General features: G+C 50.3%; 3 protein-coding genes across 5 annotated transcripts; all 3 read right to left on the bottom strand.

The window, feature by feature from the left end:
* Positions 1 to 16578: 16578 nt before the first annotated feature.
* On the bottom strand, positions 16579 to 23042 carry SC5D (sterol-C5-desaturase). Of its 3 annotated transcripts, none has more exons than XM_069742740.1 (5): positions 22871 to 23042; positions 20962 to 21179; positions 20222 to 20354; positions 19175 to 19275; positions 16579 to 17815 (listed from the first exon to the last, which is right to left on the bottom strand). In XM_069742740.1, exons 2-5 carry the CDS (start codon positions 21169 to 21171, stop codon positions 17408 to 17410), a joined length of 852 nt encoding a protein of 283 aa, XP_069598841.1. In that variant the 5' UTR covers positions 21172 to 21179; positions 22871 to 23042; the 3' UTR covers positions 16579 to 17407. The 3 variants fall into 3 exon arrangements, with proteins under 3 accessions (XP_069598841.1, XP_069598843.1, XP_069598842.1); XM_069742742.1 differs by lacking the exon at positions 22871 to 23042 and adding an exon at positions 22831 to 22852; XM_069742741.1 differs by lacking the exon at positions 22871 to 23042 and adding an exon at positions 22580 to 22639.
* A 1955-nt stretch (positions 23043 to 24997) lies between these two features.
* On the bottom strand, positions 24998 to 30224 carry LOC138652272 (enolase-phosphatase E1-like). Its single transcript, XM_069743041.1, has 5 exons — positions 30155 to 30224; positions 28807 to 29126; positions 27001 to 28713; positions 25899 to 26907; positions 24998 to 25854 (listed from the first exon to the last, which is right to left on the bottom strand). Exons 1-5 carry the CDS (start codon positions 30222 to 30224, stop codon positions 24998 to 25000), a joined length of 3969 nt encoding a protein of 1322 aa, XP_069599142.1.
* A 10362-nt stretch (positions 30225 to 40586) lies between these two features.
* LOC138652271 (olfactory receptor 1M1-like) lies at positions 40587 to 41510 on the bottom strand. The gene has a single exon (XM_069743040.1). It carries the CDS (start codon positions 41508 to 41510, stop codon positions 40587 to 40589), a length of 924 nt encoding a protein of 307 aa, XP_069599141.1.
* Between the last annotated feature and the right edge of the window lie 19438 nt (positions 41511 to 60948).

Raw genomic sequence — 60948 nt, 5'->3', positions numbered from 1 at the left:
GTCATACTCTCATCTATACCAGGTAGTGTGTCATACTCTCGTCTATACCGCGTCGTGTGTCATACTCTCATCTATACCGCGTGGTGTGTCATACTCTCATCTATACCGCGTGGTGTGTCATACTCTCATCTATACCGCGTGGTGTGTCACACTCTCATCTATACCGCGTGGTGTGTCATACTCTCATCTATACCGTGTGGTGTGTCATACTCGGTCATACTCTCATCTATACCGCGTGATGTGTCATACTCATCTATACCAGGTAGTGTGTCATACTCTCGTCTATACCGCGTCGTGTGTCATACACTCATCTATACCGCATGGTCTCATACTCTCGTCTATACCGCATGGTGTGTCATACTCTCGTCTATACCGCGTCGTGTGTCATACACTCATCTATACCGCGTGGTCTCATACTCTCGTCTATACCGCGTGGTGTGTCATACTCTCGTCTATACCGCGTGGTGTGTCATACTCTCGTCTATACCAGGTGGTGTGTCATACTCTCATCTATACCGCGTCGTGTGTCATACACTCATCTATACCGCGTGGTCTCATACTCTCGTCTATACCGCGTGGTGTGTCATACTCTCGTCTATACCGCGTGGTGTCTCATACTCTCATCTATACCGCGTGGTGTGTCATACTCTCATCTATACCGCGTGGTGTGTCATACTCTCATCTATACCACGTGGTGTCTCATACTCTCATCTATACCTCATCTTGTGTCATACTCTCATCTATACCACGTAGTGTGTCATACACTCATCTATACCAGGTAGTGTGTCACACTCATCTATACCGCGTGGTGTGTCATACTCTCATCTATACCGCGTGGTGTGTCATACTCTGTCATACTCTCATCTATACCGCGTGATGTGTCATACTCATCTATACCAGGTAGTGTGTCATACTCTCGTCTATACCGCGTCGTGTGTCATACACTCATCTATACCGCGTGGTCTCATACTCTCGTCTATACAGCGTGGTGTGTCATACTCTCGTCTATACCGCGTCGTGTGTCATACACTCATCTATACCGCGTGGTCTCATACTCTCGTCTATACCGCGTGGTGTGTCATACTCTCGTCTATACCGCGTGGTGTGTCATACTCTCGTCTATACCACGTGGTGTCTTATACTCTCATCTATACCGCGTAGTGTGTCATAGTCTCATCTATACCGCGTGGTGTGTCATACTCTCATCTATACCACGTGGTGTGTCATACTCTCATCTATACCAGGTAGTGTGTCATACTCTCGTCTATACCGCATGGTGTGTCATACTCTCATCTATACCACGTGGTGTGTCATACTCTCAGCTATACCAGGTAGTGTGTCATACTCTCGTCTATACCGCATGGTGTGTCATACTCTCATCTATACCGCGTGGTGTGTCATACTCTCATCTATACCGCATGGTGTGTCATACTCTCATCTATACCAGGTAGTGTGTCATACTCTCGTCTATACCGCGTCGTGTGTCATACTCTCATCTATACCGCGTGGTGTGTCATACTCTCATCTATACCGCGTGGTGTGTCATACTCTCATCTATACCGCGTGGTGTGTCATACTCTCATCTATACCGCGTGGTATGTCATACTCTCATCTATACCGCGTGGTGTGTCACACTCTCATCTATACCGCGTGGTGTGTCATACTCTCATCTATACCGCGTGGTGTGTCATACTCGGTCGTACTCTCATCTATACCGCGTGATGTGTCATACTCATCTATACCAGGTAGTGTGTCATAATCTCGTCTATACCGCGTCGTGTGTCATACACTCATCTATACCACGTGGTCTCATACTCTCGTCTATACCGCGTGGTGTGTCATACACTCATCTATACCGCGTGGTGTGTCATACTCTCGTCTATACCGCGTGGTGTGTCATACTCTCATCTATGCCGCATGATGTGTCATACTCTCATCTATACCACGTGGCGTCTCATACTCTCATCTATACCGCGTGGCGTCTCATACTGTCATCTATACCGCGTAGCGTCTCATACTCTCATCTATACCGCGTGGCGTCTCATACTCTCATCTATACCGCGTGGTGTGTCACACTCATCTATACCGCGTGGCGTCTCATACTCTCATGTATACCGCGTGGCATCTCATACTCTCATCTATACCACGTGGCGTGTCATACTCTCATCTATACTGCGTGGCGTCTCATACTGTCATCTATACCGCGTGGCGTCTCCTACTCTCATCTATACCGCGTGATGTGTCATACTCATCTATACCGTGTGGCGTCTCATACTCTCATCTATACCGCGTGGCGTCTCATACTCTCATCTATACCGCGTGGCGTGTCATACTCTCATCTATACCGCGTGGCGTGTCATACTCTCATCTATACCGCGTGATGTGTCATACTCATCTATACCGTGTGGCGTCTCATACTCTCATCTATACCGCGTGGCGTCTCATACTCTCATCTATACCGCGTGGCGTCTCATACTCTCATCTATACCGCGTGGCGTCTCATACTCTCATCTATACCGCGTGGCGTCTCATACTCTCATCTATACCGCGTGGCGTCTCATACTCTCATCTATACCGCGTAGTGTGTCATACTGTCATCTATACCGCGTGGCGTGTCATACTCTCATCTATACCGCGTGGCGTCTCATACTCTAATCTATACCACGTGGCGTCTCATACTCTCATCTATACCGCGTGGCGTCTCATACTGTCATCTATACCGCGTGGCGTCTCATACTCTCATCTATACCGCGTGGCGTCTCATACTTTCATCTATACCACGTGGCGTGTCATACTCTCATCTATACCGCGTGGTGTGTCATACTCTCATCTATACCGTGTGGTGTGTCATACTCGGTCATACTCTCATCTATACCGCGTGATGTGTCATACTCATCTATACCAGGTAGTGTGTCATACTCTCGTCTATACCGCGTCGTGTGTCATACACTCATCTATACCGCATGGTCTCATACTCTCGTCTATACCGCATGGTGTGTCATACTCTCGTCTATACCGCGTCGTGTGTCATACACTCATCTATACCGCGTGGTCTCATACTCTCGTCTATACCGCGTGGTGTGTCATACTCTCGTCTATACCGCGTGGTGTGTCATACTCTCGTCTATACCAGGTGGTGTGTCATACTCTCATCTATACCGCGTCGTGTGTCATACACTCATCTATACCGCGTGGTCTCATACTCTCGTCTATACCGCGTGGTGTGTCATACTCTCGTCTATACCGCGTGGTGTCTCATACTCTCATCTATACCGCGTGGTGTGTCATACTCTCATCTATACCGCGTGGTGTGTCATACTCTCATCTATACCACGTGGTGTCTCATACTCTCATCTATACCTCATCGTGTGTCATACTCTCATCTATACCACGTAGTGTGTCATACACTCATCTATACCAGGTAGTGTGTCACACTCATCTATACCGCGTGGTGTGTCATACTCTCATCTATACCGCGTGGTGTGTCATACTCTGTCATACTCTCATCTATACCGCGTGATGTGTCATACTCATCTATACCAGGTAGTTTGTCATACTCTCGTCTATACCGTGTCGTGTGTCATACACTCATCTATACCGCGTGGTGTCATACTCTCGTCTATACAGCGTGGTGTGTCATACTCTCGTCTATACCGCGTCGTGTGTCATACACTCATCTATACCGCGTGGTCTCATACTCTCGTCTATACCGCGTGGTGTGTCATACTCTCGTCTATACCGCGTGGTGTGTCATACTCTCGTCTATACCACGTGGTGTCTCATACTCTCATCTATACCGCGTGGTGTGTCATAGTCTCATCTATACCGCGTGGTGTGTCATACTCTCATCTATACCACGTGGTGTGTCATACTCTCATCTATACCAGGTAGTGTGTCATACTCTCGTCTATACCGCATGGTGTGTCATACTCTCATCTATACCACGTGGTGTGTCATACTCTCATCTATACCAGGTAGTGTGTCATACTCTCGTCTATACCGCATGGTGTGTCATACTCTCATCTATATCGCGTGGTGTGTCATACTCTCATCTATACCGCATGGTGTGTCATACTCTCATCTATACCAGGTAGTGTGTCATACTCTCGTCTATACCGCGTCGTGTGTCATACTCTCATCTATACCGCGTGGTGTGTCATACTCTCATCTATACCGCGTGGTGTGTCATACTCTCATCTATACCGCGTGGTGTGTCATACTCTCATCTATACCGCGTGGTGTGTCATACTCTCATCTATACCGCGTGGTGTGTCACACTCTCATCTATACCGCGTGGTGTGTCATACTCTCATCTATACCGCGTGGTGTGTCATACTCGGTCATACTCTCATCTATACCGCGTGATGTGTCATACTCTCGTCTATACCGCGTCGTGTGTCATACACTCATCTATACCACGTGGTCTCATACTCTTGTCTATACCGCGTGGTGTGTCATACACTCATCTATACCGCGTGGTGTGTCATACTCTCGTCTATACCGCGTGGTGTGTCATACTCTCATCTATGCCGCATGATGTGTCATACTCTCATCTATACCACGTGGCGTCTCATACTCTCATCTATACCGCGTGGCGTCTCATACTGTCATCTATACCGCGTGGCGTCTCATACTGTCATCTATACCGTGTGGCGTCTCATACTCTCATCTATACCGCGTGGCGTCTCATACTCTCATCTATACCGCGTGGTGTGTCACACTCATCTATACCGCGTGGTGTCTCATACTCTCATCTATACCGCGTGGCATCTCATACTCTCATCTATACCACGTGGCGTGTCATACTCTCATCTATACTGCGTGGCGTCTCATACTGTCATCTATACCGCGTGGCGTCTCCTACTCTCATCTATACCGCGTGATGTGTCATACTCATCTATACCGCGTGGCGTCTCATACTCTCATCTATACCGCGTGGCGTCTCATACTCTCATCTATACCGCGTGGCGTCTCATACTCTCATCTATACCGCGTGGCGTCTCATACTCTCATCTATACCGCGTGGCGTCTCATACTCTCATCTATACCGCGTAGTGTGTCATACTGTCATCTATACCGCGTGGCGTGTCATACTCTCATCTATACCGCGTGGCGTCTCATACTCTAATCTATACCACGTGGCGTCTCATACTCTCATCTACACCGCGTGGCGTCTCATACTGTCATCTATACCGCGTGGCGTCTCATACTCTCATCTATACCGCGTGGCGTCTCATACTTTCATCTATACCACGTGGCGTGTCATACTCTCATCTATACCGCGTAGTGTGTCATACTCAGTCATACTCTCATCTATACCGCGTGATGTGTCATACTCATCTATACCAGGTAGTGTGTCATACTCTCGTCTATACCGCGTCGTGTGTCATACACTCATCTATACCACGTGGTCTCATACTCTCATCTATACCGCGTGGTGTGTCATACACTCATCTATACCGCGTGGTGTGTCATACTCTCGTCTATACCGCGTGGTGTGTCATACTATCATCTATGCCGCATGATGTGTCATACTCTCATCTATACCTCATCGTGTGTCATACTCTCATCTATACCACGTAGTGTGTCATACACTCATCTATACCAGGTAGTGTGTCACACTCATCTATACCGCGTGGTGTGTCATACTCTCATCTATACCGCGTGGTGTGTCATACTCTGTCATGCTCTCATCTATACCGCGTGATGTGTCATACTCATCTATACCAGGTAGTGTGTCATACTCTCGTCTATACCGCGTCGTGTGTCATACACTCATCTATACCGCGTGGTCTCATACTCTCGTCTATACAGCGTGGTGTGTCATACTCTCGTCTATACCGCGTCGTGTGTCATACACTCATCTATACCGCGTGGTCTCATACTCTCGTCTATACCGCGTGGTGTGTCATACTCTCGACTATACCGCGTGGTAGTCATACTCTCGTCTATACCACGTGGTGTCTCATACTCTCATCTATACCGCGTGGTGTGTCATACTCTCATCTATACCGCGTGGTGTGTCATACTCTCATCTATACCACGTGGTTTGTCATACTCTCATCTATACCAGGTAGTGTGTCATACTCTCATCTATACCGCATGGTGTGTCATACTCTCATCTATACCAGGTAGTGTGTCATACTCTCGTCTATACCGCGTCGTGTGTCATACTCTCATCTATACCGCGTGGTGTGTCATACTCTCATCTATACCGCGTGGTGTGTCATACTCTCATCTATACCGCGTGGTGTGTCATACTCTCATCTATACCACGTGGTGTGTCATACTCTCATCTATACCAGGTAGTGTGTCATACTCTCGTCTATACCGCGTCGTGTGTCATACACTCATCTATACCGCGTGGTCTCATACTCTCGTCTATACCGCGTGGTGTGTCATACACTCATCTATACCGCGTGGTGTGTCATACTCTCGTCTATACCGCGTGGTGTGTCATACTCTCATCTATGCCGCATGATGTGTCATACTCTCATCTATACCACGTGGCGTCTCATACTCATCTATACCGCGTGGCGTCTCATACTGTCATCTATACCACGTGGCGTCTCATACTCTCATCTATACCGCGTGGTGTGTCACACTCATCTATACCGCGTGGCGTCTCATACTCTCATCTATACCGCGTGGCATCTCATACTCTCATATATACCACGTGGCGTGTCATACTCTCATCTATACTGCGTGGCGTCTCATACTGTCATCTATACCGCGTGGCATCTCCTACTCTCATCTATACCGCGTGATGTGTCATACTCATCTATACCGCGTGGCGTCTCATACTCTCATCTATACCGCGTGGCGTCTCATACTCTCATCTATACCGCGTGGCGTGTCATACTCTCATCTATACCGCGTGGCGTGTCATACTCTTATCTATACCGCGTGGCGTGTCATACTCTCATCTATACCGCGTGGCGTGTCATACTCTCATCTATACCGCGTGGCGTGTCATACTCTCATCTATACCGTGTGGCGTGTCATACTCTCATCTATACCGCGTGGCGTCTCATACTGTCATCTATACCGCGTGGCGTCTCATACTCTCATCTATACCGCGTGGCGTCTCATACTGTCATCTATACCGCGTGGCGTCTCATACTGTCATCTATACCGCGTGGCGTCTCATACTCTCATCTATACCGCGTGGCGTCTCATACTGTCATCTATACCGCGTGGTCTCATACTCTCGTCTATACCGCGTGGTGTGTCATACTCTCGTCTATACCGCGTCGTGTGTCATACACTCATCTATACCGCGTGGTCTCATACTCTCGTCTATACCGCGTGGTGTGTCATACTCTCGTCTATACCGCGTGGTGTCTCATACTCATCTATACCGCGTGGTGTGTCATACTCTCATCTATACCGCGTGGTGTGTCATACTCTCATCTATACCACGTGGTGTCTCATACTCTCATCTATACCAGGTAGTGTGTCATACTCTCGTCTATACCGCGTCGTGTGTCATACACTCATCTATACCAGGTAGTGTGTCACACTCATCTATACCGCGTGGTGTGTCATACTCTGTCATACTCTCATCTATACCGCGTGATGTGTCATACTCATCTATACCAGGTAGTGTGTCATACTCTCGTCTATACCGCGTCGTGTGTCATACACTCATCTATACCGCGTGGTCTTATACTCTCGTCTATACAGCGTGGTGTGTCATACTCTCGTCTATACCGCGTCGTGTGTCATACACTCATCTATACCGCGTGGTCTCATACTCTCGTCTATACCGCGTGGTGTGTCATACTCTCGTCTATACCGCGTGGTGTGTCATACTCTCGTCTATACCACGTGGTGTCTCATACTCTCATCTATACCGCGTGGTGTGTCATACTCTCATCTATACCGCGTGGTGTGTCATACTCTCATCTATACCGCGTGGTGTGTCATACTCTCATCTATACCACGTGGTGTGTCATACTCTCATCTATACCAGGTAGTGTGTCATACTCTCGTCTATACCGCGACGTGTGTCATACACTCATCTATACCGCGTGGTGTGTCATACTCTCATCTATACCGCATGGTGTGTCATACTCTCATCTATACCAGGTAGTGTGTCATACTCTCGTCTATACCGCGTCGTGTGTCATACTCTCATCTATACCGCGTGGTGTGTCATACTCTCATCTATACCGCATGGTGTGTCACACTCTCATCTATACCGCGTGGTGTGTCACACTCTCATCTATACCGCGTGGTGTGTCATACTCTCATCTATACCGCGTGGTGTGTCATACTCGGTCATACTCTCATCTATACCGCGTGATGTGTCATACTCATCTATACCAGGTAGTGTGTCATACTCTCGTCTATACCGCGTCGTGTGTCATACACTCATCTATACCAGGTAGTGTGTCACACTCATCTATACCGCGTGGTGTGTCATACTCTGTCATACTCTCATCTATACCGCGTGATGTGTCATACTCATCTATACCAGGTAGTGTGTCATACTCTCGTCTATACCGCGTCGTGTGTCATACACTCATCTATACCGCGTGGTCTTATACTCTCGTCTATACAGCGTGGTGTGTCATACTCTCGTCTATACCGCGTCGTGTGTCATACACTCATCTATACCGCGTGGTCTCATACTCTCGTCTATACCGCGTGGGGTGTCATACTCTCGTCTATACCGCGTGGTGTGTCATACTCTCGTCTATACCGCGTGGTGTGTCATACTCTCATCTATACCGCGTGGTGTGTCATACTCTCATCTATACCGCGTGGTGTGTCATACTCTCATCTATACCGCGTGGTGTGTCATACTCTCATCTATACCAGGTAGTGTGTCATACTCTCGTCTATACCGCGTCGTGTGTCATACACTCATCTATACCGCGTGGTGTGTCATACTCTCATCTATACCGCATGGTGTGTCATACTCTCATCTATACCAGGTAGTGTGTCATACTCTCGTCTATACCGCGTCGTGTGTCATACTCTCATCTATACCGCGTGGTGTGTCATACTCTCATCTATACCGCGTGGTGTGTCACACTCTCATCTATACCGCGTGGTGTGTCACACTCTCATCTATACCGCGTGGTGTGTCATACTCTCATCTATACCGCGTGGTGTGTCATACTCGGTCATACTCTCATCTATACCGCGTGATGTGTCATACTCATCTATACCAGGTAGTGTGTCATACTCTCGTCTATACCGCGTCGTGTGTCATACACTCATCTATACCACGTGGTCTCATACTCTCGTCTATACCACGTGGTGTGTCATACACTCATCTATACCGCGTGGTGTGTCATACTCTCGTCTATACCGCGTGGTTTGTAATACTCTCATCTATGCCGCATGATGTGTCATACTCTCATCTATACCACGTGGCGTCTCATACTCTCATCTATACTGCGTGGCGTCTCATACTGTCATCTATACCGCGTGGCGTCTCATACTCTCATCTATACCACGTGGCGTCTCATACTCTCATCTATACCGCGTGGTGTGTCACACTCATCTATACCGCGTGGCGTCTCATACTCTCATCTATACCGCGTGGCGTCTCATACTCTCATCTATACCACGTGGCGTGTCATACTCTCATCTATACCGCGTGGCGTCTCATACTCTCATCTATACTGCGTGATGTGTCATACTCATCTATACCGCGTGGCGTCTCATACTCTCATCTATACCGCGTGGCGTGTCATACTCTCATCTATACCGCGTGGCGTGTCATACTCTCATCTATACCGCGTGATGTGTCATACTCATCCATACCGCGTGGCGTCTCATACTCTCATCTATACCGCGTGGCGTCTCATACTCTCATCTATACCGCGTGGCGTCTCATACTCTCATCTATACCGCGTGGCGTCTCATACTCTCATCTATACCGCGTAGCGTGTCATACTCTCATCTATACCGCGTGGCGTGTCATACTCTCATCTATACCGCGTGGCGTCTCATACTCTCATCTATACCGCGTGGCGTGTCATACTCTCATCTATACCGCGTGGCGTGTCATACTCTCATCTATACCGCGTGGCGTCTCATACTCTCATCTATACCGCGTGGCGTCTCATACTCTCATCTATACCGCGTGGCGTCTCATACTCTCATCTATACCGCGTGGCGTCTCATACTCTCATCTATACCGCGTGGCGTGTCATATTCTCATCTATACCGCGTGGCGTCTCATACTGTCATCTATACCGCGTGGCGTCTCATACTCTCATCTATACCGCGTGGCGTCTCATACTCTCATCTATACCGCGTGGCGTCTCATACTCTCATCTATACCGCGTGGCGTCTCATACTCTCATCTATACCGCGTGGCGTCTCATACTCTCATCTATACCGCGTGGCGTCTCATACTGTCATCTATACCGCGTGGCGTCTCATACTGTCATCTATACCGCGTGGCGTCTCATACTGTCATCTATACCGCGTGGCGTCTCATACTGTCATCTATACCGCGTGACGTCTCATACTGTCATCTATACCGCGTGGCGTCTCATACTGTCATCTATACCGCGTGGCGTCTCATACTGTCATCTATACCGCGTGGCGTCTCATACTCTCATCTATACCGCGTGGCGTCTCATGCTCTCATCTATACCGTGTGGCGTCTCATACTGTCATCTATACCGCGTGGCGTCTCATACTCTCATCTATACCGCGTGGTGTCTCATACTCTCATCTATACCGCGTGGTGTGTCATACTCTCATCTATACCGCGTGGTGTGTCATACTCTCATCTATACCGCGTGGTGTGTCATACTCTCATCTATACCGCGTGGTGTCTCATACTCTCATCTATACCGCGTGGTGTGTCATACTCTCATCTATACCAGGTAGTGTGTCATACTCTCGTCTATACTGCGTCGTGTGTCATATACTCATCTATACCACGTGGTCACATACTCTCGTCTATACCGCGTGGTGTGTCATACTCATCTATACCGCGTGGCGTCTTATACCCTCATCTATACCGCGTGGCGTCTCATACTCATCTATACCGCGTGGCGTCTTATACCCTCATCTATACCGCGTGGTGTGTCATACTCTCATCTATACCGCATCATGTGTCATACTCTCGTCTATTCCGCGTCGTTATGCTCTATTACACGTTGTGCGTTATGCTTGCGTCTTTACCTCATTGTGTTTTTATAATTTCTGGACATTATATTTCCATATTTTTTTTGTCTGCGCAGTAACCGTGTGATTCCTGGAACAGACACTCATACAGCGGCTGTAAATCCTCTCTTCCCGTGAGCGGCGGCTGACATTTCCGACTTGGCCCCATTTCCCGGCCCTCACCCCCTCGATACTGTGGTTTTTGAGGGCGAGTTGTTGGAGCCAGGTTACACGCAGACGTCTCCCCTTCGTTTTCCCGTACAGGGCGAGTGCTTTCATCAGCTCGTATTCCTCACTAACAAATGGGGCGACCACCATGATGATAAGCGGACGGATGGTAACACTTCACCGCGGCTCGGGGGTTTATCTGCCACATTGGATCGCTGGGCGTCAGGAAATGATTCGATAACAGATGCCGAGGAGATCCGAGAATAAAGGAAACACATTGCTCTGTGTTAACCCCTCCCTCGCCGGGACACATGGCAGCCGCGGCGGCTCTGGGGACCAGATGTAACACTGTAGCTTATTAGTTCTGACATTATGAAAAATGAGCTCCAGGCGCCCATTACCATACCGCTGCTGCCAATCAGTGGAATCAGACTATAAAGACAGAGACCATCTACCTGGGCACAGATGATGGATCACACCTGCAGCACAGAGTATTTCAGGAGTGCGCTGTATCAGATGCAGCCATTAGACAGCAGGTGAAGGATGCATGAATGGTCCAGGAGTCGGGAAGCTCTCCCAGATGTCACCTGGCCCTGGGATCGATACAATGTATATACATAGACTGTATTTGTATATAATGGATACACTACATATAAGTATTGTATCATGTATATTATTATCGCCATATACAGGGACGGTCACTGCGTCCACATGGCTGATGGCCGACATAAGGCAGGTGGAGGTCAGTGACAGGTGTGGGTTGTAGCCCCACCCCCTGCGCTATGAGTGACGCGCTCCGCCCCCTGCACTACAAGTGACACGCTCTATCCCTACCTGATGCTACAGTGTGACTTGTGCAGAATTGCTGGGTGCTGGCGCCATCTAGTGGGCATTTTTTTAACTGCTGCTCTTTGGCATCATTCTGCTTGACATTATTACACATTGCAGACACAAAGACTAAACTGTAAGGCTAGGTTCACATTTGCGGTTGAGTCCACAGCGTTTCGTATGCAATCGCATGGCAAAACGCATGATAACAGGGGGCAGAACACGTCACTCGTAGCGCAGGGGGCGGAGCGCGTCACGTGTGTACAGTTAGTGGAGAGGACTGTAGTTATGTATTCGCAGCTTACAGATCGTGGAGCAGACTGTAGTTGTGCAGTTGTGTGCAGCTGGTGCAGACTGTAGTGATGTATTTGCAGCGTGTAGCCGCTGGAGCAGACTGTAGTGATGTGTTTGCAGCGTGTAGCCGCTGGAGCAGACTGTAGTGATGTGTTTGCAGCGTGTAGCCGCTGGAGCAGACTGTAGTGATGTGTTTGCAGCGTGTAGCCGCTGGAGCACACTGTAGTGATGTGTTTGCAGCGTGTAGCCGCTGGAGCAGGCTGTAGTGATGTGTTTGCAGCGTGTAGCCGCTGGAGCACGCTGTAGTGATGTGTTTGCAGCGTGTAGCCGCTGGAGCACGCTGTAGTGATGTGTTTGCAGCGTGTAGCCGCTGGAGCAGGCTGTAGTGATGTGTTTGCAGCGTGTAGCCGCTGGAGCAGGCTGTAGTGATGTGTTTGCAGCGTGTAGCCGCTGGAGCAGGCTGTAGTGATGTATTTGCAGCGTGTAGCCGCTGGAGCGGACTGTAGTGATGTGTTTGCAGCGTGTAGCAGCTGGTGCAGACTGTAGTGATGTGTTTGCAGCGTGTAGCCGCTGGAGCAGACTGTAGTGATGTGTTTGCAGCGTGTAGCCGCTGGAGCAGGCTGTAGTGATGTGTTTGCAGCGTGTAGCCGCTGGAGCAGACTGTAGTGATGTGTTTGCAGCGTGTAGCCGCTGGAGCAGACTGTAGTGATGTGTTTGCAGCGTGTAGCCGCTGGAGCAGGCTGTAGTGATGTGTTTGCAGCGTGTAGCAGCTGGTGCAGACTGTAGTGATGTGTTTGCAGCGTGTAGCCGCTGGAGCAGGCTGTAGTGATGTGTTTGCAGCGTGTAGCCGCTGGAGCAGACTGTAGTGATGTGTTTGCAGCGTGTAGCCGCTGGAGCAGGCTGTAGTGATGTGTTTGCAGCGTGTAGCCGCTGGAGCAGACTGTAGTGATGTGTTTGCAGCGTGTAGCCGCTGGTGCAGCGGACTGTAGTGATGTGTTTGCAGCGTGTAGCCGCTGGAGCAGACTGTAGTGATGTGTTTGCAGCGTGTAGCCGCTGGAGCAGGCTGTAGTGATGTGTTTGCAGCGTGTAGCCGCTGGAGCAGGCTGTAGTGATGTGTTTGCAGCGTGTAGCCGCTGGAGCAGGCTGTAGTGATGTGTTTGCAGCGTGTAGCCGCTGGTGCAGCGGACTGTAGTGATGTGTTTGCAGCGTGTAGCCGCTGGAGCAGACTGTAGTGATGTGTTTGCAGCGTGTAGCCGCTGGAGCACGCTGTAGTGATGTGTTTGCAGCGTGTAGCCGCTGGAGCAGGCTGTAGTGATGTGTTTGCAGCGTGTAGCCGCTGGAGCAGGCTGTAGTGATGTGTTTGCAGCGTGTAGCCGCTGGAGCAGACTGTAGTGATGTGTTTGCAGCGTGTAGCCGCTGGAGCACGCTGTAGTGATGTATTTGCAGCGTGTAGCCGCTGGAGCACGCTGTAGTGATGTGTTTGCAGCGTGTAGCCGCTGGAGCAGACTGTAGTGATGGTTGCAGCGTGTAGCCGCTGGAGCAGACTGTAGTGATGTGTTTGCAGCGTGTAGCCGCTGGAGCAGGCTGTAGTGATGTATTTGCAGCGTGTAGCCGCTGGAGCGGACTGTAGTGATGTGTTTGCAGCGTGTAGCAGCTGGTGCAGACTGTAGTGATGTGTTTGCAGCGTGTAGCCGCTGGAGCAGACTGTAGTGATGTGTTTGCAGCGTGTAGCCGCTGGAGCAGGCTGTAGTGATGTGTTTGCAGCGTGTAGCCGCTGGAGCAGACTGTAGTGATGTGTTTGCAGCGTGTAGCCGCTGGAGCAGACTGTAGTGATGTGTTTGCAGCGTGTAGCCGCTGGAGCAGGCTGTAGTGATGTGTTTGCAGCGTGTAGCAGCTGGTGCAGACTGTAGTGATGTGTTTGCAGCGTGTAGCCGCTGGAGCAGGCTGTAGTGATGTGTTTGCAGCGTGTAGCCGCTGGAGCAGACTGTAGTGATGTGTTTGCAGCGTGTAGCCGCTGGAGCAGGCTGTAGTGATGTGTTTGCAGCGTGTAGCCGCTGGAGCAGACTGTAGTGATGTGTTTGCAGCGTGTAGCCGCTGGTGCAGCGGACTGTAGTGATGTGTTTGCAGCGTGTAGCCGCTGGAGCAGACTGTAGTGATGTGTTTGCAGCGTGTAGCCGCTGGAGCAGGCTGTAGTGATGTGTTTGCAGCGTGTAGCCGCTGGAGCAGGCTGTAGTGATGTGTTTGCAGCGTGTAGCCGCTGGAGCAGGCTGTAGTGATGTGTTTGCAGCGTGTAGCCGCTGGAGCAGACTGTAGTGATGTATTTGCAGCGTGTAGCCGCTGGAGCAGACTGTAGTGATGTGTTTGCAGCGTGTAGCCGCTGGAGCAGACTGTAGTGATGTGTTTGCAGCGTGTAGCCGCTGGAGCAGACTGTAGTGATGTGTTTGCAGCGTGTAGCCGCTGGAGCAGGCTGTAGTGATGTGTTTGCAGCGTGTAGCCGCTGGAGCAGACTGTAGTGATGTGTTTGCAGCGTGTAGCCGCTGGAGCAGACTGTAGTGATGTGTTTGCAGCGTGTAGCCGCTGGAGCAGACTGTAGTGATGTGTTTGCAGCGTGTAGCCGCTGGAGCAGACTGTAGTGATGTATTTGCAGCGTGTAGCCGCTGGTGCAGCGGACTGTAGTGATGTGTTTGCAGCGTGTAGCCGCTGGAGCAGACTGTAGTGATGTGTTTGCAGCGTGTAGCCGCTGGAGCAGACTGTAGTGATGTGTTTGCAGCGTGTAGCCGCTGGAGCAGACTGTAGTGATGTGTTTGCAGCGTGTAGCCGCTGGAGCAGGCTGTAGTGATGTGTTTGCAGCGTGTAGCCGCTGGAGCAGACTGTAGTGATGTGTTTGCAGCGTGTAGCCGCTGGAGCAGACTGTAGTGATGTGTTTGCAGCGTGTAGCCGCTGGAGCAGACTGTAGTGATGTGTTTGCAGCGTGTAGCCGCTGGAGCAGACTGTAGTGATGTGTTTGCAGCGTGTAGCCGCTGGAGCAGACTGTAGTGATGTGTTTGCAGCGTGTAGCCGCTGGAGCAGACTGTAGTGATGGTTGCAGCGTGTAGCCGCTGGAGCAGACTGTAGTGATGGTTGCAGCGTGTAGCCGCTGGAGCAGACTGTAGTGATGTGTTTGCAGCATGTAGCCGCTGGAGCAGACTGTAGTGATGTGTTTGCAGCGTGTAGCTACTGGAGCAGACTGTAGTGATGTGTTTGCAGCGTGTAGCCGCTGGAGCAGACTGTAGTGATGGTTGCAGCGTGTAGCCGCTGGAGCAGACTGTAGTGATGTGTTTGCAGCGTGTAGCCGCTGGAGCAGACTGTAGTGATGGTTGCAGCGTGTAGCCGCTGGAGCAGACTGTAGTGATGTGTTTGCAGCGTGTAGCCGCTGGTGCAGCGGACTGTAGTGATGTGTTTGCAGCGTGTAGCCGCTGGAGCAGACTGTAGTGATGCGTTTGCAGCGTGTAGCCGCTGGAGCAAACTGTAGTGATGCGTTTGCAGCGTGTAGCCGCTGGAGCAGACTGTAGTGATGTGTTTGCAGCGTGTAGCCGCTGGAGCAGACTGTAGTGATGCGTTTGCAGCGTGTAGCCGCTGGAGCAGACTGTAGTGATGGTTGCAGCGTGTAGCCGCTGGAGCAGACTGTAGTGATGGTTGCAGCGTGTAGCTGCTGGAGCAGACTGTAGTGATGTGTTTGCAGCGTGTAGCCGCTGGAGCAGACTGTAGTGATGCGTTTGCAGCGTGTAGCCGCTGGAGCAGACTGTAGTGATGCGTTTGCAGCGTGTAGCCGCTGGAGCAGACTGTAGTGATGTGTTTGCAGCGTGTAGCCGCTGGAGCAGACTGTAGTGATGTGTTTGCAGCGTGTAGCCGCTGGAGCAGACTGTAGTGATGGTTGCAGCGTGTAGCCGCTGGAGCAGGCTGTAGTGATGTGTTTGCAGCGTGTAGCCGCTGGAGCAGACTGTAGTGATGTGTTTGCAGCGTGTAGCCGCTGGAGCAGACTGTAGTGATGCGTTTGCAGCGTGTAGCCGCTGGTGCAGCGGACTGTAGTGATGTCAGCACATTTGGTGCTCCGCTGGTGGAGGGGACTTTTGCGTACACTTCATATCTTCCCTCCTTATAAACAGAGGATTGTTCATTATGAAACTTTTATTTCTGGTCCTCGTGTCACGGACATAAAATATACCGTCTTCTGATTGGCTCTCGGCTACAATATAATCTTATATACATGAAGTGACACATGAATCGCGGCCGTCCCCCCGCGCAGGAGCGAAGGACGCTGGAGCGCAGTGTCTGCATTATGGTTCCCAGCAAGAAGCCAGATCTGGTCACACCCGGCTCCGGCCGAGTGCACACATCACCTCCACGGCACAGTTCACAGCAATTGCCCGTGGCAAATCCCTGCCACAGAGCTGGGGGTTTGTTCCAGTGGCATCACGCTCCGACGTTCCTCTGTGGGATAGACACATGGCGCTGACCTCTCTCCTGTCTGCTTAGTTTGTTACAATGTATCAGTGCAGGTGAACTGTATGAAACCTTTGAGCGGCAGCAAGCAGAGATTGTGATGAGTCTGAAGCAGAAGGGAGAAAGTCAGAACGTTTCATTGCTCCGATATCGGCGTCTTGTCTCGCCCGGTTGTCAGGTGGAGCCCGGGGCGGAGAAGTGACGCACTCACGATCATCGGACTTTGCCCGGCTGCTGCTCGTGTCATCGTCTGGGTGATACGGTATCTGCCCGGGGTCGGCGATCAGCGCTGCTATCTGATCAGTTCGCTCCGCAGCCTCGAGCTTTGTGGCCCCTGATTAGTCGGCATTCATTAAACGCTGTAATTACACAGTTACAGGGTGGACCCCTGAGGGGGCTACTGGGCAGGAACAGGTTAATCAGCTGAGATCGAGATCTTCCAACTATATAAGTGGCACGGGATGACGCCGGCCGCCATCTTTTCCGCGCCGCCATCTTAGTTGTTCTTCTTGGCTTCGCTGTTTTCTTGCGCCAGTTTCCTGCACAGGTCGTGGGGGCCGTTTCCTTCCAGGGCGGACGGGTTCTTGTAGGACCCCCCGATTTTATCCCAGAGGGTGAAGTACTGACCGAAGTTGTAGTCGAAGTAGAGGTGGTGGTCGGTGTGATGAGCGGCGCCATTGATGATGCTCTCGAAGGCCTTAGGGACGCGGTAATCCCCATCATGGATGGACACGGTCCAAATGTTGACGAAGATGTAGAGGCCCAGGTAGGTGACCTTGTGCAGCGGGAAGATGAAGGGGTAGATGTGGTACGGGAGGCTCTGCAGGAAGCCGTCCAGCGGGTGGAAGGCGTGGCTGGCGAACGGCGTGGTCACCTTCCACAGGTGGTGAGGCTTGTGCACGTTCTGAAAAACATAACCAGGGTCCGACGTCATAAACCTTCCTCTAATCAGGGAGTGGCGGGACCTGAAAGGTGCCAGATTATCAGATACTGATGACGATGAGGCGCCCGACAATCTGGAGCCCGAACCGCCCGACCAATCGAAAGCCCAAACCACCTGAGAGCCCAAACCGCCCGGCCAATCGAGAGCCCAAACCGCCCGGCCAATCGAGAGCCCAAACCGCCCGGCCAATCGAGAGCCCAAACCGCCCGGCCAATCGAGAGCCCAAACCGCCCGGCCAATCGAGAGCCCAAACCGCCCGGCCAATCGAGAGCCCAAACCGCCCGGCCAATCGAGAGCCCAAACCGCCAGGCCAATCGAGAGCCCAAACCGCCAGGCCAATCGAGAGCCCAAACCGCCCGACCAATCGGGAGCCCGAACCGCCCGACCAATCGAGAGCCCGAACCGCCCGACCAATCGAGAGCCCAAACCGCCCGACCAATCGAGAGCCCAAACCGCCCGACCAATCGAGAGCCCAAACCGCCCGACCAATCGAGAGCCCAAACCGCCCGACCAATCGAGAGCCCAAACCGCCCGACCAATCGAGAGCCCAAACCGCCCGACCAATCGAGAGCCCAAACCGCCCGACCAATCGAGAGCCCAAACCGCCCGACCAATCGAGAGCCCAAACCGCCCGACCAATCGAGAGCCCAAACCGCCCGACCAATCGAGAGCCCAAACCGCCCGACCAATCGAGAGCCCAAACCGCCCGACCAATCGAGAGCCCAAACCGCCCGACCAATCGAGAGCCCAAACCGCCCGACCAATCGAGAGCCCAAACCGCCCGACCAATCGAGAGCCCAAACCGCCCGACCAATCGAGAGCCCAAACCGCCCGACCAATCGAGAGCCCAAACCGCCCGACCAATCGAGAGCCCAAACCGCCCGACCAATCGAGAGCCCAAACCGCCCGACCAATCGAGAGCCCAAACCGCCCGACCAATCGAGAGCCCAAACCGCCCGACCAATCGAGAGCCCAAACCGCCCGACCAATCGAGAGCCCAAACCGCCCGACCAATCGAGAGCCCAAACCGCCCGACCAATCGAGAGCCCAAACCGCCCGACCAATCGAGAGCCCAAACCGCCCGACCAATCGAGAGCCCAAACCGCCCGACCAATCGGGAGCCCGCACCGCCCGACTAATCGAGAGCTCGAACCGCCCGACAATCGGAGGTAACATTTATCTATTCAATGACTGCAACAAAAAGTCTCGTCAGTGTGCTTGGGGGGCACGAATCGGAGCCTTCAGTGCGAGGGGGCGCAGAGACGTCAGTGTGAGGGGCTCGCGGCAGCAGCTTCAGTGTACGAGGGGTGAGCGGTGTACCTTGTAAATCAGCTTATGGTGCAGGAAGCGATGGATCCAGTAGATGCACATATCCGTGAAGAAGAGGAAGGAGAACATACTGAGGATGACGCCAAACCAGCCTGGGGGAGGGGAAACAAAGGGCATCAGTCATATATGGACAATGCTGGATGACTGCGTATATATGATCCAGAGTTACAGCCTGTATTATACTCCAGAGCTGCACTCACGGTGTACATACATGAGCATACATCCTGAGTTACATCCTCTAATATATACAGAGCTGCACTCACTATTCTGCTGGTGCAGTCACTGTGTACATACATTACATTACTGATCCTGAGTTACATCCTGTATTATACCCCAGAGCTGCACTCACTATTCTGCTAGTGCAGTCACGGTGTACATACATGAGCATACATCCTGAGTTATATCCTGTATTATACTCCAGAGCTGCACTCACTATTCTGCTGGTGCAGTCACTGTGTACATACATTACATTACTGATCCAGAGTTACATCCTGTATTATACCCCAGAGCTGCACTCACTATTCTGCTGGTGCAGTCACTGTGTACATACATTACATTACTGATCCTGAGTTATATCCTGTATTATACTCCAGAGCTGCACTCACTATTCTGCTGGTGCAGTCACTGTGTACATACATTACATTACTGATCCCGAGTTACATCCTGTATTATACTCCAGAGCAGCACTCACTATTCTGCTTGTGCACTCACGGTGTACATACATGAGCATACATCCTGAGTTACATCCTCTAATATATACAGAGCTGCACTCACTATTCTGCTGGTTTAGAGCAGAACTTTCCCAGCATTCTCTGCCTGTCCAGAGCTGTCTCCCTGATGCGTGGTCTTCACACCGGGATTTATTCAATCATCTGATACCAGAGAAACTAACTGTCCCCCACGTTACTGCAGCGCCACTAATCAGCCAGAGGAAGCTGCTGACTGTTTAAAGGTTCAGCAGATTTGTGAGTGCAGCTCTGGAGTATAATACAATGCGTGTGCAGTATTATCGTGCTGTTAGTGTCCCCGCTCTCTTACCGTAGGGGGAGCTCTCAATGTTGTCATACAGCCGGCTGTAGCCCCGGACTTCAGCTAAGAAGAGGCCGACGGTTGGGACACTCATCCACGGCATGGACTTCAGGGAGTAGACGATCTCTCGTCGCACCTGATTCTATAGCAAAAAGGAGAAAGCGGTGAGCGCAGCTCTGAGCACAAGATGTAAGGAGCCCAATACATGCCCTCCTTACTGATGCTCTCCTAAGTCGGACCTATGGGGAGTGGAGGTCGTAGTCTTGTCTGGTCCAGTGACCACAGTGCTATTCAGATCATGTGACGATCGTGGTACAGATTGTCAATACAGCTCTGGATGTGACTAGAGGAGACATCATGATGTCACAGCAGACCAACGAATGCAGCTCAGGATGAGAGTGGAGTAGAACATACAATGGAGCTGCATTATGAATGTCTAATGGTCTAATGACAGAATTATAAATGCAGCTCTGGAGTTGAATGGAATAGAAGACGTGTGAATTACAATACTGCTTTGAATGTGACAGGTGCAGAAAATATAATAGAAGAATTATGAATGCAGCTCTGGAGGTTACTAGAGAATAAGATGTTCCAACAGAACAGAGAACGCAGCTCTGGAGGATAGGGCACATTGTGAGCAGACGGACGAAGATACGAGGTGTTATGAATCCTACAGAGTCACAAGGTAATTGTAAGACGCCATTTACAGGGGGCTCCGCAGAGACGGCAGCGATCACACGACTGCTCACCTCCAGGAACTGCGGGTGCTTCATCAGAGAGTGGTCGAATATGAAGAAGTAACTGAGGGCCCCGAAGAGGAAGTAGATGACCACCGCCCCCAGATTGGTGACCACTAAGAGGCTGAGGAACTGCCGGAGTGGGTGGTCCTCGCTCCAGGACGCCGGGTACACGTGAGGGGTGAAGAAGTGATGATCGGCCACGTTCAGGACGAGATCCATGGTGGCCCCTGAAACCGGAACCAAACATCAGTCACGGCCTCCTGTCCATGGTGAAGCCCCCCAAGTCTGAACGCCGCTGTACCCCAGGAGCAACACTCAATCCCCACCCCGAGGTCGCGGGGGCATGTGCTGCCATGACGATACTCCTCCAGTAAGAATAGATACCAGAATATATGGGGTAGATCCACGGGGGCCCCAGCACCCTGACCACAGGCCGCACAGGGGCGCCACAGCCCCGGGCCGCACAGGGGCGCCACAGCCCCGGCCACGGGCCGCACAGGGGACCCACGGCCCCGGGCCGCACAGGGGCACCACGGCCCCGGCCCGCACAGGGGCACCACGGCCCCGGCCCGCACAGGGGCACCACGGCCCCGGCCCGCACAGGGGCACCACGGCCCCGGCCCGCACAGGGGCACCACGGCCCCGGCCCGCACAGGGGCACCACGGCCCCGGCCCGCACAGGGGCACCACGGCCCCGGCCCGCACAGGGGCACCACGGCCCCGGCCCGCACAGGGGCACCACGGCCCCGGCCCGCACAGGGGCACCACGGGCCGCACAGGGGACCCACAGCCCCGGCCCGCACAGGGGCACCACAGCCCCGGCCCGCACAGGGGCACCACGGGCCGCACAGGGGACCCACAGCCCCGGCCACAGAATGCACAGGGGACCCACAGCCCCGGCCACAGAACGCACAGGGGACCCCCGGCCACGGGCCGCACAGGGGACCCACAGCCCCGGCCACGGGCCGCACAGGGGACCCACAGCCCCGGCCACGGGCCGCACAGGGGACCCACAGCCCCGGCCCGCACAGGGGACCCACAGCCCCGGCCCGCACAGGGGACCCACAGCCCCGGCCCGCACAGGGGACCCACAGCCCCGGCCACGGGCCGCACAGGGGACCCACAGCCCCGGCCACGGGCCGCACAGGGGACCCACAGCCCCGGCCACGGGCCGCACAGGGGACCCACAGCCCCGGCCACGGGCCGCACAGGGGACCCACAGCCCCGGCCACGGGCCGCACAGGGGACCCACAGCCCCGGCCACGGGCCGCACAGGGGACCCACAGCCCCGGCCACGGGCCGCACAGGGGACCCACAGCCCCGGCCACGGGCCGCACAGGGGACCCACAGCCCCGGCCACGGGCCGCACAGGGGACCCACAGCCCCGGCCACGGGCCGCACAGGGGACCCACAGCCCCGGCCACGGGCCGCACAGGGGACCCACAGCCCCGGCCACGGGCCGCACAGGGGACCCACAGCCCCGGCCCGCACAGGGGCACCACAGCCCCGGCCCGCACAGGGGCACCACAGCCCCGGCCACAAACTACACGGGAGGCCCTCTCACCTGTGTCACCCCACTCTCTCACCCATGTCACCCTGCTCCTCACTCGTGTCACCCGCTCCTCACCTGTATCCCTCCGCTCTCACCCCGGTGTCACCCGCTCCTCACCTGTATCCCTTCGCTCTCACCCCGGTGTCACCGCTCCTCACCTGTATCCCTCCGCTCCTCACCTGTATCCCTCCGCTCCTCACCTGTATCCCTCCGCTCCTCACCTGTATCCCTCCGCTCCTCACCTGTATCCCTCCGCTCCTCACCTGTATCCCTCCGCTCCTCACCTGTATCCCTCCGCTCCTCACCTGTATCCCTCCGCTCCTCACCTGTATCCCTCCGCTCTCACCCGGTGTCACCGCTCCTCACCTGTATCCCTCCGCCTCAGCTGTGTCTGTTCCGGCGCTGTCGCAGGTGTCACTGACGAGGGGGCGGGACTCCGTCCTGTTGTGACAGCGGGTAGGGGGCGTGACTAGATGGACTGATGTGAGGTCACGTTCTCCTCCACTGGTGAGACTATCGACAGGCACGCCATGTGACCAAGATAGCAGCCCCTGATTGGCGAAGCTCCTGTCTCCAGTCGGGCGCGACACGCCCCCTGATTATTACTGCGACTATTGAATTGGATGAAGGACAGTGGGTGTGGTCTCGGAGCGTTGGTATATCGTCGTCAAGGGCGGAGCCAGACGTGTCAATCATGTGTAAGGGGCGGGGATGTAGCGACACCTTGAGGTCAGTGCGCGCAGTGCAGCTCCTTGTCATGATGTGCAGATGGCGGGAAAGTTCTCTGTGGGAAGAGACTGCGGGGCCACAGGGAGGAGACCGCGGGGCCACAGGGAGGAGACCGCGGGGCCACAGGGAGGAGACCGCGGGGCCACAGGGAGGAGACCGCGGACCCACAGGGAGGAGACCGCGGACCCACAGGGAGGAGACCGCGGGGTCACAGGGAGGAGACCGCGGGGCCACAGGGAGGAGACCGCGGGGCCACAGGGAGGAGACCGCGGGGCCACAGGGAGGAGACCGCGGGGTCACAGGGCGGAGACCGCGGGGCCACAGGGCGGAGACCGCGGGGCCACAGGGCGGAGACCGCGGGGCCACAGGGAGGAGACCGCGGGGTCACAGGGCGGAGACCGCGGGGCCACAGGGCGGAGACCGCGGGGTCACAGGGCGGAGACCGCGGGGCCACAGGGAGGAGACCGCGGGGCCAGAGGGAGGAGACCGCGGGGCCACAGGGAGGAGACCGCGGGGCCACAGGGAGGAGACCGCGGGGCCACAGGGAGGAGACCGCGGGGCCACAGGGAGGAGACCGCGGGGCCACAGGGAGGAGACCGCGGGGTCACAGGGCGGAGACCGCGGGGCCACAGGGCGGAGACCGCGGGGCCACAGGGAGGAGACCGCGGGGTCACAGGGCGGAGACCGCGGGGCCACAGGGCGGAGACCGCGGGGCCACAGGGAGGAGACCGCGGGGTCACAGGGCGGAGACCGCGGGGCCACAGGGCGGAGACCGCGGGGCCACAGGGCGGAGACCGCGGGGTCACAGGGAGGAGACCGCGGGGTCACAGGGCGGAGACCGCGGGGCCACAGGGCGGAGACCGCGGGGCCAGAGGGAGGAGACCGCGGGGCCAGAGGGAGGAGACCGCGGGGCCAGAGGGAGGAGACCGCGGGGCCACAGGGAGGAGACCGCGGGGCCACAGGGAGGAGACCGCGGGGCCACAGGGAGGAGACCGCGGGGCCACAGGGAGGAGACCGCGGGGCCACAGGGAGGAGACCGCGGGGCCACAGGGAGGAGACCGCGGGGCCACAGGGAGGAGACCGCGGGGTCACAGGGCGGAGACCGCGGGGCCACAGGGAGGAGACTGCGGACCCACAGGGAGGAGACTGCGGGGCCACAGGGAGGAGACTGCGGGGCCACAGGGAGGAGACTGCGGGACCACAGGGAGGAGACTGCGGGACCACAGGGAGGAGACTGCGGACCCACAGGGAGGAGACTGCGGAGCCACAGGGAAGAGACTGCGGGGCCACAGGGAGGAGACTGCGGGGTCACAGGGAGGAGACTGCGGAGCCACAGGGAAGAGACTGCGGGGCCACAGGGAGGAGACTGCGGGGCCACAGGGAGGAGACTGCGGGGTCACAGGGAGGAGACTGCGGGACCACAGGGAGGAGACTGCGGGACCACAGGGAGGAGACTGCGGAGCCACAGGGAGGAGACTGCGGGGCCACAGGGAGGAGACTAATCTCTGGCTCAATGTTTTCTGGCTCGGTGGTCTCTTTGTTCTCTGGCTCGGTGGCAGGGCCGGACTGGCTATCTGGCAATTCTGGCAAATGCCAGAAGGGCCGGTCTGGTTGTGGGCCGCCTTGTATACTATATTGTTAACAGAATCAGTGTTCTCAAGACTCCCATACTGTTAAATGTTGTGACTGAGCACAAATTCGCTGACTCCGTCACTTACCCCAGCGACCACGGTTATCAATAGAAATATTGGTCTTGTAGTAAATCTAGCCTTCCTCCATCCAGGCTTGGGATGGGGACAGCATGGGCCTGTGTGATTTCAAATGCCAGAGCTGAATTTCAGCCCCAGTCCGTACCTGCTCGGTGGTCTCATTATTCTGCGGCTCGGTGGTCTCGTTCTCTGGCTCGGTGGTCTTGTTGTTCTCTGGCTCGGTGGTCTCGTTGTTCTCTGGCTCGGTGGTCTCGTTCTGTGGCTCAGTGGTCTCGTTCTGTGGCTCGGTGGTCTTGTTCTGTGGCTCGGTGGTCTCTTTGTTCTCTGGCTCGGTGGTCTCTTTGTTCTCTGGCTCGGTGGTCTCTTTGTTCTCTGGCTCGGTGGTCTCTTTGTTCTCTGGCTCGGTGGTCTTGTTCTCTGGCTCGGTGGTCTCGTTGTTCTGTGGCTCGGTGGTCTTGTTCTCTGGCTCGGTGGTCTCTTTGTTCTGTGGCTCGGTGGTCTCTTTGTTCTGTGGCTCGGTGGTCTCTTTGTTCTCTGGCTCGGTGGTCTCTTTGCTCTCTGGCTCGGTGGTCTCTTTGTTCTCTGGCTCGGTGGTCTTGTTCTCTGGCTCGGTGGTCTCGTTGTTCTCTGGCTCGGTGGTCTCGTTGTTCTGTGGCTCAGTGGTCTCGTTCTCTGGCTCGGTGGTCTCTTTGTTCTCTGGCTCGGTGGTCTCGTTCTCTGGCTCGGTGGTCTCGTTGTTTTGTGGCTCGGTGGTCTCGTTGTTTTGTGGCTCGGTGGTCTCGTTGTTCTGTGGCTCAGTGGTCTCGTTATTCTGTGGCTTGGTATTCTCGTTGTTCTGTGGCTCGGTGGTCTCGTTGTTCTGTGGCTCGGTGGTCTCGTTCTGTGGCTCGGTATTCTCGTTGTTCTGTGGCTCTGTGGTCTCGTTGTTCTGTGGCTCAGTGGTCTTGTTCTGTGGCTTGGTGTCTCCTTCTGTGGCTCGGTGGTCTCGTTCTGTTTCTCGGTGGCTCGTTCTGTGGCTCGGTGGTCTCGTTCTGTGGCTCTGTCGTCTCGTTCTGTGGCTCGGTGGTCTCGTTCTCTGGCTCGGTGGTCTCTTTGTTCTCTGGCTCGGTGGTCTCTGTTCTGTGGCTCGGTGGTCTCTTTGTTCTCTGGCTCGGTGGTCTCTTTGTTCTCTGGCTCGGTGGTCTCTTTGTTCTCTGGCTCGGTGGTCTTGTTCTCTGGCTCGGTGGTCTTGTTGTTCTCTGGCTCGGTGGTCTCGTTATTCTCTGGCTCGGTGGTCTCGTTGTTCTCTGGCTCGGTGGTCTTGTTCTCTGGCTCAGTGGTCTCGTTCTGTGGCTCGGTGGTCTCGTTCTGTGGCTCGGTGGTCTCGTTCTGTGGCTCGGTGGTCTCGTTCTCTGGCTCGGTGGTCTCTTTGTTCTGTGGCTCGGTGGTCTCTTTGTTCTGTGGCTCGGTGATCTCTTTGTTCTCTGGCTCGGTGGTCTCTTTGTTCTCTGGCTCGGTGGTCTCTTTGTTCTCTGGCTCGGTGGTCTTGTTCTCTGGCTCGGTGGTCTCGTTGTTCTCTGGCTCGGTGGTCTCGTTGTTCTGTGGCTCAGTGGTCTCGTTCTGTGGCTCGGTGGTCTCGTTCTGTGGCTCAGTGGTCTTGTTCTGTGGCTTGGTGGTCTCGTTGTTCTGTGGCTCGGTGGTCTCGCTGTTCTGTGGCTCGGTGGTCTCGTTGTTCTGTGGCTCGGTATTCTCGTTGTTCTGTGGCTCGGTGGTTTCGTTGTTCTGTGGCTCGGTGGTCTTGTTCTGTGGCTTGGTGGTCTCGTTCTGTGGCTCGGTGGTCTCGTTGTTCTGTGGCTCGGTATTCTCGTTGTTCTGTGGCTCGGTATTCTCGTTGTTCTGTGGCTCGGTGGTCTCGTTCTGTGGCTCAGTGGTCTTGTTCTGTGGCTTGGTGGTCTCGTTGTTCTGTGGCTCTGTGGTCTCGTTGTTCTGTGGCTCGGTGTCTCATTCTGTGGCTCGGTGGTCTCATTCTGTGGCTCGGTGGTCTCGTTGTTCTGTGGCTCGGTGGTCTCGTTCTCTGGCTCGGTGGTCTCTTTGTTCTCTGGCTCGGTGGTCTCTTTGTTCTGTGGCTCGGTGGTCTCTTTGTTCTGTGGCTTGGTGGTCTCTTTGTTCTCTGGCTCGGTGGTCTCTTTGTTCTGTGGCTCGGTGGTCTCTTTGTTCTGTGGCTTGGTGGTCTCTTTGTTCTCTGGCTCGGTGGTCTCTGTTCTCTGGCTCGGTGGTCTCTTTGTTCTCTGGCTCGGTGGTCTCTTTGTTCTCTGGCTCGGTGGTCTTGTTCTCTGGCTCGGTGGTCTTGTTGTTCTCTGGCTCGGTGGTCTCGTTGTTCTCTGGCTCGGTGGTCTCGTTGTTCTCTGGCTCAGTGGTCTCGTTCTGTGGCTCGGTGGTCTCGTTCTGTGGCTCGGTATTCTCGTTGTTCTGTGGCTCGGTGGTCTCGTTCTCTGGCTCGGTGGTCTTGTTCTCTGGCTCGGTGGTCTTGTTGTTCTCTGGCTCGGTGGTCTCGTTGTTCTCTGGCTCGGTGGTCTCGTTGTTCTCTGGCTCAGTGGTCTCGTTCTGTGGCTCGGTGGTCTCATTATTCTGTGGCTCGGTATTCTCATTGTTCTGTGGCTCAGTATTCTCGTTCTGTGGCTTGGTATTCTCGTTGTTCTGTGGCTCGGTGGTCTCGTTCTGTGGCTCGGTGGTCTCGTTCTGTGGCTCGGTATTCTCATTGTTCTGTGGCTCGGTGGTCTCGTTGTTCTGTGGCTCAGTGGTCTTGTTCTGTGGCTTGGTGGTCTCGTTGTTCTGTGGCTCGGTGGTCTCGTTGTTCTGTGGCTCGGTGGTCTCGTTCTGTGGCTCGGTGGTCTCGTTCTGTGGCTCGGTCGTCTCGTTGTTCTGTGGCTCGGTGGTCTCGTTCTCTGGCTCGGTGGTCTCTGTTCTGTGGCTCGGTGGTCTCTTTGTTCTCTGGCTCGTGGTCTCGTTGTTCTCTGGCTCGGTGGTCTTGTTCTCTGGCTCGGTGGTCTTATTGTTCTCTGGCTCGGTAGTCTCGTTGTTCTCTGGGTCGGTAGTCTCGTTGTTCTCTGGCTCAGTGGTCTCGTTCTGTGGCTCGGTGGTCTCGTTCTGTGGCTCGGTGGTCTCGTTGTTCTGTGGCTCGGTGGTCTCGTTCTCTGGCTCGGTGGTCTCTTTGTTCTGTGGCTCGGTGGTCTCTTTGTCCTGTGGCTCGGTGGTCTCTTTGTTCTCTGGCTCGGTGGTCTCTTTGTTCTCTGGCTCGGTGGTCTCTTTGTTCTCTGGCTTGGTGGTCTTGTTCTCTGGCTCGGTGGTCTCGTTGTTCTCTGGCTCGGTGGTCTCGTTCTGTGGCTCAGTGGTCTCGTTCTGTGGCTCGGTGGTCTCGTTCTGTGGCTCAGTGGTCTTGTTCTGTGGCTTGGTGGTCTCGTTGTTCTGTGGCTCAGTATTCTCATTGTTCTGTGGCTCGGTATTGTCGTTGTTCTGTGGCTCGGTGGTCTCGTTGTTCTGTGGCTCAGTGGTCTTGTTCTGTGGCTCGGTGGTCTCGTTGTTCTGTGGCTCGGTATTCTCGTTGTTCTGTGGCTCGGTATTCTCGTTGTTCTGTGGCTCGGTGGTCTCGTTGTTCTGTGGCTCAGTGGTCTCGTTGTTCTGTGGCTCGGTATTCTCGTTCTGTGGCTCGGTGGTCTCGTTGTTCTGTGGCTCAGTGGTCTTGTTCTGTGGCTTGGTGGTCTCGTTGTTCTGTGGCTCGGTGGTCTCGTTGTTCTGTGGCTCGGTGTCTCGTTCTGTGGCTCGGTGGTCTCATTCTGTGGCTCGGTGGTCTCGTTGTTCTGTGGCTCGGTGGTCTCGTTCTCTGGCTCGGTGGTCTCTTTGTTCTCTGGCTCGGTGGTCTCTTTGTTCTCTGGCTCGGTGGTCTCTTTGTTCTCTGGCTCGGTGGTCTCTTTGTTCTCTGGCTCGGTGGTCTCTGTTCTCTGGCTCGGTGGTCTCTTTGTTCTCTGGCTCGGTGGTCTTGTTCTCTGGCTCGGTGGTCTTGTTGTTCTCTGGCTCGGTGGTCTCGTTGTTCTCTGGCTCGGTGGTCTCGTTGTTCTGTGGCTCAGTGGTCTCGTTCTGTGGCTTGGTGGTCTCGTTGTTCTGTGGCTCAGTGGTCTCGTTCTCTGGCTCGGTGGTCTCTTTGTTCTCTGGTTAGGTGGTCTCATTCTCTGGCTCGGTGGTCTCTTTGTTCTCTGGCTCGGTGGTCTCTTTGTTCTCTGGCTCGGTGGTCTCTTTGTTCTCTGGCTCGGTGGTCTTGTTGTTCTCTGGCTCGGTGGTCTCGTTGTTCTCTGGCTCGGTGTTCTCGTTCTGTGGCTCGGTGGTCTCTTTGTTCTCTGGCTCGGTGGTCTCTTTGTTCTCTGGCTCGGTATTCTCGTTGTTCTGTGGCTCGGTATTCTCGTTGTTCTGTGGCTCGGTGGTCTCGTTCTGTGGCTCGGTGGTCTCGTTGTTCTGTGGCTCGGTGGTCTCGTTATCTGGCTCGGTGGTCTCGTTGTTCTGTGGCTCGGTGGTCTCGTATCTGGCTCCGTGGTCTCGTTCTCTGGCTCCGTGGTCTCATTGTTCTCTGGCTCCGTGGTGTCTTCTTCGTTACTTATTATGATGGCGGCCGCGCTTTGTGTTCTCTGTGTAGTAAATTACTGGTGTCCTTCGTCTGCGGTTTCTGGTGCCGCTCCGATTCTCCTCCTTCGGCCTCATTCACATCCTCATGTTTTCAGTCTGAGTGTTGCCCGTGAAAAAATGGACAACACTCCGACCAATGTTAGCCAGTGGGGCTGAGCCACTGAATCTGCATGTGAAATTAATAGTGGCCTACGCTGGAGTCCTCCGTAAATCAGGAGAGACTCGCCCATTCATATCTTGGGGTGCGTGAAAGAGATCAGACACCGCAGGAGCCGAAGTGTTACAGCCGATACAGATACATTGTGATTCTGCAACATCGCAGACTAAAGTATTCATCAGAGCCTGGAACCGGAGGTAAAGGAAAAGAGTGCGGCAGTGGTTTAATGCCGGCTATGGCAGCTGTATGCCCTCCCGGGTGTCCGTCTGGCCCTCCCCCGAGGGTCTGTCTGTCCCTCCCCCGAGGGTCTGTCTGTCCCTCCCCCGAGGGTCCGTCTGGCCCTCCCCCGAGGGTCCGTCTGGCCTTCCCCCTCGGTGTCCGTCGTGCTCTACATTCAGTCACCGTCTGTGTCTGGCGTTTCCATCACCGGCTGTTTATCTGCTGATAACCATTCCTTTTTTGGAAACCTCATGACGTCTGGTGCCGTTTCCACTGCAGCGCTGTGACCACATCTGACCTTTCCTATTACCGTTGTACTGCAGTTAACCATTTGTTTGCTGATTTCTTCTGTCTGCCCTTGTCCATCTGTCTTGTAGCAAACAGCTCTGCCATTAACCATGTGTCCGCAGGAAGGCCGTGGCGTGACATTACAGCTACGGTTCCTGTGTGTCACGTACCCAGTGCTCAGCACGCGAGTTGGATTTGCGCCTGCAAGGGTTAATCTATCTCCCCTCTCTCAGTTGAGCATTCAACCTCTGTCCTATGCTTTATTACAAAAAGATACAGTGCTTACAATAAAAAGGGTCTAAAAATATGGGAATAAAAAGACATACAAACATGCAGGACAGTTATAAAAATAAACGGGAGAAAATTTGCAGAAATATTTAACTTTGTAGTCTGCTTTCTGCTCCCTAAGGGGGGAACGAATATGGACTGGAACACATCAGCTTGGCTGCCCCTCAATCTGTGAACCACGATTCTATGTGTACAGGCCTAATTTATAGAGTCACCCTGGAGGTCAAATTTCTAGTCCAGCCTCTCAGGTTGATATTATAATTGCTCGTTTGTGATTGGACCGTGGCCGCTCCCCCAATGAATATATTTCCTCTGAAATTCTCTGGGTAAATTTCTCACAGGAAGATAGTGTCAGGTTGTAATTGACATCTTCCTTCAAAAGAGCTGAAGGTGTGAAACGCTTCCTATTCCTGGTTCTTAGCAAGACCCCCCTGGCGAGATTGGAGACAGTAGACTTCTTTCTCAGGATAACATATGCTGTGACCTCTGTGAGACCTGCAGTCTCAGGACAGAAGTTAAATTACTGCTAGTCACACATATATACCTATACATATTTCGCTACACTGTGTATGTCCTCGCTCTTGGCTGTTTCTTGTGGAATTTCGTGATCCGCTTGTCCGTCCTGTTGTCTCCGTTTGTCTCCGCTGTCCTGACCATGTACTGAACCTCTCAGCAGGTGAGTCCGTACCCCCCTCCTTTCTACTTTACACATTCTCTACCTCAGATCTTGTTATTAATTATTGAGACAGATTTATCAAACTCGTCTCACAGTGAAATGCTCTGTTGCCCTTAACAACCCATCACATTGCAGCGCTCCTCTCCACAGCTGCTGTGGTGACACGGTTATGGGCAACAGAGTAGTTTACTGTAAGATGAGTTTCATTTGTGGCCTCCAGATTCTGGTAACGTTACGTGAGAACACGGCCGGTGTATTCCTTCTCCGACCGCAGAGTCTGTAAGACTAGCTGACAGGCTCCAGGCCTGATGACGGCACAGCCAGTGCACAAACGTGTGGCCTTTCTATTAGCCTGTTCCCTGCACTGCTGGACGCTCCGATTCTGGTTTTCTACATCTGCACCGCTCAGGATAACAGATTTCTCTCTTATTTACATGTATTTTTTTTCTTTCTTATGAAGCCAACAAACGTGATGACGGACCTGACCGGAAAGTCCTGTGACAGACTGGTCTGACGTGTGCCGGCTTGTGCAGCTTCTAACTTACAATTACCTTTTATATAGGAAGATGTCAGACGGCGCGAAGAACAGCGGATGGGTCTGGCGGGTTCATAAACACATGGGGAGGCTCACGAGAAATGTGGACAGTTTTTATTACCATGAGGTGTAGCAGACTTGGCAATTACTATTATTATTATTTATTGTTATAGCGCCATTTATTCCATGGCGCTTTACATGTGAGGAGGGGTATACATAATAAAAACAAGTACAATAATCTTAAACAATACAAGTCATAACTGGTACAGGAGGAGTGAGGACCCTGTCCGCGAGGGCTCACAATCTACAAGGGATGGGTGAGGATACAGGAGGAGAGAGGACCCTGCCCGCGAGGGCTCACAATCTACAAGGGATGGGTGAGGACACAGGAGGAGAGAGGACCCTGCCCGCGAGGGCTCACAATCTACAAGGGATGGGTGAGGATACAGGAGGAGAGGACCCTGCCCGCGAGGGCTCACAATCTACAAGGGATGGGTGAGGACACAGGAGGAGAGAGGACCCTGCTCGCGAGGGCTCACAATCTACAAGGGATGGGTGAGGATACAGGAGGAGAGGACCCTGCCCGCGAGGGCTGACAATCTACAAGGGATGGGTGAGGATACAGGAGGAGAGAGGACCCTGCCCGCGAGGGCTCACAATCTACAAGGGATGGGTGAGGATACAGGAGGAGAGAGGACCCTGCCCGCGAGGGCTCACAATCTACAAGGGATGGGTGAGGACACAGGAGGAGAGAGGACCCTGCCCGCGAGGGCTCACAATCTACAAGGGATGGGTGAGGATACAGGAGGAGAGAGGACCCTGCCCGCGAGGGCTCACAATCTACAAGGGATGGGTGAGGATACAGGAGGAGAGAGGACCCTGCCCGCGAGGGCTCACAATCTAAAAGGGATGGGTGAGGATACAGGAGGAGAGAGGACCCTGCCCGCGAGGGCTCACAATCTACAAGGGATGGGTGAGGATACAAGAGGAGAGAGGACCCTGCCCGCGAGGGCTCACAATCTACAAGGGATGGGTGAGGATACAGGAGGAGAGAGGACCCTGCCCGCGAGGGCTGACAATCTACAAGGGATGGGTGAGGATACAGGAGGAGAGAGGACCCTGCCCGCGAGGGCTCACAATCTACAAGGGATGGGTGAGGATACAGGAGGAGAGAGGACCCTGCCCGCGAGGGCTCACAATCTACAAGGGATGGGTGAGGACACAGGAGGAGAGAGGACCCTGCCCGCGAGGGCTCACAATCTACAAGGGATGGGTGAGGATACAGGAGGAGAGAGGACCCTGCCCGCGAGGGCTCACAATCTACAAGGGATGGGTGAGGATACAGGAGGAGAGAGGACCCTGCCCGCGAGGGCTCACAATCTAAAAGGGATGGGTGAGGATACAGGAGGAGAGAGGACCCTGCCCGCGAGGGCTCACAATCTACAAGGGATGGGTGAGGATACAAGAGGAGAGAGGACCCTGCCCGCGAGGGCTCACAATCTACAAGGGATGGGTGAGGATACAGGAGGAGAGAGGACCCTGCCCGCGAGGGCTCACAATCTACAAGGGATGGGTGAGGATACAGGAGGAGAGAGGACCCTGCCCGCGAGGGCTCACAATCTACAAGGGATGGGTGAGAATACAGTAGGCGAGGGTAGAGCTGGTCATGCAGCGGTTTGGTCATTTTTAGTACTATCATTTTTAGTAGTTTACAAAAGTAATGACTTTTAACTCACAACTGTCTGACTACTCATTTGTTTTCGCTATGGTACTTGTTGTTCCACGGCTGGCCGGTCCCTGTATCGTGATCTCATGCTCTGTTTTCCTTATGACTTCACCTCCACCTCTCCCACCTCTTTGTTTCCCCATCTATACTGGTGACCTCAGCCTGGGGATTCGTCCTCAGCAAATTCATAAAACCCCTAAACCCCTCACCGCAGGCGAGCCTATGACAAACAAGTTGCAGTCTTAATAATATCTGGTGTTCAGTCCTAACAGTGATGGCCTCTACTGAAACCCCCCGGGGTGACAATCTCTAGGTGCATCAACAGTACAGTAACACACAGCCCCCTGAGGAAGCCTAAAACGCGAAACGTGCATCAGGGCGACGGCACAAGCACGCACCATACTATTTCCCCACGTGGGTAAGCTTTATTTCATGCACTTTATCTATGTCTGGGGACTCTTGGATAATGTTTCAGATACTGACACAACCTAGCTATTCCTTCTGCCTTTACCCTTGGACAAATACTATGAGAACGCTGTTCTTGTACCAGTATGCCACCTTCTGCCTATTTCACAGCACGGTCCGGCATACATATACTCTTTCTTTCCCGTATGATTTGAGAGTTACATACAGTGTGGGAAATAAGTATTTGATCCCTTGCTGATTTTGTAAGTTTGCCCACTGACAAACACATGAACAGTCTATAATTTTAAAGGCAGGTTAGTTTTAACATTGAGAGATAGAATACCAAAAATAAAATCCAGAAAATCACATTGTATAAATTATATAAATTTGTTTGGATTTTGCAGTTAAAAATACAGTAAGTATTTTATCCCCTACCAACCATTAAGGCTATGTGCACACGTAGAATTGTCCACTGCAGATTTTTCCGCAGCGGATTTGATAAATCCGCAGGGCAAAAACACCGCATTTTTCCTGCGGATTTACCGCGTTTTTTTGTGCGCATTCCACTGCGGTTTTACACCTGCGGTTTTCTATTATGGAGCAGGTGTAAAATCGCAGCGGATTCCGCACAAAGAATTGACATGCAGCGGAATGTAAACCGCTGCGTTTCCGCGCATGATGCGCGGAAAAAAAAACGCATCATGTGCACAAAAATTGCAGAATGCATTCTAAATTATGGATGCATAATGTATGCGTTTTTTGCGTTTTTATAGCAAAAAACGCAAAAAATCTGCAACGTGTGCACGCAGCCTTATAAGTTAGTAAGTTTTCACATTTGTAAATATTAATATGCCTGTCACTCTCACTATCTTTGAAATTGGGGCAAAGTGCTTCAATTTTTTTTGTAGGATTAAACAATACAGTAATGTAGATCATCGGGCCGAACTGAAATATTACAAGATTACATCTCTGTATGTGATTTATTATTTCACCATTCTTGTGTTAAACCCCAAGATTTACAGTAATTTCCCGCTGAAAAAGCAGATGTGATGGTATCAGTCGCCCCTAGGCGTCACTAAGGTCACAGGGAATGCCTTTTCCTGCCTTTTGATCTGACATTAGATATATGGATAATCAGGCTGACATATACAGAAGTGCCTCCATTATTGACCTCTCTTATGTAATACAGTAGCGGGGTCTATAAGGGCACAGCTGAGTGTAATTGTCTGATAACTGCAGGCCCTGCTTAGGTGCAGCTGTAGCTATATCTGGCCTTAAAGGGAACCTGTCACCCCCAAAATCGCAGGTGAGGTAAGCCCACCGGCATCAGGGGCTTATCTCCAGCACTCTGTAATGCATTCTGTAATGCTGTAGATAAGCCCCGATGTATCCTGGAAGATGAGAAAAAGAGGTTAGATTATACTCACCCCGGGGCGGTCCGATAGGCATCGCAGTCCAGTCCGGTCTGGGGCCTCCCATCTTATGATGACATCCCCTTCTTGTAGTCACGCACCAGCACAGGCATACTTTGTCATGTTGAGGGCAGAGCAAAGTACTGCAGTGCGCAGGCTCTGGGTGAGGTCAGAGAGGCCCAGCACCTGCGCACTGCAGTACTTTGCTCTGCCCTCAACAGGACAAAGTACGCCTGCGCCGGAGCCGCAGCGTGAAGACAAGAAGAGAACGTCATCATAAGAAGATGGGAGGCCCCGGACCGCGACACCCATCATACCGGGACCACCCCTGGGTGAGTATAATCTAACCTCTTTTTCTCATCTTTCAGGATACATCGGGGGCTTATCTACAGCATTACAGAATGCATTACAGAGTGCTGGAGATAAGCCCCCGATGCCGGTGGGCTTACCTCACCTTTGATTTTAGCGGTGACAGGTTCCCTTTAAAGCTTAAATGTTTCATGTGACTCTACACTGTACAGGCTGGCGTGTGTAACACTTGCTTCCATTATATGACTTTGATTCCAATATTTTTCAGCAGTTTTTACCTCTGCAGGCTCAATCTCCAATTTTCACTTGTCCCTGCGTTAGTGGGTGCAGACAAGCTGTATTGTTGTCTCCCATACATACACTGTGTGCAGAATTATTAGGCAAGTTGTATTTTAAAGGATTATTTTTATTATTGATCAACACCTATGTTCTCAATCAACCCAAAATACTCATAAATATCAAAGCTTACCGTAATATTTTTGGAAGTTGGAGTGTTTTTTTTTTAGATTTGGCTCTTAGGAGGATATCTGTTTGTGCAGGTAACTATTACTGTGCAGAATTATTAGGCAACTTAATAAAAAAAATTATTGCCATCTCACTTGTTTATTTTCACCAGGTAAACCAATATAACTGCACAAAATGTAGAAATAAACATGTCTGACATGCAAAAACAAAACCCCCAAACATTAGTGCCCAATATAGCCCCCTTTCTTTCTGATGACGCTCGGCAGCCTCCATCCATAGATTCTGTCAGTTGCTTGATCTGTTTACGACCAACATTGGTGCAGCAGCCACCACAACCTCCAGACACTGCTCCGAGAGGTGGACTGTTCTCCCTCCCTGTAGATCTCACATCTCACACAGGTTCTCTATGGGGTTCAGATCAGGTGAACAAGGGGCCATGTCATTATTTGTTCTTCTCTGAGACCTTTACTGGCCAGCCATGCTGTGGAGTAGTTGGAGGCCTGTGATGGAGCATTGTCATTTCTTGAACGATACCGACTTCTTCCTGTACCACTGCTTGAAGAAGTCTTCCAGAAACTGGCAGTAGGTCTGGGAGTTGAGCTTCACTCCATCCTCAACCTGAAAAGGTCCCACAAGTTCATCTTTGGGGATCCCAGCCCATACCAGTATTCCAAGTCCTGGAACACAGCGAAATACTTCCGGGACATAGTGCGCCGGCACATGTGCACTAATGCTTTTTGGCTTTGCCCGCAGTTGGGCAAAGCATACTGCGCGTGCGCAAGATGAGATTGCACTGCGCACGCATGTACTACGGATGAAACCTTATCAAATTCAAGACAATATTGCGGCCAGCGGGAAAGAAAGGGGTGCATGAAAGAACAGAAAACACCGCCCATCTGACCATTAACAGAGCCCGCCAAATTCAGGTGACAGAGTCCCTTTAACAAAATGCAAAGTGAATGAATAAGAGACATCTAAATCCCTTCAATTTGTGGTTTGACCGGCATTTCCCTTCCAAACAGCCCTGATTCTTTATACACTTGCAGGTGACAATGCTCAGCATTTTCATAGGTAGTTTGTAATAAAAACAGCTGTGTAGAAGGCTTAAAACTGAGCGAGGAACAGAAAGGTGAGATTGTGGAAGACCATTTCATGTCACACTTCATACACCATGGCAAAACGGAGCACAACAAGACACAAGGTACAAATACTACATCAGCAAGGATTCTCCCCGCCAAAGATTTTTTTTGAGCAAAAGATGTTTTAAAGAAGCACAGAGAAATGGGCAACGTTAAATACCATAAACCCAGTGATTTGCCAAGGAAGCTTAGTGCAGTAGAAGATGGCACCATGCTTACTAAAATATGAAGATGTCCGGCAGTGCCATCAATTCAGAACTAGCCGCCAGCAGTGGGACCAGCTACACCCATCTCATGTTCAGAGACGTCTGGGTACAAGGGCTCTTCATGGAAGAGTTGCAGTCAGACAATGGGGACGAGCACTGGGATTTGTAAGATATTACATGTGGATCATGAAATGGTTTTGCCAATGTGGTTTTACCCCTTTATTCATTTTTAAGTGAGTCCTCTCCAGGAGCAACAAAAGTAAAAGCCATCGATATGGAAGTTGAAACCAATCATGCCTTCGGCATACCAAAGAGATTGTTGAATTGTGCCCCTGTCCTTCCCTATGCTGAATAAACCAAGACGCTGATGAATGCTTGAAAAAGCGGAGAGAAGATAACAACAAGTAATCCCCTGAACTAGCAGAAAGCTAAGAGATGGAGAAAAGCTCCCTGAAAACTGCACTGTGTTCAAGTTGGAACCTCGGAGCAGTTGTGGATGGCCAGGGTCTCTGATGTCATCGTGGCGCAGTCTGATGTCATCGTGGCGCAGTCTGATGTCATCGTGGCGCAGTCTGATGTCATCGTGGCGCAGTCTGATGTCATCGTGGCGCAGTCTGATGTCATCGGGTCACTGTCTGTTTTTGTTTTGTTTGTTTTTTTCATTTTAGATTTGCATTACCAATTTTGATCCAATGTTGGATCAAAATCGGACAATTCTTCATTGTTTAACCCTCGTACGTGTAATTTGAATGTGAATGAGGCCTAAGACAGGAAATCGCTAATGAGTTGGAGGAGATACAGGTGGCGTGAAATGATCATAGGGTGTCGGTGCTGTCGTCCCACCACAGTGTTTGCACTAATTAAAGAGAACTTTTATGGATGGTAAGCCGATGGATGATTGCTGTGAATTATTTTATATTGCTGGAATGGATTTCAAAATAGGGTCTGCCATAATGTAAGGATTGCCCCCATCCTGAAAATGGCTTGCATGCATGAGAAGATACAGCACGCTTCAGACTGGACAAAGTTGCAGCCTTTCAGAGGAGGAAAACAAACTCTAAGACAAGACGAGAACTTTCTCCGCTCATGGTAATGGACTAGCTGACTGTAAGAATTCTGCCAGTGACTGCAGTGTTTCCACAGGCCACAAGTATATGTCATTGTAGACCTCTGAACCAAATTTGCATCCAGGACCAGACCAGAGTCAGCCGCACAGGCCCCATGGAGGTTAATCTGGCCTCATGGTTGCCCTATTGCAGTCAGACCAGTGGATGAGAGTTGTGCATTTTCCTTATGTGGGACACTCAGCACAATACACCTCCCGAGAAATGGGACTTAAAAGTGCCCTAATCGGACCCTATTTGACAACTTTGTAAGACGCGGACAGGTGTCCAGACTACGTCGGTTGTATTGTTGTCCGACAACATACTTTAGTGCATTCGTCCACAGGTTATATCCTGCTGATGTTTGCATGTGATGATGGCAGTATACAGTATAAAATGGGGGGGCATCAAAGGAAAGCACCGGAAATGTACAACTTTGCTCACCCGGCCATGGTACAGCAAACTCCTTCATTGATCTTTTTGTGATATTTCCATATATATCTACAAGCAGTAAGCCTTACCATGGAGCCTGTTGTAGAGACCACATTGAAATCTTACAATGTTTTCGCAGTACATCTGTTATTTATTTTACCAATTTTATTTTAAACCTCCCAAACTTAGAATGATTTCGCCTTGCAGACAAGGAAGTGTGATACCACCATGTACCACTGAGCGTCACTCCGATGACGGAGAATTTGTGAATTCCTTGCCCTTATGGTCGCCGTGATCCAATATATTATGTGAATTTATAAGTGCATGAGTTTGACATGATGAAGATGGGCGTTTCCACAAGGAAAAACAATAACTCCGTAACTCTCCATCAACGGCCACACACCGCTACCCCGCTCTGCACAAAGGCGGCCTATGAGCCCCGAAAGAGCCGTACGCAGACAAGTGTCTTTACTTTAGGAATGGGTTTGGGTAAATATCCTTACGGCCCCCATACACATTAGATAACCTTGTCCGAACCTACTGCTATGGGGTCTATAATGGCCCCCAGCAGATGATGTCCAGGTAGAGAAGGATCTGGCATGTACAATCTCAGACTCTTGTTCTAGAGATGAGCCGCCACCTGGAAAACCTCTGATATGGGGGGTTAGGAGATATAGCTGTCAGTCAGATAACTGATTTATTGTGTTTTGGGGGGCTTTAGTCATTTTGAAGGGTTTGTTAAAGAGTCAGACTAGTAGTCGCTCCTATAGGTGACACAACAGACCTTGCTAATTTGGATTCCCTTTCCCCAAGGAGCATTGCTTGGCCTATAAGTCTCCTTACTCCAGATGTAGTCTCCATAATAAGATATAACCACCACCTCCCAAAATTGATTTATAACATATACAGGAATGTCTCCTAATATTAATTTCCCTAATATAATATCCTTCCGTAAGGCCCCGATTAAACAAGACCATCATTGTTCACAACACTCTTGATGACGGGTTAGGGCGGTGTCAGAGGCGTCTGATTCATTAACAGACTGAAGTAACGGGAGTAAGACTTGTAGCATAATGTGTGGCACAGATAGTCATGAATTAGTCGAGTATTCGTCACCAGGCCCCTTTTCCTGAATCCGCTCCATCCATTATTGCGATGCCAAATTAGTCTTAAAAGTACCAAACGTCACAATGTTTGGTACGACCTCATGTGCAAAAATTTTGTGAAAATTCAAAACATAACACTTTTATGAATTAGGGCCCAAGTGTCTTAAGTACCGGTGCCATCTTGTACACAAGTGTCACTTTGTCATTAGACTGTACCCTAACATTTGTGTGTGTCCTTTTCATATACCCCAAACATCATTTTTCCATTGTCCAGTACCTTTTCTCAGTGTATCATTGTCATATACCCCAATCTCATTGTGCTAACTTCTTACTGCAAAAAAATAATTTCCATTTATTATCAGCAATAGGAGATCTTGAATATAGTGCAAAATAAAACAAAAGCATTTGAAACTTGCAGAACTTTTCATTTTTGGAGATCACGCTTTATTTTCACAGGGCAGGATTCCTGTTCTTTGCATTTTGTTATTGTTTCTGCAAACCCTTTTTTTTTTTTGCTTTTTTTTTTCACTTTAAACAAACCATTTTTGCAAATGTTGCTTTGATCTCTTGGTTTCGCAATGTGTATATTAAAGGGTTGAGAAAAGGGATGACGACTGTGTACATTAAGGAGAGAATCTTTAAGGCAATCATCGAGCGTCCAGTGGTCGGCACCATATATATAGCAATAAGCGATAAGTAATATATAGAGACGACGGTGAGATGAGAGCTGCAAGTAGAGAACGCCTTCTGCCGTCCCGTCACTGTCGGGATCTTCATGATGACCACCGCTATACAGACATAGCTGACAATGATGGTCATGAAGGGTAACAGGGTCACCGGAGCCGTCAGGATGAGATCAATGCTTTTTAACAATCGAGTATCGGAACAGGAAAGCTGAAGGATGGGAACAAAGTCACAGAAGAAATGGTCAATGACGTTCTCGCCACAAAAGTTCAGTCTAGACATCAGAACTGCAATGATTAATGTGATACCAAAGCTCAGACCCCAAGAAGCCGCCACGAGGAGGTGCCTCCGCCTGGGGTCCATAACTGGTGTATAAGACAGGGGCTGACAGATCGCCAAGTATCGATCATAAGACATGACTGTCAGAAGGAGACATTCGGCTCCAGTAGTTGCCCCAAAGAACTGGAACTGGGTGATGCATTCAGGGAATGACATGGCTCGGCCATTTCTCAAGATGATGTGCAGAAGACTGGGCACGATGTCCGTGGTGAGGAGCATGTCGCACATAGACAGGTGGCAGAGGAAGAAGTACATGGGGGAGTCTAGGAGGTGACTGGAGGAGACCAGAGCTAAAATAATGAGGTTCCCAATCAAGCACAGAGCGTAAATCAGCAAACACAGCAAGAACAGAGGGATCTGAAGACCGTGGAGACCCCCGAAGCCAAGGAGGAAGAATTCAATGACTACTGTATGGTTCTTCTTCATTCTGTGGTAATCAGATTGGATATGTCATAGCCTTAATGAAAACAGTAAATTCTGATGCTAAAGTCTGCGTCTATGTGATTGTGGCCAATGCAGTCGCACAAGGAACATGGACGTAACCGGCTGCGGTGGAGTAAAGCTCAGGTGATCACGTCCTGGTGTCCATCTGTAAAAAGTGAAAGATCAGAATGATGACACGATCCCTGCTTACATCGTAGCACTACATCTTCTGGTTTATGGTTACAGCGTACGGGAATGGTGCATCAATATTCCTAAATTAAGGTGGCGAGAACCCCGACCTCCTCACACTTTGCAGGAAAAGGGATGAGGTTCCTCTCTTGGTTTTCACCTACATTTGTCGACATGTTTATGAACATCAGCACCACGCGTCTGGGTGACACCGATTTATTATTATAAGAAGCCAATCTATTCAAGATGATGTTATTAGTGGAGAGGAACCGCCACAATGTCAGATGTTTGGGATTGTAATGGATGGAATGAAAGCTGCCCTATTAATGGGTCCTTATGATCGCTATTAGCAGACTTATTTATGAATTTAATAGTTTGGGAACGTTTATATGGTTATATAGGTAGCAGCGTGGTGTAATAAAATTAGCTTACACTTATCTGTGCCTTTGCCTGACATTGCCATCTCCGTGTGCGGTTCCACCATTACTCCAAAGCAACATGCCCGCTGCCTTGAAGTCATCCTTGATTCTGACCTTTCATTCACCCCCCACATCCGATCACTGGCTCGCTCTTCTTACCTGCATCTCAAAAACATTTCTAGAATTCGCCCTTTTCTTACTTTCGACTCTGCAAAAACTCTGACTGTTTCACTTATTCATTCTCGTCTGGACTATTGTAACTCTCTACTAATCGGTCTCCCTCTTGCAAAACTTTCCCCGCTCCAATGTCCTGAATGCTGCAGCCAGGATCATATTCCTCACCAACCGTTACACCGATGCCTCTACCCTGTGCCAGTCATTACACTGGCTACCCATCCACTCCAGAATCCAGTACAAAACTACTACCCTCATCCACAAAGCACTCCATGGCTCAGCACCACCCTACATCTCCTCCCTGGTCTCAGCCTACCACCCTACCCGTGCCCTCCGCTCCGCTAATGACCTCAGGTTAGCATCCTCAATAATCAGAACCTCCCACTCCCGTCTCCAAGACTTTACACGTGCTGCGCCGATTCTTTGGAATGCACTACCTAGGTTAATACGATTAATCCCCAATCCCCACAGTTTTAAGCGTGCCCTAAAAACTCATTTGTTCAGACTGGCCTACCGCCTCAATGCATTAACCTAACGATCCCTGTGTGGCCTATTTATAATAAAAAAAAAAAAAAAAAAAGGTTCCTCGCATCATGTTCTCATACACTTTATGCAGTATTAGCCCTCTGTGTCTGTACTGCTACATACTTAGGCAGGAAACTGGTTCATGCAGCTTTACATGAACACCTGAGCCTTACACTATAGCTGGTCCGAATAACTAAAGCAATTGTTACCATCCCCCTCTCGTGTCTCCCCTTTTCCCCATAGTTTGTAAGCTTGCGAGCAGCAGGGCCCTCATTCCTCCTGGTATCTGTTTTGAACTGTATTTCTGTTATGCTGTAATGTCTATTGTCTGTACAAGTCCCCTCTATAATTTGTAAAGCGCTGCGGAATATGTTGGCGCTATATAAATAAAATTATTATTATTATTATTATTATTATCTGTGGCTGCCAGAGCGACTAATGGACTTAAAAGGTCTCCGCTCACTTACATGAACTCACGTGAGGAAAGGGACGTGTCCCCTTGAGTTTGTCGATGATGTGAAGATTTTCTAAGCCTTGTTTAAACAAGATGTTAAAGAAATATAAATATAATAAAAGACGGTCTCCACAAATGACTCCGAAATCATGACTGGTCTACTTTGCTCTGTGCTGCCTGCTCGTTGTGGACTATCGAGCTTCTACTTGGTTCCCACCTCCACCATTGCTGAGCAGTTACATCGTCCATGAAGAAGTGGCCCCTCAGGAACGCTGTCCAACTATGGCTCCCAAACACCCTGCCTCTTTGGAACGGCCATCATCAACATGACGGGGTCGATGGATTCGGGATACTGTGGCTGATTTCTCTGCTCATGGACGGTTGTTTATCCAACTCTTGAAAGAGATTTCATGGTTTGTAGACTATTATGTCCTAATCTTAATGGATGACTCTTCCATTACTGTGTAGTGGGCTGTAGCTGCAGACAGAATCGTCTGAAAGAAGCAAATACTAGTACATGAGATACTGGATACAGGAATGGCCGCCTCGTAGATTCCTAATAATGGCTTATCAGTGGTGTAAATGGCTGAACTCAAGGGAAAGCTTTTATCCGAACACACAGGTTCCATATGGGGAGCCCCTGCTAGGTGCGAGGAGAGGGGTCCTGCCTGTATGATGCCATCGCTCTGCCCTGAAAGATGTCAATCAGTACATAATTCCCCCTTACTAACCGAGGAAATGACTGGTGCCTGTGGTCATCTGTATGGGTTATATGGCTCGGCCGTCTGTATAGGTTATATGGCTCGGCCGTCTGTATGGGTTTTTATGGCTCGGCCGTCTGTATAGGTTTTTATGGCTCGGCCGTCTGTATAGGTTTTTATGGCTCGGCCGTCTGTATAGGTTTTTATGGCTCGGCCGTCTGTATGGATTACTTAACTATATACGAGTTGGCGACTCTAGGTTCAGCACCTGTTCACACTGAGTCTATGTTTGGATGTGCAGGTCAGGTTTTTGAAATGTATTCTTTAGCCTTCTGATCGTGCACTCCGCCTCCTAGCTTCAGGTGTTTTAATTACAGCAGGTCCAATACCCCTCCACAGTGAGTGAGAATTTTAGCCTAAGAAGAGGTTTCACATGTACCCATTCAGATGGAGACGTTTATTCTCAGCGAGGTAAGGCAAGTTTAGGACCTGGTATAAGAGAGATGCCATAAAGTGGCTACGAGGTACACATAAAATTGGCCATTTTTATGCGCTAAACGCTCTCATTTTTCATATTTCTAGTGCAGTAATGCAGTTCAAATTTCGTATTTCAAGTTTGCATGTTTTGGCGCTGCAGTGTGCTGCCTCATTTACTTGACTATATACGAGTTGGCGACTCTGGGTTCAGCACCTGTTCACACTTAGTCTATGTTTGGATGTGCCGGTCAGGTTTTTGAAATGTATGGATTATATGGCTCGGCTGTCTGTACAGTATAGGTTTTATGGCTCCCGCCAGATCGCAGCAGGAAATTCAGACATCCAATTCATCTATTCATTCATTGACAGTTTCCATCCGTCTTTAATCACTTTAACTCCCATCGCCGACTCCCAGTAAACTCCTGTCTTACATTAACAAGAGCCTGACATAATTACATCAAGTTCAACTGTTTCCAACCAGTTATACACGATCAATAGCTTATTTAACCCTCCGTCACATACAACTGATCTGACAGGCGCTTCTCTTTTACTTTCATTTCTCCTTCCTCACCAGATTGTGAGGAAACCCCCTCCATCCAGGTAGTCTCCTGTCTCTTGAAGGTCTGTGAAACCTGATATCACAGTTGGATTTCAGAGCTTCAGGGGAGAGGATATAGCTGCACAGATCTCTCAGGCTCATTGTATGTGAATACGTCACATTCAGTAAGGTTGGTATTTTATGTTTTTATTCATCACAATAGTTTATTTAGCTTGTTTTATGAATGTATAGCACAAAATGTGAGGATATTTCATATAAATAAGGGAGATTTTATAAAAGAAAGTGTGCTGCTCAGGCATATACAGTAGTTCCCTAACATATTCCTTCTCTTGCTTCAGATTATCTGCTGAAATGGAGAGGAAAATGTACAATTTATCCAAACAACTTGACGTTGAGGAAGTAACAAACATGCTGTTAGATGATAGAGACCTCACACTGAATGAGGATTTAGGAGAGGAAAGTGAGATTGATTCTCATGATGAGGTGGAAGAATGTGTCCTGGATTCTGAAACAGAGCAAGATGGTGACAGTGGTGAGGATGAAGAAGTTGGATCATATTATATTGGAAAAGAGAAAAATACTAAATGGAACAAGAAGCCATTCCAGAAAAAACGTAGGGAACCTTTAAACATTATTACTCACCTTCCTGCAGTAATAGGAACTGCACGTAATGCAAAAACTGCAGTTGAATGCTGGAACAGTATATTTACAGATGACATTCTGGACTCTATTGTCACATATACCAACCACTATATAGACATTATAAAGGACAAGTACATCTGCAACAGAACCATCAAGCCCACAGATGAAATAGAACTGCGTGCTTTTTTTGGATTACTGTACCTTGCAGAAGCTTATAGGGCAAATAGACAAAGTTTGGAGGAACTTTGGGGTAAAGATGGGGATGGAGTTGAAAAATTTAGCCTTGTTATGTCCATAAACAGATTCAAGATTCTAATTCGTTGCCTTCGGTTTGACGACAGAACTACCCGAACCGAACGCAAAACACATGACCGACTGCTCCAATTCGTGATATATTTCAAAGATTTGTTGTAAACTGTAAACAAAGTTATTACCCTGGAGAGAATCTCACTATTGACGAAATGCTCCCTGGTTTTCGTGGTAGATGTGCCTTTCGTCAATATATTCCATCAAAGCCAAACAAATATGGAATAAAAATTTATGCCCTTGTTGATGCCAGTAAGACCTACACTTACAACCTGGAAGTTTATGCAGGAAAACAACCAGAAGGTCCTTACTGTGTGAGCAACAAACCCATTGATGTTGTAAAAAGACTGGCTGAACCCTTATTTGGATCAGGTCGCAATATTACAGCTGACAATTGGTTTACAAGTTGTGATCTGATTGATTATCTGAAAATTCAGAAGCTGTCATATGTGGGAACTGTAAGAAAAAACAAAAGGGAATTGCCGCCACAGTTTGTAAGTGTGAAAGAGAGACAACAGTACAGCAGTATGTTTGCATTCCATAATGGAAAGGCTTTAGTTTCCTATGTACCACATGCCAAAAAAATCGTACTTCTTCTATCAACACTTCATGATGATGCTGCCATCGATCCTGGGACTGGGGCAGAAAAAAAACCGGAGATAATTACATTTTACAATGCCACCAAAGGGGGTGTGGATACAGCAGATCAGATGTGCTCCACTTTCAACGTCAGCAGAAACATCAAACGCTGGCCAATGGTCATATTTTTTGCTATGTTGAATTTGGGTGGTATAAATTCACAAGTAATTTATCTTGAAAACAAGCTTGAACCACTCCGTAGACGATTGTATCTGAAAAAATTGGCCCATGAACTAGTACTTGGAGAGCTACGCAGGAGAAGCGTGAAAACAATCGGTATCCCCTCTCGCCTTCAAGTTCAGCTCAAAAGGTTCCGCCCAGAAGATGATGGTGAAAAGTCACCATCTGCACCACCTGCCAAACGGAAAGCGGAACCAGAAGGCTTTCAAATTATGAATGTCTCAAATGTCATAAAGCAATTTGCCTGACACATGCAAAAATGGTGTGTAATTCTTGCTATTTGCTCTGCAAGTGTGACTTTTCTGGGGAAACCTCAGCATCTACTTCTGATTGAATATGTTTTTAATAGTACTTAAGGTACCTTAAAATTAAGTTTGTGTTCAAAAATTTTCTTTGTACATTTTTTTGAGAGAGTCGAACTGGGGACTATTTGGCGGGAGTTTTGAAAAGTTTGTATTTCATAGTTATTAGTTTTATGTTAAGTAAATGTTTTTTTTTGCAACTGATTATGTGTAGTCTCTTTTATTACATCCCTATGAAGGTCACTGATCACTTTTAGAGCACTGAAATTGCAAACATTAGATATTATAGGTATTTTTCCAGCAGGCGCCTGACAGGCACATTGTATGTGAACTCGTTAGTCCAAATATTGTATGTGACGGAGGGTTAAAACCCAGATTGTCCTTCGTAAGGTCCTAGGAAGGAATAAATCCGGCACCAGTCCTTTGTATTGACCACACGAGGAGTCCCACTTTTTTCAGCAGTAGACAGATGGTGAAGAATGAAGGAAACCTTCCATGAGACCACCCAGTCTGGACGGACCGCGCCAAACCCACCAGGGTTAGTCCCAATCATTGATCAGACTCTTAGGAAGGGAAACAGAGTATCTTCCCCGGCCTTCACATGGCGCTGAGATTCCGAATAAAGGGTTAACCTGTTATTATTATTATTATTATTTACCTGTGGCAGGAAGAATCTGATTGGCTTGTAAGATCTCCCCAAGGAACGTCACATGGGGGTCAAACATGGGGTCATTCAACAATAAGAACATATGACCGGAACAAGAAAGAACAGAGATAAGGTTAAGAAGTTAAAGAAAAACAAGAAATAAGGAGAAGGAAAAAAATTAGGCAGAAAATTCCGGTGCACTTTTTGCAACTGAAACCTAGTTTGTGATTTACGATGGCGTTAGAAGGAAAGACTAAGCTTGATGTGAATGTGCAGCATAATAAGAGTCTGGAGAAAGAATAAGGCCACGTTCACACGGTCAGTATTCGGTCAGTATTTTTCATCAGTATCTGTAGCCAGCAGTGGGTGATAAATACAGAAGTGGTGCAGATGTTTCTATTATACTTTTCCTCTGATTGTTCCACTCCTGATTTTGGCTACAAATACTGATGTAAAATACTGAAAGTTGTCTCCTACCACCAACACTGACATCTTTACATAAGGCTAAGTGGTCTTCATGCCCCGGGGCCGGGTGCGGCCATTACCTCTACATCCCCTGTAGTAGCCCCCCAGTCCGGGACGGCACAGTGGATCCCACTGATTTTAATAGCTTTACATAAACCTGTAATGCCTCCATAGTCAGACACTCGTCTTTATTAATAGTCTGAGACCTTGCGGCCATTTTCCTGTACACACCTCATATATTCTTCTTACCTTTAGTGATAGATTATTTTGTGTGATCAGTGGTATCAGTGGAGCCGTCACGCTGGGGTAACACCAGTATACGGCTGTCACGCTCCCATCACACGCTGGTTACACTTCCATACTTGTCTATATAATACTCCCATCATCCCCAGTGACTCCAGGAATCAGTAGATCGGGTCCCTCTTGTCTCATTATTTATATGTTTTGTTTCTTTTTTAGAATAATGTTTTGAGCAGGGAAATCATCGGCCCCCTTGGACAGACCTCATTACCTGATGTTTACACCATGATACATTGAGCGACACATACGGCCTTTACCTAGATTGTTATAATCGGGGTCCGGACTGTTTACCAGTCACCCCAATGTGACCAAAGTCATAGCTATATAATGAGACTTGGCACTAGCTCCCCTCGGATCTCCTCATCATGTCCCCCTCTATAAAGCTATTGTGTTTGTAGTGTCATTTGCTTGTTTATAACATACCTGTCATTTCAGGTAACTGTCCAGAATAATCTGCTGGGCGTGAACACGAGGAACTGCACTTTCTGGCCATGAGATGATTGCCTAATTATCTGTAACGTTCCTTTCTCTCTGAGCTTGAGATCTCTCTGCTTTCCTGTCTCTATGTAGCATATGTTTAGAAGGAGCTGCAGCACAGAGGACATTGTGAAGCAGCACTGAGCAGTGTAGCTGTGAATCCAGTACTAGAGTGATCTAAAACACCAGAAAGCATCTGCGACATAGAGGACATTATACAGCAGTACTGAGCAGTGTAGCATTGACTACAGCTCTGCAGTGAGATAAAATATGTACTAGGAAGCAGCAGTATAGAGGACAGTATGCAGCAGTAATGCATGTTGTGAGTGTAATTAATGTTCTGGGGTGAGACAAAACAGCAAAAATCAGCAGCATAGAGGGCATTATACAGCAATACTAAGTAGTATAGCTGTGAATCCAGCACTGAAGGAAGATAAAACACCAGAAAGCAGTAGAATGGAGGACATTATGCGTTAGTACTGAGCAGTTGTGCCATGAATACAGCTCTGCAGTTAGATAAAATATGTACTAGACAAGTGCAGTACAGATGACAATGTTCAGCTGTATTGTACAGTATAATGTGAGTGCAATTCCATTTCTGGGGTGAGACAAAACAGAAAAAAATCTGCAGCATGGATGGTATTATACAGCAGTTCTAAGTAGTGTAGCCGTGAATCCAGCACTTGTTAAAAATAAAACAATAGAAAGAGGACATTATGCATAACTATGGAGCAGTGTAGCTGTGAATTCAGCACTTGAGTGAAATAAACACTATAAAGTTGCAGCAACAGCATTAATGACATTATACAGCAGCAGTGGGCGGCATATCTGTGAATCCAGCTCTGGAGTGAGATAAACACAGCAGCACCAGAGATCTCTCTCATCTTGTTTTGGACAGAAGTAAATGATGAGTTCAGGACACTGGAAGAGGAGAAAAGTGGAGAAGAAAAGCGCATATATTAAAACATTTCTTATATATTAGTTTGAATTATTGATTTATGCAAAGTTTTTTGAAACATCCTGACATTGATCCATTTCAGAGCTGCATTCGCAATTCTGATGGTTTCCATTTCAGAAGAGGAGCTCCCCTTCATACTGAACGTGGCGAAGATCCAAAACGCGTCTATTCCAATATTTTGAATTTCAATTGAATTTTTTAAACTTCTGTCTTTTATTTTGGTTTTAATTATCCTGAAAATAATCTGTGGTTTTCACTTTCCTACAGACAGCGACAGAAACTCCAATTTTTCTCCTGGATGTGTATCCTGTACTCTCGCCTGACAATCCGGATAGCAGTGTCCGCAGTCCTAATATCGCTGTCGCGGTGGCATCTGACGGGTGAGCAGTTTTTATTAATGGTTTTCACTATCTATGGGAGCAGCACTCTCTCCGATCCTTTCACAGTGCTGCCCTCCTGTACTCTGCACAAGCCACGGTACATGGTGGACGCACTGTCAGGCACGTACGGTGTAAGACTCCGTGCTGCCGAGGTCACGACTCTTCCATTTGTGAAGCTTTTACTGTATATAAAGTCCATGTTACTAATGTTATATGTGAACAGGAAAATGTCCACGTCGTGAAGTCGCCGCAAAATCAACACAAGGCGTGAAATCATAGGAAAGTTTCAAGAATAAGGTAATGACGCTAACACTCGGGGAACAGGATAATGACACTGACACTAGGGGTGCAGGATAATGACGCTAACACTCGGGGAACAGGATAATGACACTGACACTCGGAGTACAGGATAATGACACTGACACTCGGCGTACAGGATAATAACGCTGACACTCGGGGTACAGGATAATGACACTGACACTCGGGGTACAGGATAATGACGCTGACACTCGGGGAACAGGATAATGACACTGACACTCGGAGTACAGGATAATGACACTGACACTCGGGGTACAGGATAATGACACTGACACTCGGGGTATAGGATAATGACGCTAACACTCGGGGAACAGGATAATGACACTGACACTCGGAGTACAGGATAATGACACTGACACTCGGCGTACAGGATAATAACGCTGACACTCGGCGTACAGGATAATAACGCTGACACTTGGGGTACAGGATAATAACGCTGACACTCGGGGTACAGGATAATGACACTGACACTCGGGGTACAGGATAATGACGCTAACACTCGGGGAACAGGATAATGACACTGACACTGGGGTACAGGATAATGACACTGACACTCGGGGTACAGGATAATGACGCTAACACTCGGGGAACAGGATAATGACACTGACACTGGGGGTACAGGATAATGACGCTGACACTCGGCGTACAGGATAATGACACTGACACTGGGGTACAGGATAATGACACTGACACTCGGGGTACAGGATAATGACACTGACACTGGGGGTACGGGATAATGGCACTGACACTCGGGGTACAGGACAATGACACTGACACTCGGGGTACAGGATAATGACACTGACACTGGGGGTACGGGATAATGGCACTGACACTCGGGGTACAGGATAATGACGCTGACACTGGGGGTACAGGATAATGACGCTGACACTCGGGGTACAGGATAATGACACTGACACTGGGGGTACGGGATAATGGCACTGACACTCGGGGTACAGGATAATGACACTGACACTCGGGGTACAGGATAATGACACTGACACTCGGGGTACAGGATAATGACACTGACACTCGGGGTACAGGATAATGACACTGACACTCAGGGTACAGGATAATGGCACTGACACTCGGGGTACAGGATAATGACACTGACACTCGGGGTACAGGATAATGACACTGACACTCGGGGTACAGGATAATGACGCTGACACTCGGGGTACAGGATAATGACGCTGACATTCGGGAAACAGGATAATGACGCTGACATTCGGGGTACAGGATAATGACGCTGACACTCGGGGTACAGGATAATGACACTGACACTCGGGGTACTGGATAATGACACTGACACTCGGGTACAGGATAATGACACTGACACTCGGGGTACAGGATAATGACACTGACACTCGGGGTACAGGATAATGACACTGACACTCGGGGTACAGGATAATGACACTGACACTCGGGGTACAGGATAATGACACTGACACTCGGGGTACAGGATAATGACGCTGACACTCGGGGTACAGGATAATGACGCTGACATTCGGGAAACAGGATAATGACGCTGACACTCGGGGTACAGGATAATGACGCTGACATTCGGGAAACAGGATAATGACGCTGACACTCGGGGTACAGGATAATGGCACTGACACTCGGGGTACAGGATAATGACACTGACACTCGGGGTACAGGATAATGACGCTGACACTCGGGGTACAGGATAATGACGCTGACATTCGGGAAACAGGATAATGACGCTGACACTCGGGGTACAGGATAATGACGCTGACATTCGGGAAACAGGATAATGACGCTGACACTCGGGGTACAGGATAATGGCACTGACACTCGGGGTACAGGATAATGACACTGACACTCGGGGTACAGGATAATGACGCTGACACTCGGGGTACAGGATTATGACACCGATGTGCGGGGGTACAGGATAAGGACGACACTTGGGGTACAGGATTATGACGCTGACACTCGGAGTACAGGATAATGAGGACACTTAGGGTACAGGATTGTGACACTGATTCTCGGGGTACAGGATAATGATGCTGACACTCAGGGTACAGTATAATGACACTAATGCTTGGGGTGCAGGGTAGTGACACTGACACGTGGGGCACAGGGTAGTGACGCTAGCACTCGGTACAGGGTAGTTCTGCTGACACGGGGTACAGGGTAGTGCCGCTGACACTCGGGGTAAAGGATAGTGCGGCTGACACTCGGGATACAGCGTAGTGCCGCTGACACTCGGGGTAAAGGGTAGTGCTTCTGACACTTGGGGTACAGGGTAGTGCCGCTGACACTCAGGGTACAGGGTAGTGCCTCTGACACTCGGGATACAGGGAAGTGCCGCTGACACTCAGGGTAAAATGTAGTGCCACTGACACTTGGGGTACAGGGTAGTGCCGCTGACACTTGGGGTAAAGGGTACTGCCACTGACACTCGGGATACAGCGTAGTGCCGCTGACACTTGGGGTAAAGGGTAGTGCTTCTGACACTTGGGGTACAGGGTAGTTCCGCTGGCACTTGGGGTACAGGGTAGTGCCACTGACAGTCAGGGTAAAGGATAGTGCTGCTGACACTCTGGATACAGGGTAGTGCCGCTGACACTCAGGGTAAAGGGTAGTGCCGCTGACACTTGGGGTACAGGGTAGTTCCGCTGGCACTTGGGGTACAGGGTAGGGCCGCTGACACTCAGGGTAAAGGATAGTGCTGCTGACACTTGGGATACAGGATAGTGCCGCTGACACTCTGGGTACAGGGTAGTGCCGCTGACACTCTGGGTACAGGGTAGTGCCGCTGACACTCTGAGTACAGGGTAGTGCCGCTGACACTCTGGGTACAGGATAGTGCCGCTGATACTCTGGGTACAGGGTAGTGCTGCTGACACTCGTGATACAGGGTAGTGCCGCTGACACGCAGGGTAAAAGGTAATGCTGCTGACACTTGGGGTACAGGGTAGTTCCGCTGGCACTTGGGGTACAGGGTAGTTCCGCTGGCACTTGGTGTACAGGGTAGTGCCGCTGACACTCAGGGTAAAGGATAGTGCTGCTGACACTCTGGATACAGGGTAGTGCCGCTGACACTCAGGGTAAAGGGTAGTGCCGCTGACACTTGGGGTGCAGGGTAGTTCCGCTGGCACTTGGGGTACAGGGTAGTTCCGCTGGCACTTGGTGTACAGGGTAGTGCCGCTGACACTCAGGGTAAAGGATAGTGCTGCTGACACTCTGGATACAGGGTAGTGCCGCTGACACTCAGGGTAAAGGGTAGTGCCGCTGACACTTGGGGTACAGGGTAGTTCCGCTGGCACTTGGGGTACAGGGTAGGGCCGCTGACACTCAGGGTAAAGGATAGTGCTGCTGACACTTGGGATACAGGATAGTGCCGCTGACACTCTGGGTACAGGGTAGTGCCGCTGACACTCTGGGTACAGGGTAGTGCCGCTGACACTCTGGGTACAGGATAGTGCCGCTGACACTCTGGGTGCAGGGTAGTGCCGCTGACACTCGGGATACAGGGTAGTGCCGCTGACACTCTGGGTACAGGGTAGTGCCGCTGACACTCTGGGTGCAGGATAGTGCCGCTGACACTCTGGGTGCAGGGTAGTGCCACTGACACTCGGGATACAGGGTAGTGCCGCTGACACTCGGGGTAAAGGGTAGTGCTTCTGACACTTGGGGTACAGGGTAGTGCCACTGATGCTCAGGGTACAGGGTAGTGCCACTGACGCTCAGGGTACAGGGTAGTGCCACTGACGCTCAGGGTACAGGGTAGTGCCACTGACACTCGGTAGTAAAGGGTAGTGCTTCTGACACTTGGGGTACAGGGTAGTGCCACTGACGCTCAGGGTACAGGGTAGTGACACTGACGCTCAGGGTACAGGGTAGTGGCAGCTGACCCTCAGGGTACAGGACAATGATGCATGTTCTTTATCTCCTGTGCTATTTGTGGGCTTTGTGTGGCCCCTCTTTACCATGTCGGATCTGTCGGGGGCTCGGGTCACATTTCTTTTCTCTGTCATTTAAACTTCAGACGTTTTCCCTTTTTGCTTATAAGAATCTCTTTGGTAAAATGTGTGTTTTAATTTTGTAAACTAAGTTTCCTCCGTTCTGATAAAGCAGCAGAATCTCGTGCACTTCACCTCCGCTATAACCTACCAGGATCAAAGACTGAAATTGCTTCCATTACTTGCATTAGCTGGAGCAGCCGAGCCCGAGGCCTTCACATAAAGTAAGAAATGTATTTGTGAAGCACCTGAGTGACACTTTACTCCTAACATCTCGGCTTATATTGGCTGTTTGTGGCTCAGCTTAGCCTGTATCTGGGCACTTTATTTTAAGCACTGCAGAAGTGGATGACATGTCGGCTGTGGCCGGCCGCTCTGCAGCCACAAATGCATCTTCAAATAAAGCTTTTAAAGTGGAAATTAGTTTTCCAAATAGCATTTGTCCATTATGAAGAATGCCGTATTGAGCAGATTGTGTGACAGGAGCGCAGACCTCGCTGTAACCCCGATCTTATTAAAACCGCATTGTCTTATGCTATTAATACCGAATACTCAGAGTTGTGGGATGAGAACAGCAGAGACTTCAAATGACTCCAACTTTTCTCTACAGACAGAGGCATCTGCAGGTGAGGAGACCGTGAATGGGAGGAGTGGGGCCAGTACGGCGCTGCACAGAGTGCCCGATGGTCACCGCTCCCTCTGTCCACAGCAGAAATATAGCCAATCATAGCGCCCCAACAACGGTCAACCACAGCGCCCCCATAATAGTGACACCGCACCAACAACAGTCAACCACAGCACCCTGTGACAGTCACTGGCATATATGTGAAGGGAGATACATGTCACTGCGCATAGTGCGGTCAGTGATGTAAACCAGACTGTTTTTGCCTCCAGCACGCTAAATACTGAGACGGTCAATAGGAACCTATGTTATGGGCTGGTTTTAGTGGATCCCCATAGAGCGGGTGGGAGGGAGTCCACCGTATCTCCACCTGCAGAGTACTGACAGGACCTGTGTGATGTCAAGGTCATGTGATCATAACATGGGTGTTAAATACCTGGCCATAAGAGTCAGTGGGTGTCGTGTCTTGGGAGAGCAGGAACTCCTAGTTACCTCCCGGAGGAGCTGAGGACTGTGTGGATTTACTGCAGGTTGAAGCCTGGAGAAAAAGGACTTTGTGCTTTATTTGTTTGTTTTTCTGTTAAGCCAGGAAGGCTCTGCTCTTGTTTTTCTAAACCCTACCTTGGTGTATGTTGACGTTAATAAACCAGCAGGTGTTTTAACACCAAAGTGTTACTGTGTCTAGCTGAAGAAGCAGCTAAGCGTGGCAACCCCTCACACGTGGTGCAGAATGCGGGCAGCATTCCAGGAAGAAGCATGGAGGAGCTTGTGAAATGTCTCGTCCAAGTACAGCAGCAATACCAAATCACAAGTCAACAGCAGCAAGTGGCGTAGCAGGAGACGAATAAGCTGTTAGCACAGCATCTCCAACACCAGCTGCAGCGACAGCAGCAGGAAGCGCTAACATGGCAAATGGAGCTCCTCACAAGCGGTTTGTGTAGGGCCGGCGGTCTCCTCTCCATCTCCAGGTGATGATGCGCATGTCCGGAAAACGATAAGACGAACCATATAGAACAATGCCCCTGGGGATGATATCAAAGCCTTTTTGACTGTGTTTGAGCAGGTAGCGGAGTGAGGGGCTACCACCAGAGCAGTGGACAGAGGTGCTGGTGAACCCCAAAAGGCGTATGATGACATAGCTGTCCAGGATGCCAAAGAGTATGGCAAATTAGAAACTGAAATTCTGGCATACCTGGGAGAGACAATGTCTGTAAGGGTTTAGCGAGTCCACCACTGGGCATAGGCTAGTGACAACCCCCTCCACGCTCCCAGATGTTTGATCTGTTGCATCTGGTTCAAAGTGGCTGCAGCCAGAGACTTACACTCCAACGCAGATGGTTGAGCGTGTGGTAATAGGCAGGTTTGTCCACTCCCTCCCCAGGCCAATACAGACCTGGGTTTACCCAGGGCGACCCCTGGAATGCAGACGACTTGGTCGGCCTGGTTGAGAGATACCAGGTGATGGAGAAAACCCTGGGGAAACCAGACCTCACTACTTCCCTATACTGGGATACCCAAAAGGGGGCGGGCTCACAATGAGGGTGGCTAGACCCACAACTGGGGGGCATCCCAACCATGCTAAGGGGTCGCCTAAGCCTTTTATGAAGGATGTGGTCTGTTGGCGGTGTCAGAATCCTGGACATATCGCCGCCTGGTGTTATATGTCTCCTGAGCCTATGGACTGTAGCCTAGGCAGGCGCAGCTCCTACTATGCCTACTCGGCCTGCAGTGTGGACTGTGAACCCGGCGAGGGTCCCCAGTCATGTGCCGTGTCCATCAATGGGGTAATGGTTCTGGGATTGTTGGACTCTGGAAGTCTGGTAACCCTAGTCGGGGCTGCACTGCCCCACCAGTTAATCCCTAACCCCCCATAATAGTGACAGCACCCCAAGTCGACCACATTACCCCTATAATAGTGACAGCGCCCCAACAACAGTCAGCCACAGCGCTCCCATAATGGTGACAGTGCCCCAACAAGTTAGCTACAGCACCCCCATAATAGTGACAGTGCCCCAACAAGTTAGCTACAGCACCCCCATAATAGTGACAGCGTCCCAGCAACAATCAACCCCAGCACCCCCAATAATAGTGAAAGTGCCCCAACAACAGTCAGCCACAGCGCTCCCATAATGGTGACAGTGCCCCAACAAGTTAGCTACAGCACCCCCATAATAGTGAAAGTGCCCCAACAGCAGTTAACTACAGCACCCCCTTATTAGTGACAGTCACAACGCTTACATCACAGCGTCCGTATATAGTGACAGCACAATGCAACAAATATTCACTTGAGGGTAACAAACATTTTATCAATTTCTGGGGTTTTGTGTGAAATTACGTCCAATTTGCCTTTTTATCTTCTCTTTTTTTTGCGTTGTTCCAATACACAGAAAGGAAACAAAGGTGCATAACAAAACATGTAATTGCAATAATTTGCTGGGAGAAATACTTCATTTTCTGGAGCAATTTCAAGGCTGCCAAGACTTTCTGCCATGATTGTATATGACATTTACAGAAGTTGACGAGGGTTTAATAAACGTGGCTGCCTTCTTCCAGGAACAGCGCCCCCTGTGTTCAGTGTCTGTGCGCAGTGTCACAGATCGGTTCCATTGCGGTGAATGGGGCTGAGGACACCAGACACGACCTGTGCACAGGAGTGGCGCTGTTTCTGGATGGAGGCGGCCATGTAATATAATTGTGGTCAGGGTATAGCAGTGCGGGGCCCCCGCACAGTCCAGAATTGTGGCCTCCAGTACAGCACCAGTTTGACCAGCGCCTCCCCGGCCCTGCAAGCGTTGTAGGCGCTTAGTTTGTCTTCTATGGAAACCTGATTGGGGGATAATAGATTCATATGGAGAAAGGCAGGCATTCGAGCCCGGGTCCTCCGCAGCATTACACGGCAATAACCTCCAAATGATGGCAAGTAAATTAGAGGAGATGCTCCGCTAATTCCCCCTAACAATCACTTAACGACAGCGGCGGATCCGCGAAGCCGCGGTGAATGGAGCACTGATACATTATGTCGTGTTATCAATAAAATGTATCAGGCCGAGCTTTCAGGAGAGACGGAGGACGCGAGCGGCAGCAAAGTGCAGGAAGTGACAGGAATTTCAATTATTTCATCAAAGCCGAAATGAAGAGCTCAAGTAAAATGATTAGAGCCGAGCTTTCCAGCGAGACGCCGGAGGCCGCGCCGCACGGAAAATCACTCCAAATGGGAAGTAAATTAAAGCAGCTTCTCCCCAAATCAGATGCTGACAAATTGTGAATTAGTTTCCTGATGCTTTTATTTAAGTATTTAAGTGGAAGGTTTTATTATTAATGTGACATAAAATAAAACACTTGTGCCCCCGGCTCCGGCTCACGCGGGCGACTAAACAAGTAGAAAATGCTTCTCGAGCACGGCCGCCGCCGAAACGCACTAAATGGAATCCGGCACGAATCTGCGCCTGATGGAGACATTAGGAGTCATCCGGCACAGGACAAAGCAATCGCCACTTGATTGGTGGTACAATAAGCGCGGCGCATCGCGGGCCGAGGAGTCCCGCAGGACAGCGCCGCTTATTATTCATATACATTGGTATTCATATATACACAAAGACGCGTCCGGACCACGAGGGATCACGTCACTTCACGAACAGCGCAATTACGAGCTGATACAGAGAATGTACGGCGTCTGGTCAGGAGGGACGCGGGGGCAAATAGCGAGGAGGCGGACTGCAGGGAAGACGGCACAAGATGACGCCTCTCTAAGTTTGTGTTCTGCGGCCTCACAAGGCAGAACAAGATGGTTTCCACTCCGTCCCCATCATATGCAGCGGAAGGCGACTAACGAAAAATGGCTCTGAGTCTCCGGAACCAAGAATCACATTGGAATGAAAACAGGATGGGGCAGAGATGTTGATAAAGCAGAGAACACCACAGAATAAGGACTGTGCAGAATAAGGACTGTGCAAAATAAGGACTGTGTAGAATCAGGACTGTGGAGAATGTGGACTGTGCAGAATAAGGACTGTGCAGAGTAAGGACTGTGGAGAATGTGGACTGTGCAGAATCAGGACTGTGTAGAATCAGGACTGTGGAGAATGTGGACTGTGCAGAATAAGGACTGTGCAGAATAAGGACTGTGTAGAATCAGGACTATGGAGAATGTGGACTGTGCAGAATAAGGACTGTGCAGAATAAGAACTGTGCAGAATCAGGACTGTGTAGAATCAGGACTGTAGAGAATGTGGACTGTGGAGAATGTGGACTGTGCAGAATAAGGACTGTGCAGAATAAGGACTGTGGAGAATCAGGACTGTGGAGAATCAGGACTGTGGAGAATCAGGACTGTGCAGAATAAGGACTGTGCAGAATAAGGACTGTGTAGAATCAGGACTGTGGAGAATCAGGACTGTAGAGAATAAGGACTGTGCAGAATAAGGACTGTGCAGAATCAGGACTGTGCAGAATCAGGACTGCAGAATCAGGACTGTGGAGAATGTGGACTGTGCAGAATAAGGACTGTGCAGAATAAGGACTGTGGAGAATCAGGACTGTGGAGAATGTGGACTGTGCAGAATAAGGACTGTGCAGAATAAGGACTGTGTAGAATAAGGACTGTGGAGAATCAGGACTGTGGAGAATAAGGACTGTGTAGAATCAGGACTGTGTAAAATCAGGACTGTGCAGAATAAGGACTGTGGAGAATCAGGACTGTGCAGAATAAGGACTGTGCAGAATAAGGACTGTGCAGAATAAGGACTGTGTAGAATCAGGACTGTGCAGAATAAGGACTGTGCAGAATAAGGACTGTAGAATCAGGATTGTGGAGAATGTGGACTGTGCAAAGTAAGGACTGTGGAGAATCAGGACTGTGGAGAATGTGGACTGTGCAGAATAAGGACTGTGGAGAATCAGGACTGTGGAGAATGTGGACTGTGCAAAGTAAGGACTGTGCAGAGTAAGGACTGTGGAGAATGTGGACTGTGCAGAATAAGAACTCTGGAGAATATGGTCACTTCTACAAAAATCGGTGAACACTAGATGGTCCTTCTCCTCCTGACCATATGTGTATATGGCACTGCTACATGGGGCATACAGTGGGGGAAAAAGTACTTAGTCAGCCACCAATTGTGCAAGTTCTCCCGCTTACAAAGATGAGAGAGGCCTGTAATTGACATCATAGGTAAACCAGAGCTACGAGAGTCAAAATGAGAAAACAAATCCAGAAAATCACCTTGTCTGATTTGGGAAGATTTATTTTGCAAATTGTGGTGGAAATTAAGTTATTGGTCACCTAAAAACATGCAGGATTTCTGGCTCTCACAGATCTGTAACTTCTTCTTTAAGAGGCTCCTCTGTCCTCCACTCATTACCTGTAGTAATGGCGCCTGTTTGACCTTGTTATCAGTATAAAGGACTCCTGTCCACAACCTCAAACAGTCACACTCCAAACTCCACTATGGTGAAGACCAAAGAACTGTTGAAGGACACCATAAACAAAATTGTAGCCCTGCACCAGGCTGGGAAGATGGAATCTGCAATAGGCAAGCAGCTTGGTGTGATGAAATCAACTGTGGGAGCAATAATAAGAAAATAGAAGACATAAAAGACCACTGATAATCTCCCTCGATCTGGGGTTCCACGCAAGATCTCACCCCGTGGGGTCAAAATGATCACAAGAACGGAGAGAAAAGATCTCAGAACCACACGGGGGACCTAGTGCATGACCTGCATAGAGCTG

This window comes from Ranitomeya imitator, chromosome 10 (genome assembly GCF_032444005.1).
Source record: "Ranitomeya imitator isolate aRanImi1 chromosome 10, aRanImi1.pri, whole genome shotgun sequence".
Classification (NCBI taxonomy): Eukaryota; Metazoa; Chordata; class Amphibia; order Anura; family Dendrobatidae; genus Ranitomeya; species Ranitomeya imitator.
This window is presented reverse-complemented; position numbering and strand designations above follow the sequence as displayed.

Bases quoted from the DNA above. Each gene is read 5' to 3' on its own strand.
- LOC138652272 (XM_069743041.1), bottom strand. From the start codon at position 30,224: ATGAGGTTTCCAAAAAAGGAATGGTTATCAGCAGATAAACAGCCGGTG. The intron at 26,908-27,000 runs GCCAGAGAACGA...ACCGAGCCACAG, and splicing joins GAGAACAAAGAGACCACCGA to AACAACGAGACCACAGAGCC. The intron at 25,855-25,898 runs GCCACAGAACAA...ACGAGACCACAG, and splicing joins GCCACAGAAGGAGACACCAA to AGCCACAGAACAACGAGAAT.
- SC5D (XM_069742740.1), bottom strand. From the start codon at position 21,171: ATGGATCTCGTCCTGAACGTGGCCGATCATCACTTCTTCACCCCTCAC. The intron at 20,355-20,961 runs GTGAGCAGTCGT...TTTTTGCTATAG, and splicing joins AGCACCCGCAGTTCCTGGAG to AATCAGGTGCGACGAGAGAT. The intron at 19,276-20,221 runs GTAAGAGAGCGG...CCCCTCCCCCAG, and splicing joins CATTGAGAGCTCCCCCTACG to GCTGGTTTGGCGTCATCCTC.
- LOC138652271 (XM_069743040.1), bottom strand. From the start codon at position 41,510: ATGAAGAAGAACCATACAGTAGTCATTGAATTCTTCCTCCTTGGCTTC.